Here is a 71,413-nt window from a genome sequence, read left to right as displayed (position 1 = left end):
CCATGCTTGAATCTGCTCTTCAAGAAGAACAGGAGAAAGCAAGGCTATACGACACCGAGCTTGATAATCTTGGAGCAGAATACGAAGTCATGGTGCAAAATTATGCTGAAGAGCTAGCTGCTTCCAGGGCAAACCAAGAAACTCTGATGGTTAATCATGAAAAAGTAGTTGTTTTGTTGGAAAACGTCAAATTAAATGACGAGAAATTGAAGGGCAGAGTTAGAGGGCTCGAGGCAGAACTGAAAGCCTCTGAACTTGAGAGGCTAAAAGCAACAGAAGAAATTTCTGAGCTAGAAGTCCAACTTCAGAAAACAGAAATGCTTCAAGATGAAATCTTTATCCTCAAGAGATCACTGTATGAAGCAGAATTTGAATTCAGAAGACTGGAAGCTTCATATCAGATGCTATCCTTAGAGTGTGATGAGCTGAAAGCTAAGAATGTATCTTACAATCGAAGAATCTCAACAACTGAGAAAGTTACGTCAGAGCTGGAGGACTGCAAGCGTAGTAAAATTGAGCTTGAGGAAAAAAATTTACGGCTGCAATGGAATCTAACCATAAAAGAAGCTTCTTGTCACAATAATGCTCAGTTAAAGTATGAAGTTGCACAAATGACGAGAGAAAATGGCGAGCTACACAGGGAGAAAGATTCTCTTCAACAAGAGAATGAAGAGTACAAGAACAAGGTTAAAGATCTTGAAGAAAAGCTGAAACAAAAGAAAGATGTAAAGCAAGATCAATATGATGGGAAAGATTGTAGTACTTCTACCACTGCACTGCATGATTTGAAGTTCTTACAGGTATGTACAAGTAATACTATATAGTTAACTTATTTTTTATTCAGTCAAATTGGCGCACAAAAGATAACGGGGTTCATAACTTTGGCTTCTACTGCAGAAAGAGGATAATTGAAGAAGCAGCACCAAATCCAGTGAAAGGACATTGTTGCCGCATCTCTTCCAATGTTACACATAACAAGAACGACATCCCAAGCTGGTTCAATCACTTTTCACTCTAAAACCACTCTCGTTGCTCGTTGTTTTCTGTACAAGACTACAAAGTCCTTGAAATGTCGCTGATTTTAACTTTTCTTAATTTTGAAGACTATGATTCTAGAGATTTTCAAGTCAAAGATCCTTGTTTTGAGGTCTATGAAACTCCCCTGTGGTAGTTTTTTTCAAAATTGCAGAGAGATTGGTATATGAACTGGTCCAATCCCTTTAAGATTCAACTCATGAAGCCCATGTTTTAAAAAACAAATCCAGCCCGCAAAATAAATGGACATTTTTAAGTCTGTATCTGATCTTCCAAACATGCAGATAAACAGACTGGTCAGCGGACTCCAATAATTAAGGTGTGTATACAAGTTCAGATTCACAGAGACTTTACATATAACAGACCTTTTTTTTTAAGATTTACGTAGTTGCATTGAGTTTTCCAGTCTGATCTACAAAATCCGAAACTATCCCTGCATTATCTTGTTAAAAATTCTTGTCAGCACCTCCTAAAAAATAATCTTGTCATCAATGCTTCAGAGCTTCTTTTTTTTTTTTAGGAAAGCAATGCTTTAGAGCTAATCAGCAATAACTATTTAATAGAATTTAACTAGAGTTTACGAAGATTCAAAGATGATTCTTGTACAAGTTAAAGTAAACACACGAAAAATTCAATAACAATATCGAGTCATTTCGATCAATATCCTAACAAGAAAATAGTAGCTATATTATTAAATAAGCACATGGGAAATTATCTTTCGCTTAGGTAATGTAGCAAGCAAATAACTTCGGATGTATACTTATTATCTTGAAGAGAGGTAAAATGTTATTGTACCTTTTAACTTAGGTTGTTCCAACACGTTTATTGGCCCACTTTTTCACATTGATTTACTGTAATAGAGAACTTGATAATGTTTGTTCCCGTTTGGTAATGCTTAAATTACTACAATCTTTAAGCAGACGCAAGGGAACATGATAAGTTAAACATAAAGCTTATTTTGATTTTTGAATCCCCTTAATTGATTGCCGTAATCAACTGGCCTATAGGCTAAAGGCCAGGTAGAGTAAATTAAATTTCAGGCAAACCTTTATTTTGAATTGGCTTAATTTTTAATCCTTCAATTTGAGGTTTTTTTTTTAAGTTCCTGAAATTTAAATTTATTTTCTTTAGTCTCTGATTTTTACTCTTTTTATCCTTTTCATTATAAATTTAACAATTTCTGGCAGATTTTAGTTGTTAGAATTTGATTTTTAATTTTTAACCACTAGTATTTACTTTTAAAATTCTTCACAAAGTGTTAATTTATCACATGAGAAACTAAAAAGTATAATTTTTATAATTCAGGAAAAAAAAAACAGATCTAAATTTTAGAAAGAAAAAAAACTCAAATTGAATGACTAAAATAGTAATTAAGTCTTTTAAATCAACTGGAAACCGATCGACGTAACTTTTAAATTAACAAATTCTCCTACTTTAAGGGGAAGCAATATAAAGAAACTAAAAACATGCAAATTGAACAACGTAATTTAAAGTCGTCAACGACGTCTGAGAATTATAAATATGCAGTATAAGGGGGAAATAACCAGTTCCTATTTGCGATTATTTGAGGCAAAATGGTATAGATTGACCATCTCTCTTGTTTTGGGGAATTCAGTTTTTATTCATATACAAGCTTGGAATTTTCAACGAAATTTTTTTTTCAAAGAATAATCAGGGCAACTATTTATTTACGTAAGAATGATGAATCAACAGCGCCATTTGCTAATCCAATTATACAATTCGTGGAGTTCCATATAATCAGAAAAACAAAGGCATCTACTAAACACTTATAAATAAGAACCTCGACACCTTTAGAATTGAGATCAACTTCCTGAGACTTTTTTTTCTTCTCTATGTCCTCTTAATTTCCTTTTTACAGTATGGAATATGCTCGGACCACCTCAAGAATTGGTGCTCGGCATAAAGGACATTTACCACCACCACGAATTAACTCATTGGCACATTTTGAACAAGTGCACATGTGCCCACATCTGCAAGAAATTGCAATTTGGAGAAAGGAAGAAACAAAACCAGTGTTCAGAAAAAGTAAACAGTGTATATTATAATGTAGGGTTGTATTTTGTTCATCAACACAAATTATATATAGTATAATGTATAAATACCTATACAAAAGAGAATCGATATGGTTATCACAACAAACACAGCAAGTTCCTTTCTTCACATGCCCCCATTTAGACCCATCATCAGATGTCTCAGCACTCGATCCTACAATATAAATTAACATGTAATATGAAAAACTGGAAATAAAGAAAGCAAAGCACATAGAATATACTAATAACTGGAGATAAAAAAACCATAAGCACAGATAATTAGCATTAAAATAAATGCAACCAATATAGATGCACTGTTGTAAAGAGGGGAAAAAAACTCAGTAAAAAAACACATTACTACATTGATAGAAGAGAAAAGAAATCACGCACCATTCTCACCACCTGAGCGGTTTAGAGCAGCAGATACTTCCTGTCTGACAGAGCGCTGCAACTCCAGTTGCATATCCATGCAGGCCTCCAACATCCTCTGCATGTGATTCATGCCTTGCTGAAGTCTTGCCATGTCTGATCTTAAATCATTCATCATCTCCCACTCCTGTTCCCAATCAGCAAACAAAACCAGAACATCAAAAAGAATTTTAATAAGATACAGTATGAAAACTATTTAGGCAAAGAAAAAACTCCAGGAATAAAAAGTAAAATAAGTTGACCTATTGTCAGAAAGGCATATCAAGAGTCAGGGCCTAAAGGACAACAGAGATCTCAAATGATAAATAGCCAAAGCTTTAAAGCTATTAGAATTTTTCATTTTAATAAAATGTTGTTAGATTCAGCTAAGAGTTACTTTTACTTGAACCCCTTATTAGATATATTCGCCACCATTTAGCATGGTAGTAATCAACGCAAAATGTAACGGAAACATGATTAACATCCTAAAGACCTAAACCCAATCAAATTTATTAATTTTGTAGCTTAAGGTGATAGCTTACTAGCTTAGTAGTGACTACTGAAGATCCTTGAAAGAAAAGCCTAAATTGGTTACATGTAAAAGAATGACAGGAAGAAGCAACATAAAAGTAAAATACATGTCCATATAGAAATTAGATAAGAAAGATGCATACAATTTCAGAACGATGCATGCTATGGCGAGACCATCCAGTTTGATGCAAATCTTGGTGCCACAGAGGTTGTGGTGGAGGTACTGGTGGAGAAGGCAACACCAGTGAAGGTCTGTTAATGGTTTCATGTTGACCCTCATCTCGTTCCTCACCCTGCTGGTCTGGGTCCTGTTCAGGAGAGGCAGGAGTTGATGCTGGTAAGTTCTGATGCAAATCCCAGTCAATTGGTGCACGACCTTGCCTTTCCACATATGACTGTATTAGTTGGTCCAGACTTTCACGGAAACCACTACGAAGAAGGTTAGAAACACTTCTCCTGAAACATGAATAAAAATCCATAACAATCATAAGGCTTGGTGGCTAGAAGAAATGAAAGCCAATAAATGAAGTATAAATGGCATACTCATTTAGATTTTGAAAAGGTTTAAACAGATGTTTCGATAAAAAAAAAAAAAAAACAAGACACTCTAGGGAGAAACTCCTTTTATTTCCTATTCCCAAACACCTGTTGACATTGGGATAAATAAGCCAAAGAGGCTGAAAGCCATCTGCGAGGCAAAGATTCAAAAAGAAAGAATTACCTGCTCAGAAGTTCTCTAAGCTCCATACTGTATACATTATCATCATCAGGTGGATGAAATCTATTGAACCTTCTTATAGGAACCCCACGGCGATTCCTTGTAGCTCCAGAAGGTCCTTCGGACCAATTACCAACAGTTTCCCTAGTGTTACCATCATGCCAAATTCTTTGAGCTTCCCGGGGATGAGGATCTTCCCCAGCTAAATTTCTGGGAGTTTCCTGTGGCCAATCACCGACTGCCCTTCCATCTCTTGTCTGATTGAATGGACTCTGTCGCCAGTTTCCTCCCCCTTCTTCAGCAATTTGTTCCTGCCAATTCCCCCCTTGATTACTAGCTTCTTGCCAACTAATACTCTCACTTGTGCTACTCTCCAAAGTTCCTGTTCGATTAGGCAACTGACGCACATCAGTTTCCAGGCTCCTAATCTGCTGTTGTTCATAATTTTCTTGTTGGCCATCTACCAGACTGTTTGCTTGGCTCTCATCGCCTCTTGTTTCACTTGCATTACTATTTGATGTGGTATCAGGACTGGTGCCTGCTTGACCACGAACAATATTTTCTAATCTTGAACGAAAACCCTCCCTGAATTACACCATTTGTGTCAATTGTATGACAACCAACTAGTAACAATGACAAGAACAAATTGTACACTATTTACCAACATACCATATTGGAATAGAAGCACAATATTAATAAACATATTTATTATAGATATATGTTACATAAAAATGTTACAGGAAATAAAGAAACAAGCCAAGCTAACACACACCGTAAAACCTTGTGTCTTATTGAACTGAAGAGCATAATATAGAGCTCAAAGAATATTGAGTAAGCAACTTATGTGCAAAAACCAAAGTGCTAATGAACAGAAACAAATGAAATGTGGATTATAACAAATAATAAATTAATTATAAATATTGTATTTATAGTGCAACTCAGAACAGAAGAAGCCAAATATAATTTGCCTTATGCATTGTCATTATGAACAAAAATGCCATTTTATATTGCAAAATAAATATTCATTTAAAACCATCAATAAACAGAAAAAAAAATTATACTCCTCCCCATACCAATATTAATTTCCCAGGATAATGGAGTAAAATGAAAATCCACCATAGCACATTACTCAATATGCGAGGCATAGAGTCCATAAGTTACTACTCCTTGTCACAGATGTTACAGCATCTCAACTACTTTATTTTATTTCTATACCAAAAATTCCAATATAGTATTAGCAGAAGACGTACCAACAACATGGATTTAAAAGAAATTTTCAATATTTTTTAAATTATAGGATAGTATTACAATTTACTTTTGTAGGGGGAACTTTGGAAAAATTCTTGAATTGCATACCTTAAACCAGAGACAGTGTGTCGTTGTCTTAGCTGAACTAATTCACTTGCAGCCATAGACAATGGCCTCTCATCTTCAACAGTTCTTTCATTTCGGAGGAATCTACCTCTGAGCAGTGACTGAAAAAGGTAATTTCATTTAAATAGTCAATTTACAAGAGGAGCAAGTGTATATGGTAAAAATGGGAAAACAAACAGGTACAGCCCACATAAATATCTTCTAATCACGTGACTTATTAAATTTTTTTAAAGAAAATATTTTTTTTTTAAAAAAGAAGGAATCAACTGAATAAATCAAATTGAAAAAGGAAGCAGTAGATTTCATGAAAGGGGATCTCTTCTAATAAGCACATTATATATAGAACAACAACTAGGACCATTATCCACTAGAAATTAACAGACCAAAGGAATAAGATATAAAATTTTGTTCTTCGTTATTTTTATTATTCCCTAATAGAAAAAGGTTTGGTAATCCAGAGCGGTTTGGTAATCCAGAGCACAGAAATACTTCTTGAATAATATACTAAAAATGCCATGCATCAGGCAAGAAAATAACCCAGCACATATGTAGCAACCTTAAATACTGGAACCAATAGCAATTGATAAACATATCCAAGGAGGGAGAAGCCACAATCAAAACCAGGCATACTATCAGAGAAGAGAGGCATACATATGTAAATCATTTAATATAAAGACAAAAAACAAGGCACACTATAACACATTAAAATTCAGTTTAAATAGTGCAATTACCAGAGCCTCAAATTAAACTTTGAGTTCTTATACGATTTAGTTACTTCCATAATTAACTCAGGCTTTCTATTAAATGAAGACACCACAACTAAAAGAACCATAAATTGCAAGACAATTCTAATAGAGGACCTAACAAACCTGAATACGGTTGCGATGAGCAAAATCAGAAACAGCTCGGTGCTCCAACAAGCCCTGCAGCTCTCTTTGTCTTTCCATTTCTATCCTCACAAGCAAATCAACTAGAGCTTGTCTTCCACGCAACCTTGACATGTCCCGCCGAACATGCTCTGGCTGACTCTCATCATTATCAGCTACTAAGCCACGAGCTCGATCAGCTTGGGCACCCTCACTTACTTGAGCATCCCTCCGGCTCCCACGTGAACCTCTCTGCTGGCTAATCATTTGCACCCATTCCCTGATATTTCTTACCCTCTCGCGCTCTGTTTCTCCAAGCCATTCTGCTCTCTGGCTATTGTTTATCTGACTCACATTAGACGAATGATCACTAATACCGCTTTCCATCCATCCCTGAACAATCTGTCTAACTCTCTCCCTCTCAACTTCGCCAAGATCAAGAGATTGCTCCCTGCTAGACCCATTATGATCCCCATGTGCATTCCTTGATCCAGTTTGATCATGTGACCAAGTACCATAATCATTTTCACTTTCACTTGCATCCCCCAAACTTCCTTGATTCTCACTGCCTCGACTATCAGACATGGTACTGGACACATTGGTATGAGAGTCAGAATTCCTCTGGTGCCGCAACCTTACCCTCATCCTTTCACGCGCCCGGTTCAACAAATGCTCATCTTCCAACTCACGCCACATCTGCAGAATAGCAGATGCCTGAGTGCTCGGCCTCTCCACAGCCCCCTCCTGCCCAGAAGTTGGAGACTGCGAGCCCCTCAGAAAAGAAGAATCCAACATTGACACAGTATGCAACCCCGCGAGCGCCATCAACTCAGACTCTCGATTCCTCCTCTCGATGGTAGTTATCATCTCCTGTGCCTGCCGTGCAGCCCACCTGCTCAAAATCCTCGAATGCCGCCGGCGTGCAGCCGACGACTCAGCCAAATCATCCCCTTCAAGGTCAGACCTCCTTCTCCTCCGAACCAGCTGATCACCCTCGTCATCCTCATCATCCGGTGCACGGGACGAGCTACACGAAGCAAACGACATACAATCATCCAAGTGCCCACGCATAAACTCCTCCAGTCCAAGCTCAAACTCGGCATGGGCATCAGCAGGCTCAGGCTTCTGCTGTAACGGCTGAAAATCTGTCATCCTCACAGAATATTCCTTCTTCCTCTACCCTCCTTTCTGACCACCACACTATATGTATGTATGTAAAGCATAAATACACCTCAAACAAACTCCATTCCTAAGACTAACATAAATACAAAGCAATTGCTAAGCCACCACCATTTCAATCTCTCGGAAACCGAAAAGGAAAACGAAAAAGAAAAAGAAAAAGGGGACCCCCAATCTGAGAGTGAAGGCCATGGGGAAATAACAGGGGAAAAACAGAAAAAGGGTTTCCCTAATTAAATCCAAATTCAAAGCCCCACCACACATGCCACCTGATAAACGACACGAGTCAAAATCAACATTCACAACCACGAACAATTCAGGTGCAAAAAACAAAAAAAAAAAAAAAGGAAAAATTCTCGAAATCAGAGGAAAATTAAATCAAAATCGGGATCACCGAAAATGGGAGGGTGACCCGGAAATCAAAGCAGGGGAAGAAGAGGCAGTGCACGTACCTGAGATGAAACGGGGAAACGGAAACCCTAGATTTCGTGGGAATGGAGGAAAATTGAGAGAAAAATTTGGTGAAAGAACAGAAATAGAACACAACAAAGAGAGATGGGAGGAGCCTTTGATGGGACAATTTATAAATTATTACTGAGGAGAGAGAAAGAAATAGAGTGGTGTGTGCCTAATCTAATCTTAACACGAAATTTATGTTTTCCATTAACCATGTTATTATAAACAAACAAACAAAAAGACTTGTGTCTTAAAAAGTTTTGCTCCACCTATATTTTATGTACAACTAGTTATGCTTCATCACTTTTTTATATCAAAATTTATAAATCTTAGATTACTGGTTAGTTAAGAAACTTAAAATGTAAATATTTTTATAAAAAATAAAATTATATTATTTATGAATTTTTATATTCTTCCATAATTTTTATATTAAATATTTTTTCTCTACTAATTTTTTTTTCTTTTAATTTTTGTAGGAACATTGATCATCAATGCCCTTAGACAATAGTAGGATTACAATTTTATCTCAAATTTTATCCATCCAAATCAAGAAATATCAGTTTTGCAAACAATTTACCGGATTCGTTGAGAATTTTGTTTCATCATGATAAATAAACTAATTTGTAGTGTTTTATAATTTACTATTTTAAATAATGTTTTACTCTTTTTGTCTCAAATATAAGAAGAAAAAATATATAATATATTATCAAAAAAATTAATTAATCAAATTTAATTATATTAATTTTAATTAAAAAATATTTTTCTAAGTTATACTTTATTGAATTTTGATATTAAGGATGAAAAAGAGTAATTGAAACTAGCGTCTTAACAAAATAAAAAACATTTAAAAGATAACAACTTTAAATAAAATAAAAATTAATTTTAAAAAAATTATATTTGTTACAAAGAAATATGCTTTTTTTGTTATATTTGAGACCGAAGTAATTTATAACTTATTACATATTACATATTTTTTTTATAATTCTAATTAACATGAAAGTGTGGTATCTAGTTAAATATATGTTGCTTTTTTGTTTTTTATAATATTCATTATAAATATTTAAAGATAAATAGTTAAACGTACAATACCTGAAAAATAAATGAAACTGAAGAATCAAATTATAATAATTTGTCTTTAAATAAAAATTAAAAAAGTTCAAAATTAATAAAATAAAATAATTACTCAAGAAATATATTTTTATCTATAAAAAATTAAAATTTGTATAAAATGATCACATAAACATGTCCTATTTCTATGTTTTATATTTATCAGTTATTTTAATAAATATCCACAAAAAAAAATATTTTGATAAATAAAAAAGTATATTAAACACTTATAGTTAAATGAGTTAATTTAATAATTTAAAACTTTTAATTAACTATTTGCAGTTGTAAGTTATATTTTTAAACTTTCAAGAAGTTTATCAGTTACTTTTGTCAAATATAATTTTAATGCAATCTAATAACTGTTGTAAATTTGAATCTAATTTATATTATAATTATAATAAATATATTCAAATATTTTAATTTAGTAATTTATATATCAGACATTTTTCAGGCAAAACAAAGGTCACATGTGCTTTTTTATATATATATACATAAGGGTCACATGTTCTTTTTTTTATAAGCATAAGGGTCACATATTATAGTTTTTAAAAAATGTCTATATGTATATTTCTTTATATATAGTCACACTTCTTTTGTGAGAATTTATATTAAAGTAATAACTTTTAGGAGGAATTTCTTTTCGTATATCGTTAAATCAATTAGAACTACTTTATCAGCATTTCTTTTTTTTTCTTATGTGAATAAAATGCATTCATTTTTTTACGAGAAATATAAAGATTTATAATAAATGCTTAAAAGCTAATCTGATCATAATAGTATTGGTAGGAAGTAAATTCATCCGAGAGGATAATTAATCTTTGTTCAGAAAATAAATACACACAGAATATGTATTTTTTTTTCATTGCGATTTATTTCATATTAAATGTCAACCAAAATTTATTATTTTTGTTTTACAGCATATTCATATAGAGTACCTGTTAATTCATCCATCAAAATGAAATGAAATGAAATGGTTTTAACAGGAATGTGAATGTCTTAAGTAAGAATCCACAAATCTTGATTTTAGGTTTTACGTTGAACAGAATTTAAATTCTCTGTAATAAGTGAAAGCCACGAAAGTACAACGCTCCCCATTTTCCAGTTTGACATTTTCCCTACGTTTGTATTAAAAAAAATTGGAAATTGGAAATTTCTCTTGTTTAATTAAAGAAAAAAACAGAGATTTTCTTTATCTCGTTTTTTTATATAATGTCTGATTATTTTCTTTCTTCTTGATCAAAGGGGTCTATACTCTATTATGAACAGTAACTTCTTGTTTTCTTCTGATGTATTTCAAGGGAAATATTTCATGCACGACTAAACACTAAATACAAGCGTCTCTCCTTCGATGAAAAAAAGGTATTGTAATTTTTATATGATCACATTTATTTTATTTTATAATGTATGTTTTCTAAATTCTTATATTAAACCATAAGTAATACTTTTCCTATTATTAAATTAATTTTATTTTTTAAAAATTTTGATCAATAATTAATTTTTAAATCAATGTTAAATACAATAAAATATTAACAAGACACTATTATAATTATTTCCATTAATTAAATTATTTTTTTAAATTTGAAAATTGATCAAAAACTTATATGTTTTTATTATTTTATTTTATTTATATTTTTGTTTATGATTTGATATTTTACTTATATTCATAAATATCAAGTTATGTTTAGGAGTTTCTAATTTTTTTTTAAAAAAAAAACATATATCTTTGCGTTATACTGAGTCTCATGGGTTTCATTATTTTTCTCATTCTTTCACTCTTTCCTCTCTTTTTTTTTTTTTTGGAAATACACTCCAAAATCTATTTGGAGTTAAAAAATAATTAACCCAATAGTGTATAATATTTTATGTAAAAGAAAAGCATCACAAACTTTTACAAATTACATGTTATCATGGCAAAAAAAATCAAACTTTTACGAGTTACAGTTATCATTTGTATTTTCATACTTTAAAAATATTTTATAACTCCTCATTATCAGTATCATAAAAAAATAGTAAAATTAATATAATTTATCATTTTCTTTTAATTTCTTATATTTTACATTCTTTTTTAAAAAATATCTTATATGAATAATATCTATTTTTTTATGGGGACACATTTTTTATTATATATATACAAATAAATAAAAAAATCTTGTGGGATAATTTCCCCCACAACCTTACATGTGCATCCGCCACTAATAATGAAAATGAAAATCTAAAAGACCTCATATATATACTATCCAAAATTCCAAATAAACCTCCGAACCTAATAAGTTACTCTATGATAACTAAACTAACAAATTAATTGTCCTAAACCGAACACTAAACTATATTAAATGTCACCATTTTTTTCATAAAACACTGTACAAGTAAATGAACATTGATGTATAAAAAAGAAGTAAACGAACATTGACCAGAGTAAGGTAATTTGGTCCATCTGAATAACCATAATCAATCAGTTTTTAATTAAAAAATATTGTAGTTAGAGGACATTATATGGATCTGATCAAAATAATTAAGGTATTGGTTGCGGGTAAAAGCCTAGGTAGTATGGGTTTCCATTACGGACCCAGTTTTGAGAATGGTGTTGCTTTGTTTTGGACAAAAATAGAATTGATATTTTCTTTTAATTTTTAGTTTCAGATTAATTTCTTAACTTTAGAAAGTTTCATTTAATATCTTAAAATATTTCTATTAGACCAAGTTAATCATTTTATCAGCTTATCTCAATTTTTGTGACACAAGTAACAAACTGTAAGCAAAAGTAAGTTAAAATTAACAGTGTCAAAAACTTAGGAAATAATCAATTAGTTTAACAACAGGGATACTTTAAAAAATCAAAATAATTTTTTAAAAACTTAAAAGATGAAACTGAAATTAAAAATTAGAACAAGTGATCAAATTTATATTTCAACTTTTATTTTAAGTTAAATTACTCGTTTGTTTTTATAGTTTGATGATTCTTATTTTTTTAAGTCTCTATAGTTTAAAAATGATCTTTTTAGTTCTTATAGTTTACATTTTAATTTTCTTTTAGTCCTTCTAATTTTGAAAGTGGTCTTTTTAGTTCCTATAGTTTCATGATTTTTACTTTTTTAGTTATTATAAAGACTAAAAAAAATACTTGAGAGACTAAAAGAGAATTAAAATATAAATTATAGGAACTAAAAATACCACTTTCAAACTATAGAAACTAAAATAGTAAAAATTATAAAACTATAAGAATAAAATGAGTAATTTAACCTTTATTTTATTATGTAAGAAGTCGAATTCTGTGTTAGTGGTATAATTTCGTTGAGGGTAGATTCTGTTTTGCTGGATTATTTTCATCAGGGGTGTGTTGTAAAGGTGGGGATAATGTTTGTTACCTTTTTTGTGTTGGCAAGTCCCTTGATTAGGTAACGAGTGGAGAACTAATTTGGATTTTTTGGGACTGAGTACAGTTTTAGTACCACTAGTACTCTGATGTGAAGTTGTGAACCAAGACTTTACATAATGAATTCACATGTAACTTGCTCGGATAATAATGAATTTTTGTTTTAATTCAGTTAAGACAAATTATTCATGGAGAAATATATGATATGATTTCAAAGTTAGAATTAATTATAACTAAAAAGGTTGGCAATTAATGAATTTGAAATTCAGACCCTGAAATTTTCTTCTAGAAAGCTAGGATTCTAAGTGGTTAACAAAATTAATGTTCATTTTATCCTTCAAGAGATGTACCTAACCTAATTTGGGTCAAATAGTGGCGCCAATGGTTTGTTCTACCATCAATCATCACAGTTAGTGATAGAGCTGACCTGCTATTTATTTAGTTATAACAAGGATTATGATCCTTGCAAGTTTCTGTTTCTGTAATTAAAACATGCAAAAAGGAAATTAAGCATTTCCAAAAAAAATTTCTTCTTCCGAAATTGGAGTTCATTGAAAAACATCACGAAATTATATTACATTATAGAAAATCTTTAGAACATCTTAAAGTAGCATTGTCAACTAATGTCCTAAAAATATTATCAAAGAGCTAAACAAGCTAGACTATGTTTTAATGAAAGTTAGCAATGTGGTTTTAGAAATTAGATACATCCTCGAATTTCAAAATACAAAATAAAGAAAGAAGATTTTGTTACTTTTAATTAATACTTTTGAATTTGCTTGATACTGACATCCAAATATACACTTGTTTTGGTCTCTTTCTAGCCAGTTTGCAAGTATACACTTTGCGTTAAGTGTTTGCAGAATGGCAATGGATAAGGAAAGAAAATTTGATCACATTTGAATTAATTAATTGCATAAGACTAAGCTATTCTTGCAAATTGAAGCAAGTTGTGTAACAACATATCCCGAGTCCTATCATATATAACCAGTTTGAAATTCGTTAATCTATGAAAAATTGAAAACATTTTCTTAGTTATATAAGTAATTAGAAGAAAAAAATTCATTGGTCACACCTAACAAAAATTAAATTAGATGTCTGGTTTTACCAAGAAAATGATATTCAACGTGAATCTTCTTAAAATGTGTGGAACGGCGTGCAATTTGTTTATGATCAAAGATTATAGTGGTCCTGATTCCTGAATCTGATTATGAAAACTAACCTAAGACCTAATTCTAGGTGGCAACCACATTTTCAAATTAATAATGATTTCACAATTCTCAAGCATGATTAGTAACTCAATATAATATTCGATTATTTTATTAGACACTGGTTGATTTTTTTTTTCAGAGTTCAAAATATCAAGCATATATGTCTCACATTTTTTTATTTTTTATTTTTATCTTTGATTCGACACCTTCGTAAATATAATTGAGAGATTAATAGTTTAACTCCAGTTGGTGGTTATTAAGTAAAACTCTAATGAATTCAATATTCAAATACTAGTACTATATTAGTAAAGTTCATTCGAGCTACAACTGAAATAAAAATAACGATTAAAAAAAGTGTATTATCAATGATCTCAAATATAGATATAATGCACGCTCAAATATTTCCCTTGAAGATTCGAGTATTTTTTTAATCCGGAATGGAATTAAAAAAAATACTTGAAGAATATCAAGTTAATTAGATTCATGCATGTGTTTTAGACGTTCAATAAAACAATTCACTTTGGTTGTTTTCATGTCATTGTCTCACCTTTTAAGTGCAAATATCTAAATTCTTGAACATTCCTCCTCTTGTTTGACTTCAAATCTTATATATTATTCCTCGTCTTTCACCGTCAATTTTCTTAATGATGCTAAAATATTCACACTTTTTTGTTACCAATTTGGTAGATTCCGAAATATCAGCTTCAATGTATATCTTCTGAAGAATAAAAATTAAAAAATGACGGGATCAGATAAATTGGGGAAAGCTTATAATAACTTTTTTTTAGGTTGCTTATAATACGTTATAAAACACTTCTATACATCTAAATAAACTCTATTAAAAAAATTTGGTAACTTGGAGAAAAGAAACAAAAACACCAGAAAGAAAGAAAAAAAAAGAACAAACTCTTATATCCCTACATTCTTAGTAATATTTTTCTATTTTATGATAAATAAATATGCTAACGAGCATTTTCTTGTCACTAGTTTGTAAACAAAATTAAAAAGTCTATTGAAAGTTAGGCTAAAATACCTTCGTTTATTATTTTACAAAATTTTATACTATTTCTAACTACTTCCATATTTATAACTTACTCAAATTTATAATAATTGATATTTTGTTCATTAACTTTGTAAGAAATATTATCACTCATGTATTTCTCACATTTATAATTTATAATTGTGTGTCTGGCGTGCCGGTGATTAATTGCTCCGACGAAACCATAGTTAGCTCATTTTGTTTGTGTAACCCTCCTTACTCTTTAACACACCTTTGGTGGATAGAGATCTTTTTCATCTAAAAATGTAATATCAAATTAATTTTTAATTATTCACGACACTCACTTTTATGTGATTTTTAATCATTTTGTTTATGACTTCTTTTATTCAAATATTAATTGAGTTTTTTTATAATTTTATGCAGATGAATCTAGTAGAATAAGTTTTACAACTTAAATCAGAAAAAAAGTTTTAAAATGTATTATAAAATAAAAAATGATTACTATTTCAAAGGCACAATATTGACTCAATTTTAAAAAATAAAGAATCAAAATAAATTCTAGTAAAAAGATAAATAACAAAAAAAAAAATATGTTATGCATATAGTATTTATATTTAGTACATAATAAACAAGCCCTAAGATCTCAAATTTTTTTCATTTCAACCTGTTATAATATTGCATGACAGTTATCATCAATTCATTACAAATATGTCAGCATCGCATTGAATATATAAGGATAACCATCACTTCCATGGCTTTAAAAATAAGGATATCCATCACTTCTATGTTCTAGTAAGCAACCACTCGCATTAAATATAAGCATACCCGTCCCTTTGTTTGCACTTAGTAAGCAAGCACAAATTGAAATTGAAATTAATGCTAATGCTAACAAATGTCTTAAATCAAGTAAGACGAGTTGAAGTTAATAATAAATAATTAATTACTTACTTATGATCACTAATATTAAAAGAGTTGCCAACTTTTCATCTTCACTATTTAAATTAAGAAAAACGAAGTGTTTTTTATATGAGTTTAAACTTTAACTCAAAATCAATGATTATACTTTCAACATTTATACGAGACTAAAATTATACTATTAAATACCGTCTCCGTTCCTATATAACATAATTATCTAATTTATTAAGATTAAAAAAAATAATTAATTTAGTTAATAATAATAAATTTATCTTAAATTTATATATTTTCTTAAAATGATCAATTGTCATTAATAATAATTCTCTTTCTTTTAATATTTTGTCAATATATTATTTTTTTTCTTTTAATAAGAAATATTTTTAATCAAAAAATAATTAATACAAAAAATATTATAAATTAAATCTTATAAAAATAAACAAACATCATTCTAAACTTTAGTTTTATAAATAAGAATAAATACAGTAATAAAGAGATTTGGTAGATTTAGAATCATAAAAATATGTGTTGAAAGATATTTTGGATGCCTTTGAACATGATCAAGCAAGAGAGACAATTCCAATGAGCGATGATGGCCTCTGATGAAAAGCAAAACCTACATACACCTGCAAAGAGACTCAATTAACCAAGTAAATATAAGAGATATGCAAAGTAAAGTTAGATTCATATCTATAAGTATAAAGTGCCTTGTATAATAGTTAGCCGGTGACATGGTTAAATTGTTGGTGTAGGCCTAAAATAATCACCCCAAATCGATATTACTTAAAACTTTGATTAAGCAATACCATCTTTAAAACCAAGAAGTAAATGTATCTTCCAAAACAATATCTATCAATCAAACTTTTAATTAATCAATGACTAATATCTAACTTGCTAATAACCAAAAAAGACAAAGCATTGTTACGGGGATGAATGGGAAAAGAAAGACCAAATGGGAAGTAACTTGTAAAAAGGATAAAATAGAATAGCGTGGGAAGTCGAAGGACTACAAATTAATAATGAATGCTTCTAAAAATAGTATTAATATTACAGAAAAAAATATCAAACTGTAATAAAAACAGGATAAACTTATTAAAAAAAAACTTCTCATTATTTTTGGGGTAATATTACAGCTGTGATTTTTTTGTAACTTTTTCCGATTTGCTCCATTTTTTTTCTTGCTAAAACTGATATTTTTTTAACCTTTTTTTATTCGGTTGAAAACCAAAATAGGCAAAAATGAGAAGTATTTATTGAGAGAAAGGAAATGTTAACTTCCATCGTTGGAAGAGGTTAGAAAATTAAAGCAAAAAAACAAAATGTACTTGGATCCTAGGAAAAAATTTCGTTGGCTCAAATGTGAAGAAAAGAGAAAAAATTAAGCTCGTAAGTCGTAACTCTCCCCTTCAAAATACAAGTTTGTCCCTCCAAAAATGACTCTAATCTCATCCTCACCTCCAACCTTCTCTTTCTTGTTGTTTTTGTGTGTGTTGCCATGATCAGCCACCCTCCTATCATACCATTTTATTACAAAATTCGCAAATAGCCTCAACACAACTATATATATTATGCTTCGTAGGACCACCACCCACCATTTTTCTTCTTGATCATGTTGCTTGAATAAGTAAGCATCTCGTGTGTGTGTGTGTGTGTATCTTTTCCTTTCATAGCTACGCTCAAGTACTGATGGTGGTGTTGTGGAAACCTACGAGCCTCTCACCATCAAGAAATCTCACATCCCTCACTGGCTTGTGGAGTTCTCATCAAAACAAAGGATGCAAGTTACTAATATGCGTCCACAAAAGGTCTTCTAATTTTGAATTGTTTTTAATTACTTGCTTATTTTGTTCATCTTATGTCTTACTAAATCTTTTTGATTCAGTTTGAATTTAATTTCTATGCATTTTTTGTAAAAATAAATATACACTGTTAATCAAATAAAAAATTGAATAAATATGACTTTTATATAAAAGTCAATAAACTAATTAAGAATACGTTATTGTGAGTGTATAAACTATTTATTCATTCAATTTTATAATATAGAGGTCTGATTTCGTTTTGTTCTTGGACAAGTGAAATGAGAAATGACAGTGGAAATATATAAATTATTTATCTTTTACAATGGAGATGTTATTTATTCAAGGGTTAAATGATAATTTTATATCATATTCATTTGTTTAATTTTACTTTTGATCAATTCAAATAAATACAGAGAATTTTTTCTCTCATTTCAAATAATTTAAAAATTAATCTATTTCATATTCTTTTTATTTTATTTTCCACTTTTTTTTCATCCAAGCGCACTATAAGTTCTTTGTAGCGAAAAAACTTTTCTTTTTTCATTCCATAAACTGCATTTTAAGCCGTTACAAATCACAACTTTTTGGTAGCGATAATTTCATTTTCTATCCTTTTCACATGAACGAGTTAAGTATAAATTAAATAATATAGTCATAAAATATTTATTTATTGTTACTTAATTCACGGCAGCTTCCTTCTCAAAGGCATTATATCTTTTTCCCTTTACGGTTGAAAAGTTAGTTATCAAAACGTTGAGTTTGATGCATGAAAATGTGTATATATATAGATTTACTTATCTTATATTGATTTTCACTTTTTATTTAACAAATTAAGCCTCACTTACAACTTACAAGGCCGATAAAAAAACATCATTTACAAAGAATTATATATTTATTTATTTCGTTGTAACTTTTTTTTATTTATATATACAATATACAATATTGTAAAAGAAAAAAGCTGACTAATGTGTCAGAAAAAAAATCATATTCACATAATCTCATGCTAGCTAGATACTACGTGAAAAAAAAAGAAGGCTGATAAAATAAAATAAAGCAAGACAAGCAAAGCTCAAAAGTTACAATAAATAAGAAAAGGTTCTTGCAAGAATAAATTTTACTTGTGGGAGTCCCAAAGTTTATAAACTTAAAGTGGCAGTGGGAGGGTTTTGGTGAGTACTGTTTCTTCCAGGTGAAGAAGGACCAGTCTGCAGTCATATATATTAATGAAGAATATCTTTGAGACAATGACTATGCATCATGAGGTGGAAAATGGGAACTACCACGAGGGGAATTTGGTCCTGTTGGGGATAATTGAATTCGATAGCATCATGATTCAAATATATATTAAAAATGCTTCTCGTTCATTACCTTACATAAAGGGCGTATAAGTACTATGCGTGTTAGCTTGCCTTTTCAACGTTCCTAACGTTGAAAATTGAACTCTTAATATATGGGATATTTCATTGGTAAAATTCAATCATTTCATAATATACTTTTTCTAAGAGTATTTGTTCATTTAGTAGTAGAAGGGAGATTCATTTTGTTAATACAATTAAAAAACTAAAAAATAATATTAATAAGGGGGAATGAATAAGAAAAATAGAGTGTTGATCTTGCTTATGGATTTTATCTCTAGATTATTTATTAAAAAATATATATTTATAGTTATGGCAACCCCCTTCTAATATATTTCTAGATCTGTCCTTAAGTATAATTTAAGTAAATGATTAATATTAAAACTAATTAAAAATAATAATCATTCATATATATGATTGTATGATAAAAATTAACTTCTTTCACACTCCTACAAGACAATATAAAAGTTTGCTTATTTGACTTGGTAAAAGTTATTTAAATTGCCTTTTTTTTAAAACATTGCTAAGACCACTTCTTAATACTAATTTTCAATAATTAAAATTAAAATTTTTAAGAATATTTATATATATTTCTTAATCATAAAACAACTATTTATCTATTCTGAAAATTTGAAATTTCACATACTCTAAAACTTTTATATTCAGGCAGTAAAAAAAAATCAATATTTTAACTGTTTAATTTTTTTTCATTTTCACATCTTAATTAACATTATATTAATAAATGAAGCAGATATCAAATTTCTAATTTCCTTTTTGCTGAAATAATCATTTGCTAATTTGCAGTCAAGGATGTATATACTAAGATGAGATCAACGCAAAGATACTCTGGTATATTGGAACTATTCTATTAAAGCTATTGATGAAGATGATCGTGTAGATATAATTTCTAACTTTCTTAGTGGAACCAAGAATCTTCAGCCAGTGGCTCCAAGTAGAGAAATAAAACTGAAGTTAACAAACCAAACAAAGAAAAGGAGAAAATTAAAGATAGATATAAAAATAATATGAATTGCAGTGAAAACTCTCGGTTTAAGTGATTAATTATTAGTATAGTTTTTCGCTCATGGAATTCCTTTTGGAAGGTATATATAGAAATATGAAATGTTAAGAAAGTATACTTAATACGTTCCCTAACAAGCAGCAACTAGCATGCTTAGAATTATAGTGAAACAAAATTATTTGATTAGTGGGCCAATTAATTTATATGCATCAAAGATTCGTCCGATAAACTCATTTATAGGCATCAAATGCGCTATAATCTGCTATCAAAGCCAATCATTGCTAGTTGGAGCATTCAAATCATATATATGTGAGGATAATGATAAAAATATATGAGGATCGATCAATTAATCTTGCTTGTACATGCTAGTTTGAAAAAAGTGGCGAAGCGTAAATGTTTTTTTTTTCTCCCCTTTCTTGGTTGGAAATAAAATGAAGCAGCGCACCAAGAAAATGAAATCATGTCGAAATTCTTTGTGATGGTATGTTTGGTTGGGTAGCATGTCTCTCGATGAATTGTGACACTGAAAGAATATAGTAATGTAGAGATATGACTCAAATCTATATAGTATAAAAAAATTGTTAAAAAATTAAGTATGGCTAATTATTAGTCCACGTCTGCGGGTTTAATTAATGAAACATATATAAGAAATATATTTCATATACTTATCGTCCTAAAGTTTTTTAATAGAGACATATTATTATGTCTGTTAACTTTTTCGAGTACTCTCCCAAGTTTAATGGAAGGGACTTCGAACTAATCCTCTAGAAGTAAGTAATTACAATTCAAGCTAAAATTAAAAGAGACTAGGCCGAGTTACTAATTATAATTAAGAATTTAAATAACTTAACCATAATCGTTTAATTGTAATAAATAGTTATTAATTATTATAATCCATTTGTGATTTTGTATGCGTCAAACAACTTATAAGTTGTCACCAACAAAGTCCAATAAAAAAAATAACTTACACTTTATCTAGATTCATGACTCAATTATTAACACTTACAAAATGTATTTTCCTTTCCCAATGTGTCTGCTAGTACTTTGTAACTAAGAAAACAACTAGTACTTAGTAACTATTAAGCAGGGTCGGCTCAACATATTGGTAGGCATAAAACGAGCTCTGAAATGGAATTTTTTTGTTGACAAAAAAATGATGCTTTTTCTAAACTAATAAAATATTTAATAAAAATATTTGCGGTCTTCTATGCGCATACAAAATCAATTAAAAGACCTCACGCATAACAGAACAAAATGTTGTCACTGAGTTACATCTTTTATAGCACATATATTTAATATACATATATTAATAACAAAAAATTTATTTTTTGATGAACCTAAAATAAACAAGGGTTTCAAACGGCTTACCCTTCAGTCGATATTACTAAGAAAATAACTGCCACTTTGCAACAAAATAGGATGAAACAAACATTCATTTCTAGAGAGTAGGTTCGATGGCAACATGCAATCAATATTCCACATACCAATGTGGGGATTAGGTATACAAGTGGGGCAGCTTAAATTAGTTCATAAACAATTATTTGTGTACTTGTTCCATTCGTATCAAGACAAGGACATTGGGATGCACAAGTGAAGGCGTGTGGATTATGAAACTGTTAGGTAATCCATCATACACAGTGTTTTATCTCCATCCAACTTGTCCCTTTTGCGCCACCCATATCACCCTCTACGTTTTCCCGCAAAACTCCATCTCCAAGAAGCCATAAACATCATTTCACCCATTAAACTTTGTTCCCTTGGTGTCACCCAAAGAAGATTTTGCTAAACGGGATCACCTTAGATATGGGCTCAATTGAAAGGCTCTTTGGGAAACAAGATTGGCATTGCATGTGTGCAAAGTGCAATGATGTGATCAATTTGTACATGCATGCATGTTCTTTACTACATTTTTCTAGGGTTTCACGTTAAGATGGTAACGTTTAATTAGAATCCTAAGTTGTTGATAGGGTCTTGTGATTAGTAACTAGTAAGAATGAAAAGGGGAAAGTCGTGTCATGTTTGGGGTCGTTGCTAATGTCTAGTTCCTTAAGGGGAATATGCCACAACTTTTTGGTTCTTAATTGTACCCAACCCTGCCAAGGTGTACAAAGAGCAAAAGCCATAAAGATTAGACAAGGAGGAGTGAACCTGATTATTTTTTGCATACTATAGCACAGATAAGTGAACATATAAAAGGTGTGCTAACAACAAGTTAAAAAATAAAGAGAAAGGAATGAATGAAAAGGAAAAGAGAAGAGAAAGAAAGACCAACATAAAGAGATAAGTACTGCAGGTTTTAATCCCTCTCTAAATCATGTTTTTTACATTCACAAGATTTGATCTTAAAATTTTCTTTTAAAAAATTGAGTTAAATTTCACTTGGACCAACATAATATAGATAAATATTTCCATGATATAATCTAGTTAAATATTATACTTCATTAATTAGAAATGTCTTCAATTATATATATTGTTGTTGGCAATGTTTTTTGGTACGTAGAAATATTGTTACTTATTTTCTAAAAAAAGCAATATTGTTAATTAACTATATATAGTAGTTGTTTGAAGGATGTTAGAAACAAATGTTCTTGACTGGTTGACACTTTGTTTTATTCGGTAAATTTCATATTGATCCCATCAAATAACTTCGCCCACACTCTGTTAATGAGACTCGTGATATTTCACCTGATAATAAAAATAATATATTTAAAAATATTAAATATATTATTAATATTGAATATTAAAAAATACCTAAATTATATACTTATTTTGACGATAGTTTCCCTTTACTTTAAAGGGGATTCTTTACAGATATGTGATTTACGTACCCAAGTTCATAAAACTTAAAAAGTGGTAATTTAAGAGCCTTAAAGTCTAGTGGTAAATGTTTTTGGAGAATTGGACACTACTTAGCTTTGCCCCAAAAAATAATAACATGAGTTAGATTTCTTCTTATCATTTCCTTCCTCATACTAAATCATAGATTTTTTTTTAATCAGCCAAATAATATATTAATAATGGTACAAGGAGTACCATAACCCATATACAAAACAGAAAAAAAAAAAAAAAAAAAGACCCCTGCTAATTATGGATAGTTACCATATACTAAATCATAGATATATTTATGTTATTTCTTCTTAGAAAAAGAATAGGTGCTGTTGCTGGGTCAACTAAGTGAATTATATATATATTCGATTGAGAGAGAAAAAGATGGGAAAAAATAATCCGCATAAGTGTTGAGACTGTTCTTGATGACAAAAACTGCTCATTGATTTGGAGGAAGTCATCATCACGTAGCATCTTTAGACCACTTAAATATGTGAAAACGATTGGAAAATTGGAACTGCTTTGAAGCCTATTGTTTATTTATAATGCTTTCCAAAAGTATCTTGAATATTGGAGATGAGACTTAAAAGCAAATATTGGAGCCCGTAATTTATGTTAAATAACTAAGTTAGTAATTAACTTCGATCGTTCGTTTGTGTCAAGGCATAACATGACTTAACTCTTGTGACATTTACCATCCATATTACATTTATATATAACATGACTTAATTTTTCTAACATTTTCCGTCCATATTACATTTATATGCCTAACATTTCTAAAAAAAAATAAAAGTCAAATTGATGGAGCAAAAAGAGGAACCATCCCAAACAGAAAACAAATACTCCTCTTCCAATAATTATGCTGTAGAAGGAGAGTAATAACGCATGCAATGTTCACTAACTCAACTCGGCCTATGTTAATCATCATGAAGCCATTAATCGAGTTGACTAACTCCACTCCACAAGCACTAATATTACCAAACAATTTGGAAAGGTACACATGGGTTCAGGAATTTCACTGTCAGAAAGAGAAGAGCATGCAGCTAAGGAAGAATGGATCTAGAAGCCCAAAGCTGAGAATGGGCCAACATCAAATATAATGAATAGAACAATTTGATGTTGGAAAGGGTGGGGACTATTTAAGGCTGCTATGCAAATTGCAATATGTTGGACAATCAGCCTCAAATGCTAAGAAGTAAGGACATGGGGAGTTGTTATTGTCCCTAATTCCATTTGTTATTGGCTCCTACAAATGTGAAAAAAGACCTTCTTATCCCACACTCTTTCCCTTCACCTTCTTCTCACCCCACCCAACCCCTCACCTCCTCATCAATGTCGTGAGCCACACCACCTCTGTCCAGATCCAAACTGCCACACATCACAACAATCACGTCAACCACCTCTGCCTCGCACAACCCCCTCACCGTACCACCAACTCACCAACCAAATCTGAACGCAACTCAACCAACACCCTGCGTCCTCGCCAACCTGTCCAAACACCACCGCGCCTCAACAACTCCTTCCCAACTTCATATTTCATCGTATATATTTTTTCACCTCCACTTAATCCAACCAAAACACGATTCCATTGATAAATGCACGAAAAAATCGTGTTTTCATTGTATATATTTTTTCATTGCAAAGTTGTACAACATGATCATATTTCCATGAAAAGGGCATTTTCAAAAGAAAAAAAAAAGGTGCTAATCCCTTGGTGGGGGCCATTAGTAATGACAGTGAGACCAATAGCAACCCCAACTACGTGTTGTAGTGTAGATCTTCCAAGCAAACCCTGAATCCTTAACCCAACTAAATGAATAAGGACACCATAGATATTTGGCCCAATTTCAGGCCACCATATTGTTGGGCCAATTCCTTTCACGTTGATTAAAATATTTTTTTTAACACATACTGAGTAGTAGTAGTAGTATGATTGTTAGATGTCGTGACCCATGACAATTACTTTTCACACCCATTTTTCTAAAGACATCACCCCTACTCCTTTAATTCACTATGTCCCCCACCCCTAACAAAAAAATAATTCCCTAAAACAAGCAGAATCTTTGATAAAGACCACATCCGACAGCTTTCTTTGACATAACATAATACTAACCAACAAAACCTTTCAAGAAATAGATAAACGCCAGACATATAATACGTTAAAAATACTAGTAAACAAGCCTAGAAGACATCGAGTGGGGGAGGCTTGCTGCACAATCTTCTAATTCAAGTGAGTTTCAACCATGCACAATTCCTAAAGCTCAGTTCCTTGAATTTACCTCATAGTGGGAACCGCAATTCGGTTTACAGATCAACTTTACAGGATTTATATACCATAATTTTCAAATGATGAATAAAGAACCCATCACATGGGAGCAAATGCATTTCAAATGAATAAACAATCTCATGTTTCCGATTACAGGGCCAGGGGTCATCAACCTTATAGGATTTATATATACCCAATTTTAGAAAATGATGAATGAAGAATTAATCTCATAGAGGCAATCACACTTTTTCAATTTATGGGTTAGGATCATTCTTAGAGGGTACCTACCCAATTTTGCATATAACGAATAAAGAATTCATCTCATAGAAGCAATCACACTTTTCCAATTGCAAGATCAAGGTCAACCTTATAGTTTTTGTATATGCAAATTTTGCTTATCTATACTAATAATAAAGAAAATATCTTCATTTGATATACATATTTCACTATTGTCATGTTGTTAATTTTTTCTAACTTCTATTTTTTTATTTAAAATAGGTAAAAGAAACAGAATAAATAATTAATTATATATTTTTTATTTTTCTTATACACGTCCCCTCACCCATGTTCTCTCTTTGACCTTTCTTTATTTTCCTTCCTTCCTTCCCTGCCCCCACCCTCTTTCCCCACTTCGCCCACACCCGCGTGCCCCTCCTCCTCTGCGCGTCGCTCCACTCCCATTCCGTATTTGTGCCCGCAAATAAGGAGAGGAAATGGGCCTAAGAGGACGTCACTCCTTCATTCCTTCGAAGACGGTGACATTCCCTCTCCAGATTTTTTTTTCGTTTTTAATTGTTCATGATTTGAGATCTGTGTTGGTGTTGTTGTGTATCTAGTTGTTCTTCTCCTCCTCAAAGCTCCATTTTTTTTCCTATTGCTAGGAATATTAAATTTTTTTTTTTTTAAATTGTTGCCGTCAACTAGTGTCTCTGACATGCTTAGAGGCATCATCCAGGGTTTTTTCACGGACATATGGGCCATGCCCCTAACCAAGATTAACTAATTACAGTAGGCAAATGCTAAATACACACTCTCTCTCTTTACTTTCTACACTCCCCTTTTTTTTATTAACCTTTATTCCAAAATTACCCTTTATATTCTTCAACTCTTCTATCTTGTCAGTCATGTGCACACTCCCTTTTCTCACACCCGTCATGGGCACTCGTTGATACACTCACTTTTCTCTATAATATTGTCTTCTTGTTGGCACATAATCATGAAGAATCAGTTGATACAGGCAAGCCAGGAATAATCATAGAGCAACAAAAATTAAAACATTCAGTAAAAGCCTAATAAAAATTGCCAACAAACAGCAAAATCAGCTTCTTTTTTCCATGCCTAGGTTTAGTTGTTGCCAAAAAACTTCCCACTGTCGAGCAGAGCTTTCCCCCATGCACTTTGTCAGTCCCCCCTCCAAGCCAAAAGACAAAATTGGAGAATTTCGTTTTGGCTCTTGCGTGAGAAGAGACTAAGAGAAACGGTGCAATTAAAAGTGGGGGAAAAAAAGTTAAATAAGACGAATTCTGGCATGCAATACCAAAAGATATTTGGCATGAACACAAGAACTGCAAAATATATATATATATATATTAAACCATTCGATATATTATTTTTTTAATTAAAGACCGAGATTTTTTTATCTTTTTCTTTTTTCCTTATTTTACCACTTTGTACCCTTTGTCCCCATCTCTCTCATCCACATGGCAACCATAATGCAAGTGATGTGAAAATTTAAAGTAGTTTTTTCCTTAAATATAGACATTATTTGGTGTTATTTTGGCGATAGAGATTGCCTTCAGTAAAGAGTGGAGAAATTTGTGGCTTGAATGTGACTTCCTATTAGTATATTGCAAACAGGTGGAAAAATTGTATAGAACTTACCAAGCAAATGCATTCAGTAGTGGATCATATTTTCCGAGGACAATACTTGCGTAGAACTCCTTGCCTCAAAGGCCTCCCACTTTGATGGGCTTTTTAGGTGGGATTCCACACTTCTTAGTCCTAGATTATAACAAGAATAGATATGGTTTCACAAACTATAAGTTCAGATAGCTTGTTACATGAGTTTGGTTTCGGTCCCCTCATGTCTTTTGTTGTTATTCTGAGTTTAATGATATTTCCTGACCTGTTGTCTTTGCTGAATAGTACGTGAGGTGCTATGCTAGCCTAGCTGGGATTTTCTGCACTATTCGTGCTACAGCTAACCTTTTTGTTTAAAAAAAAAGCGATGTTAAATAAAGGCGTTCATACTCGTAGACTGATTTATGATTCAATTCAATCCAATACAAATTTTAATTATATAAATTGGGAGAAGTATGTATTCAACAATGTAAAATCAAATTTAGTACCAGCAGTTTCATTACAATGCATTCATGACCCCCATAATATTCAGCAGTATTAGTATGTATTCCTCATTTATTACTCTATTGAGAAGCCATCACATAAAAAAACCAAATAATGCATAAAACCAGATAAGCAAGAAACTAAAACTAACCTCTCTAGCATTTGGGTTGGGAATTTCTTTTAGGACTGAATCATATCCCTTCAATCACAATAAACAAACAAGTGAGCTTGCCATCTCATGGAAACTACCACCACCAACCCTATTCCAAAAAGTTAGAGCCTTTGAATAGCAGGAAGAGAAAGCAGGAATAGAATGAAATGCGAAAAATGAAAAAAAATGAAAAAAAAGTACTCGAACCAAAATTAGCTCCACACCTCAGAGAACGTACTAAGGTAGAACCAAAACAACACACTCAGATCTGCCATGGAGCAAGAATCAGTCGCAAACCCGGATACCAGTTTCATCTACCAACTAGGCATTTCCTCTAGCTACCGCAAGCATCATCACCACCAAACAATTCATTCTTAGTTTCAAAATCTAATATCTATTTAATCGATGTTTCGGCTAGCAAAAATACAAATTTTTGAAAGATAATTTAATCACCTTTAAAATAGATTAAAAATATAATTTAAATGCTTAAATCCAATTTTGGTCCACATTTATAATTCTTCTATATATCAGTGACAAGAACAAGAATCAGTATACAGCGATTGCAATACAAAAGAACAACGGTATTAAAATGTGGTTTTTTTTTAAATAAAAAAAGGCAACTTTAATTTCGCCAAAAATTCTTTTCGTTACAAGTAAGCTTCGAAATATACATCGAGTAAAAATATCGTAAGAACACTTTTGAACAGTTAGAAAAAATAAGACACGTCGCAGAAACTGAATAGAACAGAAAGCATAAAACAAAACGTACAATTGCACACAAGTAATACAACATACAGCACTCCATCGTGCTACCAGCTCTATCACATAACCAACCTGCAATAATACAATGCAACCCCTGCAATTCTATAATACAATTGCACAAGAACATAAGCATGTATACATAGATACAATCCATTTAAAAGAACAAAACAAAATCAGGTTCCAATATAGGTTACCACAAAATCTACAAAACACCATCCACTCTACTCAATAAGCTATGACAACAACATTTTTCGATGAATTGAATTGTAGTCATCACCATGATGCAGCAGAACGTTAACTGCCACAACTCAACAAAATTTCAAATTGCACACTCATTTAAACCATTTAAGACGTTGAGAATCCGGCGCATGGTTAAGAGGAGAAAAGAATAAGAGGATCAACATAGACCTGTTGAAAGAAGAAAAACGGTAATAAAAGAGGATAAATATAAAATTAAAATTCTCCCAAAATATACATCTCGTAAACCCTAAAATTCTCAGAAACGCGTTCAAGGGCTAGTGAACTTGGTTACAGCCTTGGTGCCTTCGGAGACAGCGTGCTTGGCGAGCTCACCAGGGAGCACAAGACGAACCGCAGTCTGGATTTCGCGAGAGGTGATGGTAGGCTTCTTGTTGTAGCGCGCGAGTCTGGAAGATTCTTGAGCGAGCTTCTCGAAGATGTCGTTGATGAAGCTGTTCATGATCCCCATGGCCTTGCTGGAGATCCCGATGTCAGGGTGAACCTGCTTCAGCACCTTGAAGATGTAGATCTTGTACGTCTCCACGCTCTTCTTCGTCCTCTTCTTCTTCTTCTCGCCGGAGGCTGCGTCCTTCGGGATCTTCTTCTCGGCTTTTGTTTTCTCCGCCGGAGCCTTCTCCGCCGCGGGCTTCTTCTCTGCAGGTTTTTTCTCTCCCTTGGCCATGGATTGGAAAATGAGTGAAGAGAATGCGAATTCGAGAGTGTAAAAGGAGGTGATGCTGAGTAACGGAGATGAGCGATATGAGTGAAGCGGTGAGGTGTGGCTTATATAGGAATGGTTGGTGGAAGCTGATTGGTTGTATTTATGGTGCGCGGATTGATGACGTGGCAGAATGGGTTTCGGTTTGGAGGGAGATTTTCGAATCCGGGTTTCGTGATTTGTACATATTGTTTGGCGGGTCCTTCTTTTGGGGTATGGGCGTTTGAATTTTGGAGTTTAGGGTTGCATGTTTAAGAAGATAATTTTAATTTGGGTCGGATTAATTAATCAAGTAATAAGTAATAATAGGACAAGAGTAATCCGATCTGGTTTTTTATATATTTTATTAGGGAAAAATCCACCATTTTAATGCTAAATTAAAAGGGGTGGAAATTTATTATTGGATTTTGATATTGTAATATGTTTAACTTGGATTATAAATGAAATTAAAAGAAATAGTTAGGAATAATGTATTGTTTAGTAGTTTTAGTTTTTTTAATTCTATGATTTTTTATTTTTAAAGTTATATTTAGTTTCTACATTTTTTTCTTGTATAAATCATTTGTTAGCATGTTAATTTTTTGTATGGTAAAGAACAATTAATGATAACATTGAAAATAAAATAAGAATATTATTTAAGCAATATCAAAAATAATAAGACCAAAATTCTATCCAAAACATTAAGAAATAATAAAAATATGATATAATAATTAAGACAGACAACAACATAGTATTAAAACAAATTAGATAACAAGTTTTGGAAAAAACATGCAAAGTCAACTAGTTGACCATCCACTATATCCTTCTACATTCTAGCACGAGAAAGATTTATTCCTGGATAAAGAATGGCCACTTGCTTTAATGCATGTTTGAAGTGTGTCTCATATTGATCAAACCCAACCATTTATTTTGCTTCACACAAAGTCATCTTTAACAAAAGACTTGACTCTAACTCCTTTATCCTTTCAAGCAATTTTAATTCCTTTTTTTTCCAAATTCTCCTTAACTTTCAATAAATCTTCAACATCTTCCACCATTGATTGTAACAAGGATTGTGTGTAACAACTTGAGCTCATTAGACAACCTTTCAACCTCCTCATTCTTTTTATCGATCTCTCCTTTTAACACAATTATATATTTATTCAAATTACTTACACAATCGATCATCTTTTATTGTTGTGCCCTTATGTTGCCATATTAGTGTTCAATCATTTGCGACAACATTATCGATGAGTGATATAAGTGAATTGATAGGGAGTAGTTTATATAGGAATGGAAGGTGGAAGTTGATTGGTTGGGTTTATTGTGGGAGGATTGAAGATGTGGCCAAAATGGGGTTTTGGTTTGGAGGAAGATTTTTGAATCTTGAGTTTCGTCTTTTTGCTTACTAGTTTTAGTATTCGTGTAATGTACAAGGGCATAAATAATTCATTGATAAATATTATAGATATTGTATTAACAATATATATTTGTTAATATTAATTTAAGCCATCGTTACCTTTTTATGTTAAGTTTTAATTTATACTATTTAAATTGTATATAGGTTTTAATGTGTGAAAATGAGAGAAAAAATATTTATCTATAACAATTTTAAGATTTTCAACTTTAAATATCATGTTATAAATTTTATTTAATTTGAATTGAATTTAAGTTTTAGATGTTAATATAATTTGAGGTAAATTGTTAATCTCATGATTTAAAAGTAATTTTTCTTACTTGTTTTCATAATATATATATATATTAATAAATTTACATATAGGAATCATAGTACAAAAGAAAACTATAAAATATTGAATATTTATTTAAGTGAGAAGATAATAAATAAAAAAATAATTTTTTCCTAAAACATGTTTTGCGATATTAATTTTGAATGAAGAATATAATAACAATTACATGAATTTACATTGATTTTTTCTTATGTAATTAAGTAAAAGATATATATATATATATATATATATATATATATATTGAGGTGTGGTTTATATAGGATTGGAAGATGAAAATTGTTTGGTTGGACTTGCTGTGTCCAAATTGATGATGTCAAATAATGACTTTGATTTAAAGGAAAATTTTAAATATCAAATTTCATGTTTTATGGAATCCTTCTTTTGGAATATTGGCGGGAATGCTTAAGTTTTGGAGTTTAGGATGAGTTGCATGTTTAGAGGATAATTTCAATTTTGATCAAATTAATCAATTAATTAATTAATCAAGTGACAATATGATATGAGTAATCTAATATGATTTTTGATATATTTTATTAGAGTGAAACCATCATTTCAATACAAAATAAAAAAAAGGATGAAAAGTTATTATTGAAATTTGATATTGTAATATGTTCCATTTGGATTATAAATTAAATAAAGAGAACTTGTTAAGAATAATGTATTGCTTAGAGGAAATTATAGTCACTCCTTGATCTTTATATTTTTTTTAAAATGCCCACAATATTACTATTTTTCTATTCCTGCGTGCACTAACATCTTTGATGTTTGAAAATATTACATTAGCACCCTCTTTATATATTACACTAATACTCTATAAGAAAGGTTGATCTAAATAATAAATGTTGAAATATTTTGTGTAATTAACAAAAAAAACTATGGAGTGTTAGTATAATTTTAGGCTAAAAATTATATTTAAAACTTTTATGCCAAATTCATATTTTGGTCTTCTTATGATTCTCGATCAATCATTTTGGTGTCCCTATTTTTTTGCGATTTTTGTCCCCCTCATTTAAAAAATCGACAATTTTGGTTCAATTTTTTATTTTTCATACATTTATTTATTTTATTTTTATATTTTAATTAATTAAATTATTTTTATGGCATCTTAAGTGAAGTATGTTGGGGTTTAGGGTTTAATTGAACCAGAATAAAATAGATAATATATATATATATATATATATATATATATATATATATATATATGCAAACTTGAGGATTGAACCAAAAATTTAAATTTTCTAAAACAGGAGACCAAAATTGTGAGAAAAATAATAAGAATACTAAAATTGTGAATTAAGCATTATAAAGGAAACAAAATTACAATGAAGTCAAGTTTTTGCAATGAAAATACATACAAAATTTTAATAGTTACTTAGTTTATGTATTTTTTATCGTACAAATGTTTTGTTAACATGTTATTTTCCTAGTTAAGAGCACTTAATGATGACATTGAAAACAAAATAAGAGTATCAACATTGAAAATAACAGTTAAAATTCCATCCATAACATTGAGAAATAATGAAATACAACATAACAATTGTGATAGACAACAACATAACATTAAAACAAATTAGGTAGTAGGGTTGGGGAAGGCGATGCAGAGTTAACTAGGTCCACAATATCTTTATATATTCCAACACCAGAAAAATCTATCCCTAGATGAAGAATGATTACTTACTCTATTGCACGTTTGAAACTTGTTTCATATTGATCAAATCCAATAATTTATTTTGCTTCACACTTGGTCGTCTTTAACAAAAGATAGACTCCAACACCCTTACCCTTTCAAGCAATTTTATTTTCTTCTTCTCCAAATGTTCCTTAGCTTCCATTAACTTTTTAGCATCTTCCATAATTATTCGTAACAAGGCTTGTGCATCTTTCAAATCATGCTTCATTTGATCCACCTAGTTAGCTTTTTCTTAGTCAACTTAAACTCACTAGACAACCTTTCAACCTCCTATTTCTTTTTATTAACATCTCCTTTAAACAATGTTATATCTTTGTTAATATTACCCACATAATTGACCATCTTTTTTTGTTGTGCCTGAAAGTTGTTATATTTTTTTCAATTGTTTGTGACGACACCATTGAACAGCTCGAATTAGCTTTAAGCACTTTTCACGTGCCCATTTGATCTAAGTTCTTAACCTTTTCATAATTGTCAAAAACAATGTTACACTTATTGATTACTTTTTTCTAGAGGAGACTTCCTACTTCCTACTGATTGCATTTCTCCTTTAGTTTCTACATCGCATAACATCTTTCTCCAATCAGTATTTTCCTTCACCATTGGGAACAATACATGTGTTTGCATTAAAATATTGTTTGGACAAATCGAATTTACATTGTAGTTGTCCTCAACTCCTTCTCGGATCCTTTTCCTAGTTGATTCACCATATTGTGTGGGCGATGAATTAACCATAACAGGTTGCTTAATGGGTGCAATGACCATAACTTTACATATAAGTTTAACATTATTCATCTTGAATTCTTTCAACTATGTAACACCAAGCGGAGTGACGGTACCTAAATCAAATCAATGTCAGTACAACAAAAAAATGCAAATAAAAATAAAAGTTTGGGAAGATACATAAAAAATGAAGAGTTATTCATAATTACCATCACATTTAATAGGATTGTTACACGAAAAAACAAGTTAATACTTCAATTGCTGTATAAACTTCTCCAAAGCTTCTCCTAACCATTGCTAATCCATTTTAATATGTATAATAGGGTTGCAGGTCCAATACAAGGGAAATTTTTGCTTACTGGCAACATCAATAAACAAGTTAGGATGATTAACTCCCTCTTTCACTTGAAAAAAAATCTATGCTTTAAGGCTTTATAACTCTTTAGGAAGGCGTGAAACAAAGAGTTTCTAAATCGATTGTTTAGAGAAACCCAGCCAACCTTTCCCATGCCTTTCACAACAAAAAACAAAAAATGGAACAACAAAAACACATTCAAGGAATGCTATTGTTCCAAACCTTCACACAACACTTTGAAAGTCTACACAAGCGTCCAACTATTAGAATGAAGTTGTGTGGGAGCAACATTTAATGTCCTGAGGCTGAAACCTTGGAATTTTGAGAACAAAAACTTCACACCTAACTTCAAGGATAAGGTATCATACATATATGTGAAACCCTTACAGCCAGTCGGGGGGAGGAGGGGACAAACCACCTCATTCGATCGACAAAGTCTCCACTTGTACTAATTTATCAACATTTTTGCTTGACATACTCTCTACTAGCTTTGAAGTGGTAAAAGTTGTTATGAATTTTCGGATATCATCTTGAACCCAATTATATTCATCCACTTAATCAATTGGTTCACAACCTTCATTTTCAGAGTGGTGGATTATGTGTAAAGCACTTACCTTTTCCTTAACATCCATGGTGATTAACTGATCATCATACTTTTTGTTTAAGTCAACAAAAACAAACTTATGGATAAAGTTTTTCCTTTTTTTTTGAGTTCATAACTTGAAGGCATTGGTTTTCTTGCATCCCCTTCCCTTTAAACTCAATCAATATCCCATGTTAATGTCGGAATCAAACCAACACACTCAAAATTATAACTCACAAACAAGAGAAAATGGAAAATCCTAAAATAAATAAACTAAAAATGTTTTTCTCTCTCTAGAACGTGTTAAAAATTATTAAAATTATTTGATATAATATTTAATGTCATATTTCTTGTAATATGTACTTTATAAAGAATTCTAAAAAAAATTCAATATTTTTCATTTAATAGCGGCAGAAAGTTGAATAAATTTTTTTAATTATTCAAAAGACATTCATTAACGACCAAATTCATTTAATTGTACTTACCTTTTGAAGCAATTGAAAACATTTAATCAATAAATATTTTCCTCGACAGCAGTTATTATTTTTATAAAACAAGTTTTAATATTCTCACCATTTGAATTTTTCTACCGGTTCATGAATGTTATTTAATTTAATTATTGTCATTTAATCAATAAATATTTTCCTTGACAGTAGTTATAATATTTTTACAAGAATAAGTTTTAATATTCTCACCATTTCAATTTTTCTACCGGTTCATGAATGTTATTAAATTTAATTTAATTATTGTCATTTCAAAATATTAAAAACATTGATTATTTTTAAAAACAATTAATTAATTAATTACCACAAATACTATAATTGGATTCGATGGCTGGGAGAAAAAATAATACGAATAATCATGTTTTTTCCTCTTTAATTTTTCAAATATATTTCTAGTGATATATTAATAAATTAATGAATAGATTTTGAAAAATGTAATATTTTATTCATCAATACTTTATTTTAATATATTAATGAATAAACCAAAAGGATTAACAAAATTTCTTATCTAGCTATAACCCTCAACCAACCGTAAATGAAATTAATCATTGATTCAATGAGTTAAAAACATCTGTAGTCTCTAACTGAAGATTTAAATATGTTTGTGGTGCATGTAAGTTTGTATTTTTTAAATTTTGTTCCCTATAAAATTTTTGATCATTTTTAGTTATCATAAGTTTACACTTTTTCAAGTTTTGTTTTTGAAAGATATTTTATTTATTTTTAGTTCTTGGAAGTTTTTTTTTTAAAAATCTTGATCTCTATAAACACAAACTTATATCATAAAAACTATAAATGAAAAAATAAAATGTTAAAGGGACTAAAATTGTATAAAAAACTTACAATAATTAAAAATGATTTTTTTTATCAGAACCAAAATTAAAAAATATAAACTTACAACAACATAAAATTGAAAAATCATATATAACCCTTTCAATATTCATGACTAAAATAACTATATAAAAACATTTTGAAAAATGAATCATTAATAAAATTTGAATATTACATTTTGAGTCATGATTTTTTTTATATTTATTAGTTTTACTAAAAAATATTTATTTTATACTTTTTATAAATCAATTTAGTTCCTCTTTAATTACCACTAATACCATTTTAAGAATAATGAATATTTTTTTTACGAAAAATTATATTCAATATGATTGATATATCAATTTTCAAAATCTATTCATGAACTTATTGATATTTTCCCCTATCATTTATTAATATCTTTGAATAAAATTAATTTGGTCACATTATTATCTTTCTAAATATTTAATTATTTGTATAAAATTATTTTTTTCTTGTCAGATTCTAATTTTTGGTTGGTGAGGGTGATTAAAATTATTTTAGTCAAATAAGAAAATTTTGTCAAAATAATTAATGTGATGAAATATTTTTCAAACATATTTTTAATGGTAAATAATTAATAATTAAAAATGATAGCTACAGTCTAATCATGGACAGCAAGGTTAGGCTGTGTGTGAAGAAAATAATAATATTCTTATGCGCGGTTAATCTTGAATAAAATACAAGATGCGAAACGAGAGAGAGAGAGAGTCACACCGACTCACACCTCACAACACGCACACTGACACGTCACACACACACACACACACACGCAACACAACAACGCAGAGAGAGAGAGAGACAAAGGTCACGTTGGATATGTAGCAGAACTGCTTCACCTTCTTCTCTTCTCTCCGCCTCCACCACCACTCCCTCACTCTCCACTCCCTCAATTCACAATCCTCACGTTGCCTCGTTCACATGAAACTCCTCTCGCCCTCCGTGTTCTCGCTCTCTCTCTGAATCACTCATCCTTATAATAAATAAATAATTTCTCGAAGAAGGAGAAAGAGGTTTTCATTGTTGTGGTTGTTGTAGAAGAAGAAGAAGCTGAAGAAGAATGGAGTCCACAGAATCTTCATACGTGTCTTCTCCCGAGGGACCGAGGAAGCACGCTGCATCGCCTCCTCCGAAATCGCCTTCGCTAGGTATATCTGATTCGATCCGATCTGTTTTCTCTCTCTTACGCTTTCGTTTTTTCGTTTCGCTTAACCATGCTCTCTGCTTCGCACAGTAATGTTGGTTAGGGGACTGAATGTCGGTGACGCTATTCCGCGGTCAACGCCCTTCATTCCCAACCCTAATTCTTAACATTGGAGCTTCAATGCTGTTTCTCGCTAGATTTAGATTCGTTTTCTTTTTCTGAAATGAAAATAATGAAAGTAGGAGTGTTATTGTGTCCTGTTTCGTGTGTGGATGCGTTTTTTTTCGTGGTTTAAGCTGTTTATTTTAACTTCTGTTTTAGTAATTGAATGATTGCAATTATTATGATTTCGGAGTGAAGTAATTGTGCCGACTTTATTCTTTTCTTCGGTTTTCAATTTTTGTAGATATCAAGCAACTTAGTGGGAATACTTTTTTTTTTTTGTCTTTTTTTTTTGTATGTCATTGAAGAAGCTAACGGAACTTTTTAGAATGCAATTTAAATTGGAGAAAGGTTGGAGTTATTTCTGTTTCAATAAATTTGGGGCATATTCTGCTGCACGCAATTACGTCATCTGAAACTTCGCTTTGGCTGTTGTCCTCGACATAAAAGTTCCGAAGATTCAGTTTGGTATCTGGGGAAAAGAATTCTGAATCGAGTTTGTCTTAAGATTTATTTTTTAAAATCTCATTCTAGAATTTTTCTCCTCTGTTTTATTTTATTTTATTTGTATACCACACTAAACTCGAAGGGAGCAATTTTGGTTTAACATAAAATGGGTAACCTTATATTGTTGTGAAGATTCAGTTTGGTATCGGGGGAGAAAATTTCAGAATCAAGTTTGTCTAATCACTCGTATGTTTTTTTTTTTAAAATCTTATTCTAGAACTTTTCTCCCCTGTTTTTATTTGGATACCATACTAAACTCGAAGGGAACAATTGTGGTTTAACATAAAATGAGTAACTTTATATTGTTGTAGGTTAGCTTCGTATAATGAAGTCGTTCTGCCTCTCAAGGGACTTTTTGGTTTCTGAGTTTATGGCCTTATGCGTGAAGGCTTCATTTCTTCCCGTTTTTTTTTTTTTCCAGCTTTCTCTTAATATTTTCATTTGCTGATCAGACTTATCATGATTTTCATAGTGGTCGTAGGGAAGCACGGAACATCCTTTTATTTGCCGAGGCAAATTGTTTTTCAATATAAAATTTTGAGAAGAGAATTATGTTATTGAATGCTTATGTGAGTTGTGATGTTAGAAAATTTAAATTATTGCCAACTCTTATGTTACTGAGAGAGTGCGAGACTAAGGAATTTTCTCACCTTTGTATGAGTAACTTAAGACTGTTACTTTTCTGCTTAGTAAAATAAGTATGAAATATGTATACTCTGCATCTGTTCTGTTTTGTGGGTACAAAAGTATATTCACTGAAAAATTACCTTTGCCTATAAAAAAAGTATATTCACAGAAAAAATATAATGGTTTGACTTTTAAAATGCTTACGTGAATTTATGTAATAAATTTTTTTTCCAACAAGAAACTTCAATGCTAGACTGATTTGTGTTTTATTTTTACTCTCATTTTCTAATATTTGAATTATATTTTTTTTCTGAACTGCATCCATTTGTACGCAAAAGTTTTAACTTAATTCTTTGTTACTAATTTTATGTTTATTTCTTTCAGATTCTGAGGAGAAGCCAACATACATTAGGTTTCTAGTATCAAACTCTGCGGCTGGTTCAGTTATTGGAAAGGGCGGTTCAACTATCACTGATTTTCAGTCACAATCTGGAGCACGAATCCAGTTGTCACGTAATCATGAATTCTTTCCTGGAACTACTGATAGGATTATCATGGTATCTGGCGCAATAAATGAAATACAGAGGGCTGTAGAACTTATCCTTTCTAAGTTGCTCAGTGAGGTAATCTCTATGACATTAATTTAATTAGTTATTGGAAGAACATATGTCTTACATGCTTCTGAACTTAATTTGCTATCTGATTAGCTTCATAGTGAGGATGACAATGATGCTGAGCCAAAGACAAAAGTGAGACTCGTTGTTCCTAATGGTTCATGTGGTGGAATAATTGGCAAGGGAGGTGCTACCATTAGGTACCATTACTCTTCTTTGTCAAGTTGTACGGCCTAACTGTTTTGCCATGTTTATGAAATGTGTACTGATATAAGTAGTCTTTGGTGCTTGTCTTTTTCAATTTCTGTTCTGGTATGCATTGACTTCAATGGGTTATATTTCCTGTATGGATGCTGGTTTATTTGTGCCTGAGCTTTTATTTCCCCTCCTGCTAAAAAAAGAATGCTGTTGCCTATTGTTAGGTCAACTATTATTTTCATTGCAGGATCCTTTCTCTATGCTTTAATGTTATTCATAATCATAGATGGAGATAAAAAGCTTAGCTTATACATTTTTTTGCCATTGAACAGGTCATTCATTGAAGACTCTCAGGCTGGCATAAAGATATCTCCTCAAGATAATAATTACTATGGACAGAATGATAGGCTAGTGACGCTGACAGGATCTTTTGATGAACAGATGCGTGCAATTGAATTAATTGTTTCAAAGTTATCTGAAGATCCTCATTATGCACAGTCCATGAATTCTCCATTTTCATATCCTGGTCAGTATCATATTTCCATACAAAGGAATATCCATTGTCCATTTGTTGATTTTGTTAGTGTGCTATCCATGTTTATGTAAGAGTTTTGAAACCTGACTGTGCTGGCTGGTTCGACCTGTAACTGGTCACCCTGCTTGGTGATCTGGTAGGTTATATAATTATAAACCTTTAAATCTAAATTCAAATTGTTGAAAAAGCTGGAAATTTGCTGTAAATTGAATGAGCTGTTTGAACTATTAGCGGCTCAAACAGTTTGGGTGGTGAACAGTAACTATTACTCTCTTTTGTCTCCGCCTTAATTTATTAGAAAGAGAAGAAAAATTAAGAGGACAAGATCTATGTTTGAGATCAAATCCATGTTTTTGATTTTGAATGATTGTGAATTAGGCTTTAATCTATGTTTGAGATCAAATCCATGTATTTAGCAACAAGAATACTGTCTAAACTTGAATTGTATGTTCCTTGAAACATGTACCTTGCTTCACTTAATGCACATGCTAACTTTGCTCCTTGTGGCTTGGATCTGCACAACCTTGATTTGGAAGTCATCAATTTCAAATTTAATTCATAGATTTTCTTTGTATCATCATTATTCAATTTCATATTCACTACAATACTGTGTATGAAACTCATTTTTTCATAAATGTTTTTTGCAATAAAAAGGATATTTTTGTTTCTTATCACAATTTTTTGCTTAAAGCTCTGTCCTGATCATAGTTATTAGTATCTTACAATTTGTATCCCCGTTCGAAACAAAAACCATGTCCAGCGATACAAATTGTAGCATGAATTGTTTTTAAGCTTGAATCGATCTCCGTATCGCATGAATTGCTTTTGAAGCTGTCTCCTATGATCCAAAAATGCGGGTCGCAATAACAATCCTGTTGGGTATGCGGGATCCAACTCTGGAAAAAGCATTTCAGATATTTTTTTTCAGGAAAAAGAAGGAAACTGCCGTTTTCAGTTTCGCATGTGCGCTCAAACTAAAATTTCAATTCTTAGTTTTTATTTTCAATTATCTATTTTTTCCCTTATATTCAAATGAGAGGCTCTGTTATTATGCTTCAACCAATTTCATAGTGAGAAGAGAAGTGTGACTGTGCAAGTCGATGTGCCACTCAACAGCTTATGCTTTTTGTAATTTTTAATTGCCTTTTGTCTTCTTGTGATGGTTACTTTTTATTGTGGTCTCATGAGTCTATTTCTTGTAGCTTATAATTTCCGCTCTCTTATTATTTTTTTGTAATCTTTATGGCTTCTATTCTTTTAATTTCTCATCTCTTATTTGTTATGTTCTTTTTTGAGGTACAAGACTTATTTCTACCTATTGGTCCTACTTTTGTAGGGTTTGAATACTTTGGGCAGTTACTATTTTTTGTTCTTTTGATTTATGACTTGAATATATCATATATTAGGTTTTTTTTTTTTTTTTGCATTGTCACTGATGTTTACATAAAAATGTCGTATTTTATTGATCATGTATCTTACGATTCATAATACGATTTGATTCACGATTCGTAAAATAGCTTTTCTGATTCATGATTTGATCTCGATTTGATAACCATGGTCCTGATATGTGAGTTGGTTTCCTAATTGATTTTCTGTAAGTAACAGTTTGAAAAGAAATCGCATTTCTTATATTTTTCCTAACATTGCTTGTAATATTGAAACAAGTTCTTCCCTTGTGTTGTTCTTCCCATACTTTCTTCTAGTGAATTGGGCTTGTAAAGGAGAGAATTGGTAACTTTTCTAGAGTAGCTCAAGCATTGTTCATCTTATGTTGTAGATCTTCTTCATATATTGCCTCTTGGTCTTGAAGTGTGGTTAATGCATAGGTATACTTAGTTCTGAAATTTAATTACAAATTGTAAATATTGAGAGTTGCTAGGATATCTGGTCACTTCAACCTGGTCAGACTCTTTAATATCATGTAAGGATCAATTCAATTCAACCTAAGTGCTTAACCTGTCAGATTGAGGCTCAATTCTGGTTTATATCTCCAACAATGATATTTATTGAAATAAAGCAGCAATATGCAACCTTGGATGTCTCTATCAAAACAACAGTAGAGAGTATACTTAAAATATGCTCATTTTTGTAGCTATTTATTTTAAAATCAGGTTATGCTCTTTTTATGGCAGTGAAAATGAATTTAATATGCTGTGGTTTGTATAACTAGTTATGTTTTGTGGTGAATAATTATTGGTGAGTTTGATGCTAATTAAAATTTATTTATCATACACTTTAGGTGTTTACTTCTCAGGTTATCAGGGTGTTCCATACACATATGTGCTTCCGTCTGTTGCACCACCGGCATACAATGCAGTGAATTACAGACCAAATGGTGCTGCTGGAGGAAAGCTCCAGAACAGCAAGGTTCTTCCATTTCCATTGATTTAATCTTGTTTGAAGTTTTTCATTTTGTAAGTTGCCAAGTTTCAGACACACACACACACAAAGGAAAGATTATAAATTATTTTCTTTTTGTTTGTAATCCCAGCAAATGTCACTTTTTTCTTTTAATCCCTGATGACATGACACTTTTAATAACGAGGCACTTGATGATGTAACATTTTTTTTGGTATTAAAAAATCCTTTTTATGGATGATGTCATCAATGATGGAAGGCTGCCAGCCACAACAGCTTTTTCTCAGTGGATACTAATGGGAGGGACCAAAAGTGCTTTCATTTAAAAATCCAGGGACCAAAACAAAACAAAAAAAATTGTAGGGACAAAAGGCAAAAATAGGTGTATTTGTAGGGATTAGAAACATATTTAAGCCTTTGCACAAAGACTCTAGTGTTGCTATCCTAAATCTTTTTTTCAATGGTACTTAATAATCCTTTTAACTTTCATACTTGAAGAGGTAATTTGTGTTGCTTGTAATTTGTGTGGTTAAAACTTAAAAACTGTTCATGCACTCATTTCAAATCATATATGGAGTAGTAATTTTCTAGTCAGTGTTTTAAATTCTGGATAGCAGTGTGTAGCGGCCTTCCCCAAAAACGTAATAGTGGTTGCTAGCTGATATTTTGAAAATTTTTATATATAGTCTATGTAATGTATATTATACTATATACATTTAAATTCTCAAAAATGATAGAAATTGCTCAAAATAATGATATCCATAGTTATCAATAAAAAGTCATGGTGTCTTAAAAAAAATACAAGTAAATACTGACATAAGTCAAATAGGGGTTTCTTAGATAGGAATCATCAATCATTATATTCTAAATCCAAGTCTTTATCATTTTTACTACTGTTACAGCTGTATATTTTATTTTTGGAAATTGAAATCCCTAAAATTGCTCTCCTCCCCCCAAAACAGAGCAATAGAAAAGTGGAGAGCCAAGGACTGATCCTCCGTTTGCAATCATGTGCAGTAGTTCAGTTTGCAGTAAAGCCTTGGGATCTTATCAGTATAACTACAAAGGCTCCAATGCTCTGTTTCATGGCCAAAAATGCCTCAGAAAACAGAGCAACAGAGAAGAATGGAGATATTCACAAATTTGTGTTTTGACCTGAGAGGATTGAAAGTTAATTTTTGGGTGCAATGCTCTGGTTGGTTTGGACATTCTGCTTCAAACAACTAGAACACAAAAGGGACCTGATTTCAGCTGCCATAAGTTGTTCACCTTTAGGACTAGGGGGGGTATTGTTAGTTCGGTTAGAAACTAGTTAGTTAGTCAGAAATACAAGGGGTTATGTTTGAAAGAAGGGAAATGGTCCTGCAACTGATTAAGCTCTAGCAAAGATACCAATTTCTATCAGTGTGTGTAAAATCTTACAAATATATGGAAATATTAATTTATACGAGTCTTGAAAATGAGAACAGGATAACAATATTAGAATCCTAAAAGAAAATAAAATGTTTGTCAAATAGAAAAAATGTCTATAATCAATAGTGAATGAGAAAACTACTTGTCTTTTTCATGTTTAAAACCTTGCATCCTTAATTGGTGATTTGCTTTATCAGATTGAACTTACGTATATTCTGTTCTTTGCCAGGAGGAGCGGAGTAACTCATTGACCATGGGTGTTGCAGATGAGCATATAGGATTGGTTGTTGGTCGTGGTGGAAGGAATATTATGGAAATTAGTCAGGTTTGCTGTGCCTAACGGTATTCCTTGGTATATTGTGATTACTCATACAATAAACTAAGTTGAATGACTTCTGCCTTTTCAGGCTAGTGGGGCAAGGATAAAGATATCAGATAGAGGTGATTACGTATCTGGAACAACCGATAGGTAGGAATTTGTTCACTAAAAAAATTTGCTTGCTTTATACCCCAGTATAACAAAAATCATTAAGCAAATGACTTGACATAATATATTTGACGGTAAATGTTTTATGTGTTTCTATTTTTTTATTACAGGAAAGTTACCATAACAGGATCCCAGAGAGCAATACGTACAGCTGAATCTATGATATTGCAGAAGGTTGCTTATGCTACCGAGAGGGGGGTGATGGAGTAGTTTGCTACTGCACTTGTCTGCTGTTAGATGCTTAATGAATCTGCTTGCTAATTGCTTATACATTTGCTGAATTTTGGGATTTGTTTGCATAAATTATCATCACTTATTATACCTTTGAAGATTTTTATTGTAGCGGGAGAGGGCAGGAATTTTTTTTTTCTTGAATTGAGAGCGGTCTTCTAGAATTTCTTCTCAAACCCCGTCATCAGACAAGTTCGATTGGAAAGTGCATTTGCACATTTCCAAAATGTAGTATTTAGAACTAAATTCTTTTTTTTGTAATTCAACAGGTGCTAATGTCATATATGATCTGTGTATCCTCAATCACTAGCCTGAGATAGGATATGAAAATTGTTTTGTGATAGCAACTGAGAATCAAGAATTCACTTGTGAGTTGTCAGAACCTCAGGCCCGTGTTGTGTTTCTAGTTTTTCATAGATTAATATGATGACGACTTATAGGCCACTATAGAATCTTTCTGTAGCAGTTTTGGCTTTTAGATGCACATTTTAGTGAAGTAATCTTGCTACTTTCAAACGGTGTTAAGTTTTCACCAAACCATTTACTTCACTATTAAGTCCGTGGTCCTTGCCCAATTGCACCATCCATCAATGGATCTGAGTTTTCTTTCCAGATCTACGTATTTTTTGTTTTATCCAGATCTGAAATTGGTGAAAAATGGTGCTTTGATTCTGGAATTGTAACTTTAACGGTGGTGATTGGTGGAGTAGAGGTCGGTTTCACTTCTTTTTTGGTCTTATTAGAGTTTGCTGCATGACAAGAACTATGGGTTGTCGGTGCAAAGAAAATGTGTTTGTCGCCAGTGTGGAGAGAATGCGTATGCCGTTGGTGCTGATGGTTGCTTGGACAACCGTGAGAGGCTGCATGGCGAGGACGGGTTTGCCGGTTTGGGAGAAAAACTTGTTCCCCAGTTTTCCGTTGGAAAATTTTCTGGATGATGGGGTGGGAGGAAGAAGATAAGGCTTAAGTTGTCATTTTTTTAATTGTTAAACAATAATTTAATTTTGAATTTCAGCTATTTCCTTTCAAAAAATAAAAAATAAAATTTCAGCTATTCAAGTATTTTAATAATAAATATAAAGACTAATATTGGTGGGGCATCCATGAACAATTTGAACAACTGGTCCACGGTAGAAGCATATAACCCATTAGTGTAGAGTGTAGATGACTACCCGTCACGTAATCCACTACGCCATCATTAATGATACATTGTCAATGTGCTTTGTGTGGGTCCACATTCCTAATATAATTAACTTGTTAATTCTTATGAGTTTATGAGTTTGTTGATCTGTTGTGAGTTTATATTGTGTAAATTCTCTTTTTAGTAGACTTTAGATAATTCTATAAATTTTAAGTAGATTTGGTAGACTCTCGAGTTTATCACTGAGTCAATGAGTCAGTAGGTTAAAAAAAATTATACCAAAATATAAGTCATTTTTGAATTGAGTCAGCAGGTTAAAAAAATTATACCCAAATATATCACTGAGTCTGTTTAGTGCTCAACATACCTTCATTTAGTATGTTATTTTCGAATAAAAAAATTCTTACCTTTAAACTCTTGTTCTCTAATAACATCAAACTTTTAAAGAAAATGATTTATCACTACTATAACATTTGTAAGTTATTAGCTAATAGTGATGCATTACTAGACTTGATTATTTAAGTACTATGAAATTTATGATTTAATATTTTGTTTTATTATATTATTGAAATGTTTAATTGATATGTTATTTATAGATATTTTATTATTATTTTTATATGAAATAAATTCTTACGAGTTTAGAGTCAAATTTATGAAATTCTCATGGATTTATATAAATTCTAGAGTTTCATAACATTAGTTTAAAGTGCATGTGTGCCTATATTTGGTGGCTTTGTGATGTAAGAGTTGTCAAATCAAGTAATAAATGTACCGAGCATTGCCTTTGGAAGCCTTAACTAAGTGTGTGTTTATTTCATGTTATAGAAGTAATTTTGAATTTATAATTAATTTTAGATATTTTTTATTTGGTTTCATATATGGATATAAAATAAATCGTGTTGAGAAAAAAATATTTATTTTGTGTGCATTCAACCTTAAGATTCTTGATAAAGATTTTTTATTTTATTTTTGACTGAAAAATTTTCGTACTAATATCATGATTATAAAAAAAATATTTAATTTTTTTAAAATCTGATTATGGATCTTGAATTGATTTTTTGTTGAAGCAACTTTGATGAGTTTTTGTATTGGATCGAAAATTTTAATAATAATTTTTTAATTATAAATCACACCACTTCAAAACTATTTTTAACCAAAATCAATTTTACAAATTCTTATCCAATGTTAGAAATGTTTTCACATTATTGACGTAAGAAATTTGTATTTAAGTGATTTAGTTAAATGTGGCAAATTAATTTTGATGCTTACTTAACAAATCATTTTTAACATCATGTTTATATAAAAAAGAATCTATTTTCTCATATTACCATTATAGTAAAATATAATTCAACAATGCATTAATATATGATTTATAAATAGAAAGAAATTTTGCCAATATTTATTGCACACTCCCAAGTTGATCTCAAGAGAAACTAGATACTAATTTTCTTAAGAAGAGGAAGAGATATACTAATTTATTAATGTCATGCTTTTTATAGCATCATCTACAAATGATAGTAGTACACAGTAATATTTATATATAGCAACCAACTACACCATGATCCATAGTGTAACACTCCCATGCATGCATGAAGCAGAACGACCACGAAAGCCACACTGCAATTTATTTTTGGAAACCATATATAATATGACAAGAAGATTGCACTATATATGCCTAAAATTAATAAAATCATCTTAGTTTAAGGGGACTCGTTATTTTCTCCACCACCCCAACCGGACCCATATCCTGAGCCACTACCATAGCCAGAGCCTCCACTACCACCGCCACCGCCACCACCACCACCTCCTCCTCCTCCACCGCCACCACTGCCTCGTCCATCATTTCCACCTCCTTCACCGTATCCAGAGCCAGAGCCATAACCTGAACCATTAGAACCTCCACCTCCTCCACCTCCTCCACCTTTGCCACCACCACCGCCTCCACCTCCACCGTTCGCACCGCCACCAGACCCGTATCCGGATCCATACCCCGATCCATATCCGGACCCGTACCCAGAACTGCCGGTCCCACCACCGCCACCGCCACCTCCTCCTCTTCCGCCACCACCACCACCGCCGCTTCCTCCTAGTGATCCTCCACCATACCCTTCACCCCCACCTGAGCCATACCCTGATCCATACCCGGAACCACGTCCAAGACTACCACCACCGCCACCTCCTCCGCCACCACCGCCGCCACCACCACCGCCACCCCTCCCACCAAGTAACCTATCTGTAACCCTAGCAGCAAACGCAAGGTCCACAATGAGCAAAACAATGAAAGCAGCCCCTAAGACCTTTGAGGTTGCCATCTATTAATATTCTTTTACAAACTCAATAGAGCAGTAATAATGTTGAAAATGATAATGTGATGATTTATATGAATGTGGTTTCTGTATGCTATTAATGTTTGAGAATATAAGAGAGTACACACACAAACACAAACACTGACAATAGTAATAAGAATCTATTGCACTGCTTCAAGTCTTGTTTGTACTTCGGTGTTGGTGCAAAAGTGTGAGGTAAGGGACCCTATATATACACTTTGTAAAGCAGAAGCTGATTTTCTAGTAGCTTCCTTAAAACCTAACCAGTTACTATTATATTGGTAGTATCTGTCATGATTAATTTCAAGCTAAGGAATGTGTTGCAGGGGATTCGTTAGTGGTGCTGTCACTGCACTTGCACATAGTGCGTGATAGAAAAAAAAAAAGTATATACTTTTTCTTTTTCTCCTCTTGGAATTCCTTCTTATACAATAACAACAAAACTCTTATCTTACTACTAGTAGAAATATTATGCACACTTTTTCTTTTTAAAAAATTAATATTAATTTTTTTATATCTTTAAATAGCACATGCTTGTTAAACATTAAAAAGAAATTAATCTTATTGCCACATTATCTAATTCTATAATATATATGATACGGTAATAAACTAATAAGATAAATTCATGTTGAATGTAAATATACAAATATTTTATGCTAATTGTATATATAAATTAAACTGATCATATTATTTATCATTAGATCCTTTAAAATAATTTATTTTAATTAATATATCATTTTATCACTTTTGACTTAATTAAGCTTTCCTCGTTTAGTCGTTTTATATTATAGTAGTTAAAGTCAATCAACCGCGTCCCCAATATTTTGTCAATCTGTTCACACATGAATTAATGCCACTAGTGTATGAATGAAATCCATCAGCATTCAGCACTTAATTACACATATCAAATAACATATGGACTCAAAGTAGTTTTAAATATTAATATCATTTACCCAAACTAGTTTTTTTTTAATTGTATGTGAAAATTTCAATTATTATAAATTTATTATTTATTTATAATATAAAAAATTAAATTGATGGTTGATTAACTTAAATTTTAATTATAAAGCTCATCAGTAAAATATAGATACCACGCCGCTAAAGTAACAGATGATATTAGTGCACAGGGAAAATACTGCCTCGCATTATAAAATATAGTTTATGATAGTGGCGGGGACTGGTTAATTATCAATTATATATATAGATTTCATGTTATATAGAAATGTGAATATTTCAATTCGACATTAGTTAATTTAGAGTTCATCTTGAATTTTAGAAAATTTGCACTATATATTACAATTGATAATAGTAAGATTTATAAGTATATGAGTAGAATGTTTCTGTAAAGCCTTTTTCAATAATTCAATGAACATGCTTCTTTAACGTAATTCATCTTACCCCCTTTTTTTTTTGTTTTTTTAACGTTATCCTTACAATTATCATCTATCAGATTGTCATTATTGGCACTAAAAACTGATTTTCTTATAATGAAGTGTTATGGATTGAGAGTTAATATTAGATAAGGAAAACACCTTCAACAACAACATTCAATAGTACATAAATAGTTTTTTCTTCTTCTGGAATATATAATTAATTAAGGTCCCAATAAAATCGTCCTATTAAGCAGATACATAGACAATTCACGTGATTTCATTTCGGTAGTTGTCAATTCCTACCCTTCTAAGTTGTAAGGATAACATACACTCTAATACTCGCTCATATATGCCCTTAATTAAAATTAATCAATGTAAAAGGTTAAAAACAATAACTAATAACTAGTAACTAATAGGCCTCTAGAACGACCTGCGTGATCAGTTAGACGATTTATAATTAGCACATAAAACTTTCTTAATTTTCACAACAACAAAAAAATGCGAGCCACAAACAAACACCCACTACCTACCACAACTAAAATACGAAATATTCCTCACCCTTTGAATCCTCAATCTTTCGGTGGGGTTTGTTTACTTTGATGAAACGTACTCTTTCGAGTGACAAATGTCAGTAGCTTCAATATAATATAGCCTTCTGTATCGCACTCTGCCTTTAATCATTACAGGATTGAAAACCAATGTCAATCAATGGGAACAGTGGGGCATTCTCAGTGTCCCTTTAACTACTCCACACATGGTTCATTTGAGGGAAAAAAAAAACGTTTATCATATCCACTGCATTAGGAAGAGTTATTCGAATTTACAAAAAATAATTTATTGTTTTTATAAACTTTAATTCATTTTAATAATTTCTTAATGTAATTTATCAAATCAATTTTTTTATTTGATTACTTTGATAAATTTAATAGTCAAAATTATTATACAAAAGTTTGATTTAATTAAGCTTATTATCTAGGACGTATCCATTGTCTAATATTGATAAATACTGTCTGGGTTTATTATGGTATGCATGGCTTGTGGGTATGCTAAAGTGGGGAAATTAGAAAACATTAAACGCACGGTGCTTAGTGGTACGTGTACACCTGCCTAACTCTCAGTCACTAGAGTTGTGCTTGACATTTGACAGTCAAATATTTTTTAAATGAGAGTAATGTTTGGACTATATTTTTTTAAAATTTATTTTATTATTAGTTAATTTTAAAAAATACAAAATTTTACAAATTTAAATAAACTTTCAGTCATTAATGATAAAGAATATATTACAAGAAATATATTTAAAAATGTGTTAATATTTAGTTTGCAATAAAAGAAATAGGAGAGATGGATCGTAAAAGGAGAAATAATATAAGAAAAAGAGTTTTTTTTTATCTATAAGTACTGAATACGATATGATGATTTTATAATATTTATATATCTTGCTTAACCAATTTAACTAGATCTTTTGGTTAAGAAAAGAAGTTCTAACAAGCAACAATACACTTTTTTTTTTCTATCGATAAAAAATGAGTGAAATTTATTTAAATGGAAAATATGTTTTTAGTTTCTTATACTATTATGAATTTTTTTTTATTTCACATGATTCAATTTAGTTCATGTATTTCTAAAAAGAAAAATTTAGTCCCTCCTCATAAATGTTATTTACGCCATTTCTTACATACCAAATTGATTATAGTGTCTTTAGCATGCAAATTCATGGAAGCATTCAAAAAACAAACAAAATCTAAACAAGATACATGAATAAATCTCAACAATTCTTGAAGAATGACGAAAGAAATGAAGATAAAATTGTAATTCTTGAAAGTTACCGTTGAATGTGTTTAGGAGAAACATATATTAAAAATTTATTTTTTTAAAATAAATTAATTTTCCATATTATTTTAATCAATTAAAAAATTCCTATTTGTCACGATTTGATAAAAGTTAACATCATTTATTAGAATTATGTGAGAATGAATTAAATTTTGTTTTCTTAAAATATATAAACTAAATTAAATAATATGAATTCAGAGAACTATAAATAAGATTGATTTAGAAGTACTCTTCACTAAATTTAGTAAGCGAAGTGAAGAGAGGAATACCCGGGGTGTGTTCCCTCTCGCACGTAGTTTTATAATTTCTAATTAATTGTAATTAATAGTAGACAGTGCAGAAAACATGTGAGATTCATTAATGCAACAATTCGTGCATTTTTTTAGAGAATGAGAGAGAAAAATGTTTAAATTAGGTGAAGAGATAAAAACATCTTCGTATATTTTAAAAGCCGACATAATAACAATTACAGTGACAATTATATTAATATTAATGATAATTGACAATTATAATAATAATTACAGATCATGACAAGTATGGTGATAACAGTTAAAGATACTGATCATGGTAACGATAAGTCGTGATAATTAATTTTTTTTTGAAATTTTAATTGCAACAAATATTGATATATATATACTTTAATAATATTTTTATTTTTCTTTCTTGTTTACAAATTATTATTATTCATTAATAATTTAGTATTGAATCATTTTTGTTAGTATAATTTTTTAATAAAAAATAAACTATTAGTATAAATATTATAAATTTATAATAATTTACTTTTTGTTACACAATATAAATAAAGAAAATCCTAATTCTAAACAATTTTTGTATAATATTTTTATGGTACTATCACATTAACTTCTTTTTTCTATTTCTAATTCATGCTATATTAATTGTCATGTTTTTTTTTATTTTCTTTATTATCTGACAGGATTATCCTTTTTCTTCTTATTGTTTCCTAGGTACCTATATATATATATATATATATATATATATATATATATATATATATATATATATATATATATATATATATATAAATTATTTTCTTAATTTAATTTGTTTATTTTTTAAAAATAAATATGCGAATGTAAACTCACCTGCAATATTTGAACCTGACGAGAGCTATACAATCGAATTGAATATTATGTATTAAAAACTTATATGTAATAATATTTCGTAATTTATAAATTACCAAATATTATTTATATTATTAATTGTAAATTATAATTTGTATTTTATTGTCTACACTCTAGTTAAAAAATTGAATTTTTCATGAGAAATTTACATTAATTAGTTCTTAGAAAATTGACGTAATACATGAGATGATACTGTTTTTGTAATGTTAAAATGAACCTTTTACATTAATTAGTGCTATAAAACTTTTTCATGAGAAATTTACATTAATTAGTTCTTAGAAAGTACATTTCAGATTGATTTCTATTTTGCATCTTTTGAAAATTTTGACAATTTTTTATAGATAATTTGCATAAAGAACTGTATAGAAAATACTTCCCAGATCATTTTTTCCCTATCACATGCATGGTCTAGAATCTTGACACCCTTTGTAACTTTTGAAACTTTTCACAAGATTGATATATTACGTTAAAAAGTTAAGTTGACTTGATCATGTTTTACATATTTCATGCTTTGAATATTGGGTTGGCTTCAGGTTTACATAAATGCTCTAATCAAAATTTTGGACCAAATAGAAACAATGATAAACTTGTCTCAATCTACCCCTAGATCACCTCTATTTTCATGGGACAATCATCGTAAAATCTCATTTGCGATCGATTTCATTAATTAACAGTTGGATTAAGTTAAAATTTTGTCAACAGGTTTCATCACATGCGATTATTCAATAAAAAACAATTGGATCTTCTTTGATTCGTTGTTTGCATGTGCTCGTGATATTTTGTTAGAACTGTGTATAAATTTTTGTAGCTCTTTCATCTTCTTGGTTATCTATATTTGTAAGTTTCTAGCTTTGGTTGTTTGATTGACTGTTGAACATTGTTTGTATACCTGTTTGATATTCTCTTGTATGCCTATTTTGATCGCAGTTGATTTTTGTTTTCATAAAAAGAAGTCAAATTAAACTCTACCAATGCTAGAAAATTCACAATAATATATTCTTTTGATACCATCGAGTTTGATTGAATGACTTGTGTACATGATTTTTATTTCACTTGAAGGAATTTTTAGGTCTGGGAGAATATTATCTAAAGTTATCATCGTCATATATATATATATATATATATATATATATATATATATATATATATATTATTACTTCTGGCATGTTCCTGCAAGTTTAAGGAAAACAATTTTTTGTGTTTATTTTTTTTTGTTATTTTACTATTGTCCGATCCCTATATTACACCATTATTTAATATTTATTTCACACCAATATTTATATAGAAAATCATAGTATTTTTTTTATTTTGATTTCTTTAGTTACCGTTCCATTAAATTAGCACATTAATTGTGACCCTACATGATGTTGAGATTCAAAATATGTATACAAGTTGTTTCAACTTGTAGATACACATACATAAATATCTAAAATACAACATATATGAACTTTCCAGTCATCAATGCATGTTAATTTATCCGTTATATCTAATCATATAGAGTAGCAACACAGAGCACATATTTTAGATGGGTAAAAACTGGATCTTCTCCATCACAAGTTTTTTGTTTTTCGCCCCTTTCACAAAACATAAAATATCAAATGGAAAACAAAAAAAAAAATAAAAAAAAATTCAAATGACAATTTTCTTTTGACAAGGATTCAAATGACAATGTATACCCATGGCTCTCTAGATACACATGCAAAATCTAAAGAAATTATCAGATGATCGGAGACTTTTTATACAATCTTAGCTAATCTTTCTATGGTTGAACTGATTGATTTGTGTGTTTTTAGACGGGAATATGGTTGAACTGGTCACACCTGTTCCTGACCTCTCCTTTGTTGCCAGTTTTCACTCTAAACACAGAGAGCTTCTCCATGGCAGCAGCAAAGTCCTTGAAGAAAGCTTGCTGATCATTAGCATAGAGCTCCACAATAGGTTTTGTCCTTGGGTCAACAGCAAGAATGGAGTCAGAGGTCAATAACCCCAAGCCCTTCATGACATTTTGGTAATAAACATTGTCAAACTTCCCTGGTGACCTAACATCATTGAATGCAGCCATTGAGATGTCCTTGGTGAAGTTTTGGCACACAACCCTCAACCCTTTAACCAGCTTAGGGTGCATCAAAGGGTCAGCATCAGAGGTTTTGCTGAAGTTGTAGATCCTGTTTATGAACTCCTTGCAGTGTGCGAAACCAATGGTGTGTGCCCCACTCAAAGCCACCATTTCCTTAACAGTGAAACCCTTTGAGGTGAACTTCTCAAGCAACTGGTCCATGGTCATGTCTGGTGTTGGAAGGCTAGCACTCACTCTTGCAGCAACTGATTCAGTGCTATCCTTTCTCCCCAATCTCACAGGGTAATAAGGACCACCAACCATCTTAACAAGGTCTCTTGTTGCCTGTGCCACGATGTCGGAACACGACACCACACCGGGGCATGCAAGTTCCAATGCGTTTTTTATTCTAAATATGATGTCAAAGGCATCACCTGTGTGAGAGAAAAATAGATATAAAGATCACAGGTTTCAATCTCTCTCATTAAATATTCTAACAAAAATTTAAGTTTTAAATCTTTCAATAAAAAAATATTTACTATTAGTGTTTATAAAGTAAAAAAAATAATAATAAAAAAGCCACATAATAAAAAGATTCTTTTAAAATTTATTTTACTTCTAATTTATTATTGAACTGATCCTACCAAAAATTAACTAACATATTTGTCTATAAAAAAAATCACCTGCCAGAGAAAGATTGAGGTCTGCATCACGTTCTGCATGAGGGTTGTATGAGTTGGAAGTGATGAGGATCGAAGCGTCGCAGCCATCGGTGATGCAATCATGGAAGAAGAGACGTAGGAGACCCGGTGCTGTGGCCACGCTTGTGCTTTGTTTGTGGAAGACGTTTTCCATAACGATTTTTTCGAAGAGTGGACATGATTTTTTGTAGTAATCGACGTTGAGCGTTGCGGAGGAGAAGGAGGGGGTGAGGGAAAGGAAGAGAAGGAAAAGGATTGGGAAAGGGAAAGCCATGCCTAGCTCCAAGAGAAGGGGGTCAAGAGTTTAAAGAGATATATTATGTGTTTATTATACTCTTTTCTTCCTTTCTCTCTCTCTTGGGTTTGTTTGGGATGATGAGAGAAAATTATGATAGCCCCTCTTTGAGGAAAAGGACTAAGAAGGGGTAGAGGGAAATGCGTTTGTGATAAAAGGGTGTGGGAGGGAGGGGTTTAAGGAGACTTTTTGTGACTTCAAATTTTCGTTTCAATGGTTGGTTCGTGGGTTTCTTGCTATTTTTGCATGCGATCATGCTATTGTTGATGCAATGAATAAGGAGTCGTGCTTGACTATAGAAGTGCCCTATATCTTTTGGGTTGGTTTTCGGCTTGTCTTCTTGGGTTGGAAGTTGGTCTTTGAACATGGATTGCGCTTGTCCAAAGAAAACTACTCTTATTTTAGAATGTGCTTCTTAATGGCATGCTAACTTCTTGTGTTCCCTTTCTAGCTAGATCTTTGATTCTCTTTCACCGAGTTTTTCTTTTTGGCTTGAAATGGTATTTCTTTCAAAGATAAAACTAGTTAAGTTAACCCTAGCTTTATTCATTTTTCTATTTTAAGAGGGATAGAAGGGAGGAGAATATGCCAATGTAAAAAAAAAAAAAGTTCAAATTCTCGAAGTCCACATACCTGGACTTTCTTTTATATGCCTAATCTTGTAAAAAATATTTAAGAATGTAATTTATATCCTTAATAATTTAGAATGTTTACTTCTATTATTCATCTACTATTCACTATCCTTTAATTAGTTTTAGATATATTTTGTTTACTTTTATCATTCATCAACTACATGTTTTCACTCACCTTTAATTATATATATGCACTGAATTATATATGTCTATAAATATAAATATATTTATAAAATCTGTTTTTAATTTTTATTTATTTTATATTTGATTACTATCATCACAAAAGATATTCCGTGAATAACATAATTTATTTTGATTTAGTAGAAATTTTAGGACCATTTCATAATAGAGCAAATATATATCAATTTTTATTATAATTTATTAAATTTATGTGACATGAAATTGATAATTAATATTTCATATCTTGTGTCTTATAAAAAAATTTAGTTTTTTTATTCTATAAATGTTTACTACATTTTTTTATATATTACCGACATAATTAATATTTTATAATATATAATTAAAAATATTTTATATAAAATTTAATGCATATATATATTTTTTAGATAACTTTAAGTTTTGTAATTGGACCTCATATTGTGAAGGTCTGTCTGCGTCCCTAACTGATAATTTTTAATAAGTCTCTCTTTTTAATAATATTTTTTTATAGATAATGTTTTAAGACATTTGAAATCAGATCTATTGAGACCAACAGCATATTAATAAACATGATTACTTTATGACAATGATATATGTGATTTATATAAGAAATAATTTGTCGTTAGAATTTTTTTTAACAATTAATAATGAGTGAGTATAACATAAATTAATGTGAAGATAATTTTAGGAGCTATTTACATGATTTTTGTTTATATGTTATATTCAAAATTAATCTATAATTAAACGGATGTAAAATTTTAATTAGCTAATTAAATAAAATGCCAAAAGAACTGAAAAAATTATAGACCAATTACTAAAGAAAAAAAATATTAAATCATTTGAGTGTGTCTTTTTTACAAATTTGGTTGAATCTAATTAATTGTGTATCTCTTGGTAACAATTGATACGTATGATAATATTCTGTGTCCGTTGATTAAATGATTTATGATTTAAATTTTGGTATGCACTTAGGTTCCTGACTCCTATATATTACTTAGCGAGCATTTATTTCACAAATAATTTTTTTAGTCCCAAAAATAAATCCTAAGAATATAAAATGAGAATGTTATTCTCAAATAATAATAAAAAATAGATTTGGTTAACTATTAAAATTGATAGAGATTATTTATATATCTTTAGGAATGATTAAAACATGTGTTTGATTTCTTAAAAATATATATTATAATTAATAAAATATCTTTATTAAAAAAAATCTAGTTGTACCCTTTATTTCCTTCCTATGTGTTCAACAATTAGAATAATTGAAATAAGAGCAAGAAATGTCCGTTAAAAAAGTATCATTGAAGAAAAAGAAAAAATTATCATAAAATGTAAGAATGAAATTCACAATAAATTAAATTATCGAAACATTAATTAGATATGAACAAAATTTTATGAGATCGAACAAAATTTAAGCACGTGAATAAAAATTGAGAGAACAACAATTAATAAGATGATATATATAAATTTTTACTTATGAAGAGATATTCTTATCAATGGAAATCCTTTTTTCAATCCAGACTAAATATTTATAAAATGTGAGATGATGTTTTCCTCGAAAATAAAATATACCTAGGATTAATTTTTTTTATAACCTTATAACAAGCCTGAAATAATTTTTTTCTGATTATGTATTTTCAGGACTAACAAAATAGTTCGTGTCCCCTTACTATATATTTGAATGAACATTAATACAATTGAGTTGGAAAAAAAATGATTTTTTTTAAATTTATTTTAAAATAATATGATTTTTTAAAGATAATAATAATATTTATATTCAAATATTTATTATAAAATGGGTTAATAATAAAACTTAAATATAATTTCATTTAACATGAAAGCTACTAAAAATTACTTTGATCCCAAATTAATTTTATACTCGAAATCAAATTTTTAACATGAATCCAAATATTAAAATTATAAAATTTCACCTAAAATCACATTAACCGTATTTCAAACGACTCTAAAAACTGTGAACCGACACTACTGGGTAAATAGTTTCTGTTGTATGATTAGTGTAAGTTCCAAATTACGACAGCGAGATAGAGTTTCTTACGGACGACGACGTATCCATTGAGATCTCGACGGTGGCTTTCGATCCGCCACCGTCCGATCTCCTCCTCCGTAACTGACGACGGTGTTTCGATATCTTACATCTCTCTCTAGCCACAGGTTCCACTCCTTTTCCCATTTAATTCCAATCCATTCGTTTCTAATTTGCTCAATTGCTCCTATTTCGAATTTCCATGCTATCGTGTTGAGCATGACTCAACCATTTGGATTTGAAATTCGGGTTGATTTTCTGCGGTGTGCTCGATCTCGATTTGCAATTTCAGCTGCTTATAGTTGCTTAGTCAAAGCATTGTCAAAAAATCATGTGATTGTGTGAATTGTGAAGTTTGTGATGGGAATTTGGAAGATTTTGCTTTCTTTTGGAACTTGATTGTTAGTTATAGTGGAGAGTAATGCTAGTGGTTGCTTTTTTTTCCTAATCAATGGTAATGGGAGAGCTGTGGCACACAATGGTTACTCATTGTAAAATTATGCATCTCAAAAACGTGAGATCACAAAATGTGGTTAACAGTAATCCTTTTACATGCCACCAGTTGACATAACTTCAGCAAACCTGCTAGATTAAAAACACGTATTATTTTAAGACCGAATAAAAGCTCAATCTGTTTGTTGGTGATCTGGGTGTAGGAATAGATTCTGATCTCTTTGTGGATTTTGATGTGTAATTTTCTGTTAAAATATCAGGGAGGGTGCGGATGTGGCATATTCTTAAGTTTTGTTAAGATGTCCCATATTGGTTAGGAATATGGTTGAAGTACTCCTCATAAGGCTTGGACATGTATCTCCCCTTGAGGTTACTTTTAGGGTCAAGTTAAGGTCAAGGTGGTGTTGAAGTCACGTATGCCATGCTGCAAACTGTTTTCAGTGTTCACGCTTTACCTTGATAACAAATTAACAATAAATGCCCTGAATTTTTAAAATTTATTGTATTCTCTTGTCCATGCTTTCTAAGTTTAACTCCTCTGGACATTTTATGTGTGTTCTCTAGAGAATTTGTCATTTAAGATCCATTGATGACAGTTAATCCTGAAGTGACAATTTAAAATAAAAGGTGATTTGAAACAGTTCTTCCTGGTCTAAAGGAGTAGTGGAGAGATATGGAAGTCAACAATTGGCATAAGGAGCTTACATATGATGAGTGGGTACCGATCACTGTATCTGGTGCACGTCCAGCTGCTCGCTACAAGGTTTCTTTCTCTTTCCTTGTTTTTATTAGAGGATTGAAGAATAGAGAATTAAAAGGAAGACTAGGCAAGATATCCTTTCTAACAAAACCATAAAAATAATTTCTGATTGAGTCTTGTTATGAGTTATTTTGCTTTTGAATGCTAAAAGTCCTTAGGCATTCTAGGCTTCTTATGTGAACTCCTTCATTTGCCTTGGACCAGATACTTACTCCATATTTTGTCCTTCAATGTAGCATGCTACAGCAGTAGTTGATGAAAAATTATACATTGCTGGTGGGAGTCGTAATGGTCGATACTTATCTGATGTTCAGGTATAGGGTTTGAACTGATGCTTCTGAATCTTCGACTTTTTGTAGTGTGTCTCATGATTTAGTTTGCAGGTTTTTGATTTAAGAAGTTTGATGTGGTCTTCTCTGAAACTAAAAGCAAATGTTGGAAAAGATGATGACGATAGCTCACAGGAGATTCTTCCAGCCACATCTGGTCACAATATGGTAAAATTTTGTATGACAACTCTCCTGGATGTGCATATATGTTATAGTATGAAAGTCTTCAGTTTGGCTACAAAAGAACCATGAATGTTAGTGATGAACGGATAATCTGGATGGTTGATTTGTTCTGATAGAGACCAGGAAATTTCTGCAGATTAGGTGGGGGGAGAAACTGCTTCTTCTTGGTGGCAATTCAAGGGAATCTTCTGCTGAGCTAACAGGCTAGTATCTATACAAGGATTTTATAATGGGAGAAAATCATAAAATTATTTCATATCCATGCATAGCATATTATAACATGGTAACACTTAGAAAACTTACAATATTCATTGAACTTCTTGCAGTTCGATACATTGACATTGAAACATGCCAGTTTGGGGTTATTAAGACTTCTGGTGATGTTCCAGTAAGTGTGTCCATTGATGTAAAAGTTTGATGTTCTGTTATTGGATGTTGATTTTATGTTTGGTTAAGGTTTTCAATATCTTAACCTAAATGGCTTTACTGAAAATTTTGTTTTTGAAATAGCATAATGGTGCTGATGGATCCATGTAGCCAGCCTCAATTAATAATGGGACAAGGATTGGTTGTTACTGTTGCATTATCTTCTTTTTCCTACTTCTTTTTCTTTTTTAATTATGTATGTAGAATATTCAATTATGTAAAATTTCTTTGTAAATATCTGTATATGTAATTTGGGAGTCATTTTGATTTTAGTTGAATAGATATTTGAATGTTTTGAATTTATTTTTCCAGGTAGCTCGTGTGGGACAGTCTGCCACAATGGTTGGTTCCAGAGTGATATTGTTTGGTGGAGAAGATATGAGCAGGAAGCTGTTGAATGATGTCCATGTTCTCGATCTTGAAAGTATGACTTGGGAAATGATAAAGACTACGTAAGTGGTATCTATTTTACACTTTCAGAAAGTGTGTTTTCATGCATTAGAGAAGTTCCATATGACCATACCAATTTCTTGCATTTTGATAGGCAGACACCTCCATCTCCTAGATATGATCATTCAGCTGCTATTCAAGGAGAGCGGTACCTTCTAATATTTGGTGGTTGCTCTCATTCTATCTTCTTCAATGATCTTCACTTGTTAGACATGCAAACAGTAAGTAAATATTATTTCCCATCTTTTTCTTTGCTTGTTTAATTAAATCAAAACCTCCCATTACCCAAGTGTACACTAGAAAGGAAAAGAAGAACTGCAGAGACTTAAGGCATGTCTGCATTGGTGGAGATTGTGGGAATAATACTCTATGATAGCAGAATCAGAGGAATCTGAGATAGTGGGAATAATATCTCTTCTTTACATATTTACAACACATACACTTTTTGCATCTTATGCTTGGCAAGTATTATTGTTTATAAAGATCTCTTTACATATGTTGGGTCTGGGTCCTTAATTAAAGTGTTAAGCTAGAAACATAATGTTTATTTTGCTTACTCTGTTCACCTGGTCCTGTAATCCATGGAATGAAGGGGAAGGACAATTTCAATATTCCTTCTAAACTTTTGATTAATTTTCAATTATATTTACCTATCCAGAAAATTGTCTGTGGTTTGGCCATTGATCTTCTAAGTAGGTTTTTTTTCCCTCCCTCTCCATACAATTTTAGCATTAAGCATATAATGATTTAACAATCTTGCTTGGTGCAGATGGAGTGGTCCCAACCACAAACTCAAGGTGATTTAGTATCTCCCAGGGCTGGACACGCTGGTATCACTATTGATGAAAGCTGGTTTATAGTTGGTGGTGGAGATAATAGAAGTGGTATGTAATTATTTTATTTTTTAAAATTAAAAACAAATAGTGTTAGAGGAGTGGTATGTAATTATATTATTTTCTAAAATTAAAAATAAATAGCGTTAGAGGAGTGAAAAATAAAACTACAGGGCAGCAGATAAAATATTCTTCAAAACAGAAAATCAGAATCAATAATTCGGCATATAAGTCCATCCATGTGCATCTCAGAAATAATAACTCACTTGAAATTGCATCGAGCTTAGCACTACCATAAAACCATAAACAGTTAACACGAGTTTCTCTTGAAACAAATCTAGGTGCATGGGGACTTTGTACTCCAACCAAGTACACCAAAAGACTGCATAAACCACACGCTTCAAAAACTTTTGCCCTCCTAGTTTCAATTAAAACCTTAAATGAACCACAAGACACTTCATAAAAGTGAAGAGGGTGGGTAAACTATTATTGACATGAATTATGCATATATTATATGCTGTTTCTTTTTATTCTTTATGGATGCCTGATTATCAAATTTTTAAAACAGGTTGCCCTGAAACCCTGGTGTTAGACATGCCTAAGCTTGTTTGGTCAGTATTGACTGTTGTGAAACAAAAAGATTCGCTTTCTAGTGAGGTAATTACTCTGCAATAATATATTTTTATTAATATTTCAAGGAATATTGTTTGTGTGGAGGATTGTAATTCTCTCTTCTCCAAGTTCTGTATTAGAGTTGGTTGCCATACCTGTGATTGTTGATTTTGAGGCTGTTTGAATATGATTATATATCCATTTAGGATTTGATTCTGTTCCTGTAAATTTCTTTTCAGAGATATTTATAACTGAGATAGAGTTAGTTTAGTAACTACCTGTAACAGATAGTACATGTGGCATAACTATGTGCTTAGCTGCCTATAACTGAATAGTACAGCTGGCATACTAATCTATACATGCTTATCTCTTTACATTTGCATATATCATAACTAAGAGCATAGTCTTATACTCTATTAGAGAGAATACATAAAGTGGGACCTTGATTTTTTCTAACTTGCTAATATTGATTAATCAAAATGAGTCTCTTCATGTGTAATTGAATATGACAATGATTGTGTAAGCAATTGCTTGTACTGTAAAAAACTTATAATAATTCATTCCCTATTATGTTAATGCATATTCTTTATCTATTGATTTATACTATTAACAGGGTCTTAGTGTCTGTTCAGCAAAAATTGATGGAGAAAAGTATTTGTTAGCATTTGGAGGTTATAATGGGAGGTATAGCAATGAGGTATGTGCTGTAAGCTATATTTCCAATTTTTTTGATTGGCTGTGGAAGATTGGCTTTCTTATTTTTGTTTTTGTCAGGAAGATTGATTTACATGCTTTTGCCAATGATTGTCCCTGTTATCCTCGATGATGATTTGTATATATACACTCCCTGTCTTATGATAGTTTGTGATGTCATTTTTCATATGGATTCAAAAGCGAAAATAGCCTCTTTGCATATGTAAATGTAAGGCTGTGTACAATGGCTCCCCTCGTACCTTTGCATAGAGAGGATCCTTTTGGCACTTAGTTTTTAGTTTAGTGTGTTACATATAGTGGATTCTATGGCTGATGGCTGATGGCTGATGGCTGATGGCTGGGCCCCTTGCAAATTCAGGTTTTTGTTATGAGACCCAAGGCAAAGGATACCATGCGTCCCAAGATTTTTCAATCACCAGCTGCCGCCGCTGCTGCAGCTTCTGTTACTTCAGCTTATGCATTATCTAAGTCCGAGAAGTTGGATTTCATTCAACTAGATGATATAAATTCCAAGTTATCTGCAAATGGTCATCCTAAAGATGATGTCACGGATAAAGTTGAAGCCATTAAAGAAGAAAAACGGTTATTGGAATTGTCAATTGCTGAAGTCAGGGCTGAAAATTCTAAGCTTGGAGGCGAGATAGAAGAAATAAATAATACTCATGCTGAGTTGACCAAGGTATGTATTACAATTTTCATATGAAGGAACACTATAATTTAATAGGCAGCTGCTATTTTTCACAATTAAATATGTATTTCAGGAACTCCAGTCAGTCCAGGCACAACTTGTGGCTGAGAGATCAAGATGCTTTAACTTGGAGGTACAAATCCACTTTCCTATTTTGGAGTATAATATGGCTTTATGGTTGTTGTGTAGGCTGAGTATATTAATAGTAATGTTCCTTTCCAGGCCAAAATTGCAGAACTCCAGAAGTTGCTGGAATCAATGCAGTCTGTGGAAGATGAAGTACAGGCTCTTCGTGAAAAGAAATCTGCTCTGGACCAGGAGATGGAGCTCGCTGCAACAGCTGAGAGGAAAAGTTCTGGTTGGCGATGGTTTGGTGGGAGTGAAACATGATAAATATGTGGCCATGAGGGCAAATGTCAACTAAGAGTGATTTAGAGTTGAGTCTGAGGAACCTCAACTGCTTATATTCTATTACTGTAGTTCATGCAGAAAATGAAATTTCCTTATTACCGAACTTTTACGGTGTCATCTTTTGATTTGAAATGCATGATGGACTCCAATTTTGAAGAACTGAAGTCTGAAACTTTCAAGAGATGGGGAACACAAGTTTTTTTTTTTTTTTTTTGTATCGTTAATTTGTACCTTGACAGGTTTACAGTTTACTTTTGACTGATTCATTTCATGCTCAAGTGTCCATTAAATTCTATAGGATATACATTTCATTTTATTCATTTGAGTATATATTGGCATCTTATTCACATGTTTTATTCCCTTATAAATATAATTATGTTCAATTTTTGGTTTTGTTATTCTCACCCCCTTTTTTTCTTCTCATTCTTCATTTTTTTTTTTAATTTCTTATTTAACTCCCTTCTTCAGCCCCCCCTCTCTTAACACAGTGAAAACACTGTTTTGCACAACAGATATGTTTCCATTGTATTAAAATTTTTTTTTTTTGCACATAATAACACAATAAAAAAATGTTTCTATTGACTTAAATTGTTTTTGTAAAAAAATCATGAATCCATCAGGATTTAGCCTTAAATGCATTCCTCATACAGACATTTTTTTTTATAAAATTTGATTCATTATAAAATGATTTGTACGGACACAATTCCAACAGATAAAATTCCAAATGATAAAACTTTTATACTATCATCTAGTAAAAAATTAAATCAACGTTAGTATGATTTTTTAAGATAATTATTATAAAAATTATTAAATTAATCATATATGATAGTTTAATTTGTAATTAAAATGATCGTGTATGTATAGTTTTTTTTCTTCTCAAATATAAACCAAAAACCTGATTTATTATATAATTAAAATTAAAAACTGTTAGTTAGTCAGATCTCAAGAGGGAAAACCTGAAAAACCAAAGTGAATTAACTGATTTTTTCCACTGAGTAGATAACTCCAGTTGGTTTCCACGGAGGTTATGTGTCAAATTATTCAGATAGGAGTGGGTCTTTGTATAAACCGAAAATCTATGCAACTATAGCTACAGAAGCTAAATTAGCCACGACACATACAATCTTAAAATTGATCCATTTAATACAAATGGGGGTGCTACAGGCAATCAAAGGCTTAAAAGGAAACCAAAGGATCTAAGTCAGTTGGTTGAGTAGGTGTGTGTGAGTATTATAAATTTTTGATATTGTTGTGTTTATAAAAAAATAACTCAAAAGGTGACAAAATAATATAGAATTCACTCACGAGATCAAAACAACAAAGGGCAAATACTCTTTATAAAAGAAGTATCACCCAGTTGAATTCTGATTTCACTGTGTCTGGTGAGTCGATTCTTCTCTTCTTTTTACCAGATCCGTTTAAACTAATTTTACACACATTAGATGTCTAGAAAATTGAGACCTTCAGACTGCATAAGTACATGTAAGACTAACGATTTGATATCTTACTAGAATACTACCAATTATTCATAACTTGGAGACAAGTTGATGCCTGCTTTGAGAAACAAGATCCTTGCGTAATATCTTGCCAGCAGCTGACTTTGGAATAGTGTCAATAAAACTCACCCTTCTCACTTTCTTATATGGAGCTACCTGAAAATTTCCAATAAAGGGAGCGTTTGGTATAAGGGAAATTTTTTAGAATCACCATTTCTGGGAATCATGATTCCTAAGAATGCCTAAATTTGTTTGGTTGACTAAACTTGGGAAACTTATATTCACACCTTTCCCATGAGAATATTTTCGTGGGAAACTTGGCAAAAAAAATTCCCAGGAAATATTGTTTTCTGAGAATTTTTTATTTTTTTTTAAAATCAAACTAATCATGAAAAACTAGCATTCCCAACTTAAGATTCCAGGGAAACTATAAGTGAAAGAAAAAACAAATTAAAATGACCATAGGAAAGATAATGACCTCGCCTGCAACAAATTGAATGACTTGGTCTTCTGAGAGTTCAGAACCTGCTGCTATCACCACATATGCCATTGGTATCTGTCCAGTTTCTTCATCTTCAACCCTGCAACATATTGTTTTCACATGGGAAATTCACACAGATAATGAAAAATGAGAGTGAAAATGTGAGAGGATAACACACGGTATAACTGCTGCATCAACTATAAGGGGGTGACTTAGCAGCACGGATTCCAATTCTGCAGGAGCCACCTGAGACAAGCAATAAGTTACCTTGATAACTATAGCATTCTACTGATAGTGATATTCTAGTTGAAAACTAAAACTTTTATGGCTTTGAGTACCTGATACCCATTGTGCTTGATTAGCTCCTTTATTCGTTCGACTATATAAACAAATCCATTCTCATCAATGTAACCAAGATCACCAGTCCTCAACCAACCTTCTGAATCAATTGTTGCACTTGTTTCTTCCATATTTCCTAGATATTCTTTCATAATTGTAGGACTTTTGAACCATAACTCTCCTTCTTTGCGAGGAGGCAAAGGCTTCCCCGTTTCAATGTCTATCACTTTTGCACAAAAAGTTGGAATCAACTTCCCACATGAATCTGGATGAGCTTTAGCATCTTTATCAGAGGCAAAAAATGCTGCTCCACCACTACTTTCTGTTAGGCCATAACCTTGCCTTAGTTCAACCGAAGGAAACATCCTTCTAAACTCTTGTGCCACTTCCTTGCTCAAAGGTGCAGCACCTGATCCCACCCTTTTTAGGCTGGACAAGTCACACTTAACTTTGCTTGAATGTTTTACTAGTGCGAGGATCACTGGTGGCACTGCTGGTAAGTTATTCACCTTGTACTTCTGGATTGCAACAAGCATAGCTTGGAAGTCATATTTCTGCATCAAAACTGTTGTAATACCGATACACAGCAATCCTAATCCAAAGAAAATCATTCCATAGATATGAAACATCGGAATGAAGGCAAAGAAAACATCATCTTGGGATCCACTGACATCAACTTGCCAGAAGAGTAGTCTCATTATGGAAATGATATTTGCATGTGTCAGAAGTACACCTTTGCTTCTCCCTGTGGTCCCCGAAGAGTAAAGTATAGCAGCAGTGTCTGATTGTGCCACAGGAACTTGTGGCAACTGTGGTGAACCATAACAGTCTTCTATTAACTCTTCAATTGATAACATGTTGCCGTCAAAAGGACGAGAAGTGAGAATTGTAGGAATCCCAGTTGGGACCAATTTGTGTAGATCCTCTAGTGTTGAGATGGCTAGTTTTGCACCTGAATCATGCACTTGCTTGGCAATTTCTGATTCAGTGTTGATGGGGTTGGCAGTGGTCACAACTGCTCCAACTGATAACACAGCTAGGCATATGGTTGAGTACAAGGTTGAGTTTGGTGACAATACAAATACCACATCACCTTTCCTAACCTTAAGTCGATTGAACAAAGCTGATGCAAGGGAGTAAATAGACCGTCTTAGCTCGCCATAGCTTACACTCCGATTAGTACCTGAATCAATGAATGCAATTCTTGCCTCAGCAAGGTGTGCTTGTGGAAACTGTGACAGCACAAAATTGGCAGTGCCAAGGTCAGGCTTTGTTGGGATTTCATGCTTTGTGCCAAGCTTAACTAGCGAGTGGTAAATGCCTGTTCTTGAATCGTATCCACTCCTGGTATCAAATGGAGGCAGAGATTTGTTATATTCATCTTTTCTGGATGACCGTTCTTCCTTTCTTGACATTATTTTCTGCAAATTCGATAGATTTGCCAAGTAGTCAATGCTAAGCTAATGTTCTGTCACGAGGCTGAGGCAAAATGAGTAACCATAATCAACATATATACAAGGCTTATCGTCAAGTACAAGAACAGACACTGTTAGTTAGAAATTAGATTTTTATTTTCTGAATTTTATGTTGCCGGCCAAGAGAGTGAAGTGAAACATTGCTAGTCATAGGTATTAATTAAGTAGCTAAACAATATATACTTGAAGCTCTGTGCAGAGGACAAGAGAAATAATTGAAAAATGAATACTCTTTTCCTCAAGAATAGAATATTTGAAGGATGCAGATGTTGTCTTCCTCAAAATTATATATATATGCTACCTAAAAGGAATGATGACAACAGTGCCTGTCCTACATGTATAAACCATTTAGATTTTGATTGGCATGGTTATAGTTCAACCAAACATAGATAATGGCATCGGAAATATCTAAAATCTAAATGAGACAATTACACTTTGTTCTTGTAGATTTCAAGTTAAAATTAGACATCTTCGACTCTAACTATAAGAAGTGTTATGGCGCAAACAAAGATTAAGTGTAGAGAAAGAGGAAACACATAATTTATGTGGTTAGAAGCAAATGTGACCTACATCCATGAATAGTCAAGAGATTCTAATGTTTTTCACACAAAGAACATATACAGAGAGTCTTACGTTTTTATATAATGAATCAACCCCTTCATCTTTCCCTGTTTTGTAACCCCATAGCTGACTTCAATTACAAGGCACCAATTTCATTCTAAATGAGAGCTCTAAAATGTCTTGTCAGGTCGTACATGATTTTAGTCAGCCCATTAACATAAAATTCAAGACATTTTAGCAATTCTCCACCTTGACTTGAATACTCTCGTGCCAAATCACCCTGAAATGTCTTAAAGTATGAGAACATTCAACAAGTCCAAGCTATGCATGAACTTCTTAGTTCTTAGTGGACAAAAAGCTTAGTCAACAACATATATTGGTTTTAGTGGCTACTTTGCAGTAAATAATTTATCTTCAATCAGATCTAGAATGAAATTCAACCTGAGATCAATGTGCTTTTGATGATAGATTGGATCTTGGTCAAACTCAGTACATAACCGTGGTCCAACTAGATGATTTGTAGGGAGGAAGTTCCATTCCAACTAATAAAACCATTATGTTTGGATAGTCGCTTGGGTTCCTAACTTTTTCCGTTGTATTTATACGAGAGCAACATCAAGTAAAACTGAAAAACTACTTGAGTAATATTATCCAACCAAATATATTTTTAGTCATTCTAATTTAGTATTTTTTTGTTTTTTTTCTTGTAAATATTTTTTTTAATTCTTGCAAATTATGTTTGTTTTATTTTTCATTCTTATAATGTTTTAGATAACATTTTTTTTATTGTTCAAAGTATTATCTAAATGACTTTAAAGACTAAAAATAAAACAAACATAATAATTTAGAAGGATTAAAAACAAAAAAATAATTTTACAAAAACAAAAAGAAAAAACCAAAACGCTAAATTACAAAAACTTAAAAGATATTTAAACTTATAGTAAACTCATTTTGTCTTTATCAAACTTGAGTGTATAACATATTGTTGCTTGAAATTTATGTTTATAAACTTTAATCCATACACTGATACATTATACATCGGAACAAAATCATATCGAACTGCAAACTTGTTATTAAAAATGTAAAACCAAAAGCTTGATTTATCATATAATTAAATTGTTTTACGCAATGTTAGTTGGTCAGTTCTAAAAAGTGGAGAACCCGACAGCCAAGGTGAATCAATTGGTTTTCCCACATCAATATCGATTTTCCACTGAGGTTGTGTGTCTAAAAATATTTAGCTAGGAATGAATCTTTGTATAATGAAAGTCTCTGCACAATATATACAAACTTCATATTTATCCATAACTAGAATGCAAATGGTAGTGCCACAGGCCACCAAAGCCTCAAAAGGCAACAGAACAATACAGAATTCACAAACTCACAATAAGATAAAAATGACGAGGGCAAAATATTCTTTTATTAAAGAAGTATTTAGTCTCCAAGTTGAGTTCTGATTTCACTGTGTTCTTCTCTTCATTTTGCCCAATCCGATTTTACTAGTTTTACAAACATTAAATATCCACTGGAAAATTGAGACCCTTAGCCTGCTTAAGTAAATCTAAGACTAACTATTTGATATCTTAGAATCAAGTAAAACATTATGGAATACTAATACCACCATTTATACATGTTAGTCATAACTTGGAGACAAGTTGATATTTGCTTTGAGAAACAAGATCCTTCCGCAATATCTTGCCAGCAGCTGACTTTGGAATAGTGTCAATGAAACTCACCTTTCTCACTTTCTTATATGGAGCCACCTGAAAATTCTCCATTTTACTTTAAGTAAAATAAAAAAATAGTTAAAATGAGCATAGGAAAGAGAGCTACCTGGCCTGCAACAAATTGAATGACTTGGTTTTCTGAGAGTTCAGAACCAGCTGCTCTCACCACATATGCCATTGGTATCTGTCCAGTTTCTTCATCTTCAACCCTGCAAACATATCTTTGTTACGACATGAGAAAGTCATAGAAATAATGAAAGTGAAAATGTGATAGGGTAACGCACGGTATAACTGCTGCGTCAACTATAAGGGGGTGACTTAGCAGCACAGATTCCAATTCTGCAGGAGCCACCTGACACAAGTAATTTGAAACCTTGATATATATATAACTAGAGCAGTTTACTGATATTCCAATTGAAAACTGAACTGTTATGACTTTGAGTACCTGATAACCATTGTGCTTGATTAGCTCCTTTATTCGTTCGACTATATAAACAAATCCATTCTCATCAATGTAACCAAGATCACCAGTCCTCAACCAACCTTCTGAATCAATTGCTGCACTTGTTGCCTCCAAATTTCCTAGATATCCTTTCATAATGGTAGGACTTTTGAACCATAATTCTCCCTCTTTGTGAGGAGGCAAAGGCTTCCCCTTTTCAATATCTACAACTTTTGCACAAAAAGTTGGAATCAACTTCCCACATGAATCTGGATGAGCTTTAGCATCTTTATCTGAGGCAAAAAATGTTGCTCCACCACTACTTTCTGTTAGGCCATAACCTTGCCTCAGTTCAATCCATGGAAACATCCTTCTAAACTCTAGTGCCACTTCCTTGCTCAAAGGTGCAGCACCTGACCCCACCCTTCTTAGGCTGGATAAGTCACACCTAGCTTTCCTTGCATGTTTTACTAGTGCAAGGATCACTGGTGGCACTGCTGGTAAGTTATTCACCTTGTGCTTCTGGATGGCATCAAGCATAGCTTGGAAGTCATATTTCTGCATCAAAATTGTTGTAACACCAACACACAACAATCCTAATCCAAAGAACACAAGTCCATAGATGTGAAACATTGGAATGAAGGCCAAGAAAACATCATCTTGGGACCCACTTACATCTGCAGACCACAAGAGTAGTCTCATTATGGAAATGAGATTTGCATGTGTCAGAACCACACCTTTGCTTACCCCTGTGGTTCCTGAAGAGTAAAGTATAGCAGCAGTGTCTGATTGTGCCACGGGAACTTGAGGCAACTCTGGTGAAGTACAACAGCCTTTTATTAACTCTTCAACTGATAACATGTTGCCATCAGAACAATGAGAAGTGAGAATGGTAGGAACCCCAGTTGGGACCAACTTGTGTAGCTCC

General features: G+C 31.6%; 9 protein-coding genes across 12 annotated transcripts in view; 3 read left to right on the top strand and 6 right to left on the bottom strand.

Moving 5' to 3' along the window:
- The window catches only part of LOC114370880 (myosin heavy chain, skeletal muscle-like), a 7,519-nt gene extending 6,029 nt beyond the window's left edge, over positions 1-1,490 (top strand). Inside the window, exons 7-8 of the mRNA XM_028328282.1 lie at positions 1-800; positions 898-1,490. The exon at positions 1-800 is cut by the window's left edge and continues 2,701 nt beyond it. Coding sequence (XP_028184083.1) covers positions 1-800; positions 898-912 — 815 coding nt within the window. The 3' untranslated portion in view covers positions 913-1,490. The remainder of the gene's footprint in view (positions 801-897) is intronic.
- A 1,074-nt stretch (positions 1,491-2,564) lies between these two features.
- On the bottom strand, positions 2,565-8,773 carry LOC114370970. The gene is made up of 8 exons (XM_028328367.1): positions 8,615-8,773; positions 6,987-8,431; positions 6,100-6,218; positions 4,747-5,328; positions 4,169-4,481; positions 3,477-3,642; positions 3,159-3,261; positions 2,565-3,026 (listed from the first exon to the last, which is right to left on the bottom strand). The coding sequence occupies exons 2-8, from the start codon at positions 8,133-8,135 to the stop codon at positions 2,909-2,911; spliced, it is 2,550 nt and encodes an 849-aa protein (XP_028184168.1). The 5' UTR covers positions 8,136-8,431; positions 8,615-8,773; the 3' UTR covers positions 2,565-2,908.
- Positions 8,774-28,764: 19,991 nt separating this feature from the next.
- Positions 28,765-29,755, bottom strand: LOC114369795 (histone H2B.3-like). Its single transcript, XM_028327051.1, has one exon. It carries the CDS (start codon positions 29,664-29,666, stop codon positions 29,253-29,255), a length of 414 nt encoding a protein of 137 aa, XP_028182852.1. The 5' UTR covers positions 29,667-29,755; the 3' UTR covers positions 28,765-29,252.
- A 7,115-nt stretch (positions 29,756-36,870) lies between these two features.
- Positions 36,871-44,849, top strand: LOC114371101 (protein BTR1-like). Of its 2 annotated transcripts, none has more exons than XM_028328517.1 (8): positions 36,871-37,277; positions 38,954-39,192; positions 39,277-39,383; positions 39,714-39,907; positions 42,171-42,283; positions 43,917-44,012; positions 44,095-44,156; positions 44,285-44,849. In XM_028328517.1, exons 1-8 carry the CDS (start codon positions 37,190-37,192, stop codon positions 44,382-44,384), a joined length of 999 nt encoding a protein of 332 aa, XP_028184318.1. In that variant the 5' UTR covers positions 36,871-37,189; the 3' UTR covers positions 44,385-44,849. The 2 variants fall into 2 exon arrangements, with proteins under 2 accessions (XP_028184318.1, XP_028184316.1); XM_028328515.1 differs by having other exon boundaries at positions 36,873-37,277; positions 42,156-42,283.
- A 2,066-nt stretch (positions 44,850-46,915) lies between these two features.
- Positions 46,916-48,080, bottom strand: LOC114370459 (putative glycine-rich cell wall structural protein 1). The gene has a single exon (XM_028327819.1). The coding sequence runs from the start codon at positions 47,856-47,858 to the stop codon at positions 47,247-47,249; it is 612 nt and encodes a 203-aa protein (XP_028183620.1). The 5' UTR covers positions 47,859-48,080; the 3' UTR covers positions 46,916-47,246.
- Positions 48,081-53,838: 5,758 nt separating this feature from the next.
- On the bottom strand, positions 53,839-55,425 carry LOC114369617 (peroxidase 65-like). Its single transcript, XM_028326846.1, has 2 exons — positions 54,958-55,425; positions 53,839-54,708 (listed from the first exon to the last, which is right to left on the bottom strand). The coding sequence occupies exons 1-2, from the start codon at positions 55,247-55,249 to the stop codon at positions 54,008-54,010; spliced, it is 993 nt and encodes a 330-aa protein (XP_028182647.1). The 5' UTR covers positions 55,250-55,425; the 3' UTR covers positions 53,839-54,007.
- A 2,619-nt stretch (positions 55,426-58,044) lies between these two features.
- Positions 58,045-64,313, top strand: LOC114372201 (acyl-CoA-binding domain-containing protein 6-like). 3 transcript variants are annotated; one of them, XM_028329653.1, is made up of 14 exons: positions 58,045-58,233; positions 59,217-59,321; positions 59,555-59,632; positions 59,702-59,815; positions 59,967-60,033; positions 60,157-60,218; positions 60,569-60,708; positions 60,801-60,927; positions 61,476-61,590; positions 62,108-62,196; positions 62,765-62,848; positions 63,224-63,544; positions 63,627-63,686; positions 63,776-64,313. In XM_028329653.1, exons 2-14 carry the CDS (start codon positions 59,232-59,234, stop codon positions 63,941-63,943), a joined length of 1,515 nt encoding a protein of 504 aa, XP_028185454.1. In that variant the 5' UTR covers positions 58,045-58,233; positions 59,217-59,231; the 3' UTR covers positions 63,944-64,313. The 3 variants fall into 3 exon arrangements, with proteins under 3 accessions (XP_028185454.1, XP_028185452.1, XP_028185453.1); XM_028329651.1 differs by having other exon boundaries at positions 59,200-59,321; XM_028329652.1 differs by having other exon boundaries at positions 59,186-59,321.
- Positions 64,314-65,076: 763 nt separating this feature from the next.
- On the bottom strand, positions 65,077-67,791 carry LOC114371015 (4-coumarate--CoA ligase-like 5). The gene is made up of 4 exons (XM_028328417.1): positions 66,280-67,791; positions 66,120-66,187; positions 65,939-66,041; positions 65,077-65,616 (listed from the first exon to the last, which is right to left on the bottom strand). Exons 1-4 carry the CDS (start codon positions 67,693-67,695, stop codon positions 65,491-65,493), a joined length of 1,713 nt encoding a protein of 570 aa, XP_028184218.1. The 5' UTR covers positions 67,696-67,791; the 3' UTR covers positions 65,077-65,490.
- A 1,798-nt stretch (positions 67,792-69,589) lies between these two features.
- The window catches only part of LOC114370159 (4-coumarate--CoA ligase-like 5), a 2,540-nt gene continuing 716 nt past the window's right edge, over positions 69,590-71,413 (bottom strand). Inside the window, exons 1-4 of the mRNA XM_028327442.1 lie at positions 70,489-71,413; positions 70,328-70,395; positions 70,150-70,252; positions 69,590-70,079 (exon numbers count right to left, since the gene is read on the bottom strand). The exon at positions 70,489-71,413 is cut by the window's right edge and continues 716 nt beyond it. Of these exons, the coding sequence (XP_028183243.1) occupies positions 69,954-70,079; positions 70,150-70,252; positions 70,328-70,395; positions 70,489-71,413 (1,222 nt within the window). The 3' untranslated portion in view covers positions 69,590-69,953. The remainder of the gene's footprint in view (positions 70,080-70,149; positions 70,253-70,327; positions 70,396-70,488) is intronic.

This window comes from Glycine soja, chromosome 10, assembly GCF_004193775.1.
Source record: "Glycine soja cultivar W05 chromosome 10, ASM419377v2, whole genome shotgun sequence".
Taxonomy (NCBI): domain Eukaryota; kingdom Viridiplantae; phylum Streptophyta; class Magnoliopsida; order Fabales; family Fabaceae; genus Glycine; species Glycine soja.
This window is presented reverse-complemented; position numbering and strand designations above follow the sequence as displayed.

Coding starts and splice junctions, on each gene's coding strand:
- LOC114372201 (XM_028329653.1), top strand. CDS start 59,232: ATGGAAGTCAACAATTGGCATAAGGAGCTTACATATGATGAGTGGGTA. Junction 59,816..59,966: donor CCACATCTGGTCACAATATG/GTAAAATTTTGT, acceptor AAATTTCTGCAG/ATTAGGTGGGGGGAGAAACT. Junction 63,545..63,626: donor CTCATGCTGAGTTGACCAAG/GTATGTATTACA, acceptor TATGTATTTCAG/GAACTCCAGTCAGTCCAGGC.
- LOC114371101 (XM_028328515.1), top strand. CDS start 37,190: ATGGAGTCCACAGAATCTTCATACGTGTCTTCTCCCGAGGGACCGAGG. Junction 37,278..38,953: donor TCCGAAATCGCCTTCGCTAG/GTATATCTGATT, acceptor TATTTCTTTCAG/ATTCTGAGGAGAAGCCAACA. Junction 44,013..44,094: donor ATATTATGGAAATTAGTCAG/GTTTGCTGTGCC, acceptor CTGCCTTTTCAG/GCTAGTGGGGCAAGGATAAA.
- LOC114369617 (XM_028326846.1), bottom strand. CDS start 55,249: ATGGCTTTCCCTTTCCCAATCCTTTTCCTTCTCTTCCTTTCCCTCACC. Junction 54,709..54,957: donor CCTCAATCTTTCTCTGGCAG/GTGATTTTTTTT, acceptor TCTCTCACACAG/GTGATGCCTTTGACATCATA.
- LOC114371015 (XM_028328417.1), bottom strand. CDS start 67,695: ATGTCAAGAAAGGAAGAACGGTCATCCAGAAAAGATGAATATAACAAA. Junction 66,042..66,119: donor GTTGATGCAGCAGTTATACC/GTGTGTTATCCT, acceptor AATATGTTGCAG/GGTTGAAGATGAAGAAACTG. Junction 65,617..65,938: donor TTCAATTTGTTGCAGGCGAG/GTCATTATCTTT, acceptor GGAAATTTTCAG/GTAGCTCCATATAAGAAAGT.
- LOC114369795 (XM_028327051.1), bottom strand. CDS start 29,666: ATGGCCAAGGGAGAGAAAAAACCTGCAGAGAAGAAGCCCGCGGCGGAG.
- LOC114370970 (XM_028328367.1), bottom strand. CDS start 8,135: ATGACAGATTTTCAGCCGTTACAGCAGAAGCCTGAGCCTGCTGATGCC. Junction 6,219..6,986: donor CTCATCGCAACCGTATTCAG/GTTTGTTAGGTC, acceptor TACCTTTTTCAG/TCACTGCTCAGAGGTAGATT. Junction 3,643..4,168: donor GCATGCATCGTTCTGAAATT/GTATGCATCTTT, acceptor GATTGGGAACAG/GAGTGGGAGATGATGAATGA.
- LOC114370459 (XM_028327819.1), bottom strand. CDS start 47,858: ATGGCAACCTCAAAGGTCTTAGGGGCTGCTTTCATTGTTTTGCTCATT.